At 46.4% G+C, this 71,531-nt stretch overlaps 2 protein-coding genes across 3 annotated transcripts in view; one reads left to right on the plus strand and one right to left on the minus strand.

The window, feature by feature from the left end:
• Window positions 1-10,918: 10,918 nt before the first annotated feature.
• On the plus strand, window positions 10,919-53,417 carry LOC111153122 (ankyrin repeat and death domain containing 1A). Its single transcript, XM_022511920.1, is given in 16 exon segments — window positions 10,919-10,952; window positions 14,535-14,638; window positions 16,714-16,851; window positions 20,784-20,882; window positions 26,267-26,371; window positions 27,060-27,158; window positions 29,962-30,060; window positions 30,449-30,547; window positions 32,630-32,728; window positions 43,756-43,854; window positions 44,910-45,008; window positions 46,032-46,127; window positions 49,620-49,688; window positions 49,690-49,828; window positions 52,314-52,445; window positions 53,356-53,417. Coding segments are annotated over 16 exon segments (1,572 nt in total).
• A 5,277-nt stretch (window positions 53,418-58,694) lies between these two features.
• Window positions 58,695-71,531, minus strand: part of LOC111153364 (SPG21, maspardin) — a 20,472-nt gene continuing 7,635 nt past the window's right edge. For both annotated transcript variants that reach the window (XM_022512359.1, XM_022512357.1), the window contains 6 exons: window positions 68,218-68,298; window positions 67,136-67,281; window positions 63,895-64,003; window positions 63,018-63,125; window positions 60,665-60,805; window positions 58,695-59,422 (listed from right to left, as the gene is read on the minus strand). In XM_022512359.1, the coding sequence (XP_022368067.1) occupies window positions 59,306-59,422; window positions 60,665-60,805; window positions 63,018-63,125; window positions 63,895-64,003; window positions 67,136-67,281; window positions 68,218-68,298 (702 nt within the window). In that variant the 3' untranslated portion in view covers window positions 58,695-59,305. The remainder of the gene's footprint in view (window positions 59,423-60,664; window positions 60,806-63,017; window positions 63,126-63,894; window positions 64,004-67,135; window positions 67,282-68,217; window positions 68,299-71,531) is intronic.

Genomic DNA, 71,531 nt, shown 5'->3' on the forward strand with positions numbered 1-71,531 from the left:
CCCACAACTCCCGGGCATCCCCGCCCTCCTTCAGGCAAACACCTCTGGGACATCCGTGCTGCAGTATTCAAATGCACATTACCCTGACCGGAACCCATCAATCGCCAAACTCTGAACAGCGTTGTTGTATCTTGGGCGCTCAGGCTGACGAAGGCCTGGGGCTCTCCGGGAGGTCCTTAGTGAAGGGGGAAGTCAGGGGAGTGGAAATTAAACTGGCAGCTCACCGCCGATACGGGGTCCTGACATCCCAGCAACTCTGCCGCCTTTCACCCCGCCCCCCAGGGGCCAAGTCCTTGACTGGCGGCCAACCACCTGCGCTGCGATTCTGGGGAAAACCTCACAAAACAGAATAGCAGGAAGCCGGCGTGGAGAACCAGCTCCGAGAGACTGGCCAAGCTCAGGTCAGACTGGCGTCCGTAATTCCCCGCAGCTGGCTCTCACGCTCCTCCCGCCTCGGTCACGCTCGTGCGGGAGGTGGGGGCGGACTAAGGTGCGCACACCTGGGACAATTACGGTATTTACCGCCGGCAGCTCTTGGCCGGCTCTGGCTCCCCCGTGTGTCGACCGCTGGAACTCCAGTTGGGCCGAACGGAGAAGTTGCGCAGTTGGAGAAGCGGCTTGAGCGGCCGCCGCTTCCTTTCGCTCTCGTCTGGCTCCTCCAACCCCGAGTGCCTGCTTGCTCTGGTTTCTAGGGTTTCGCCAAAGCGCTTTTCTTCCCGGCGAGCGAGCACGCACACCTGCAGCCGGGGTGCCCTAGGGACTCACACGGCAGCGCCACGTGGACCACCCAGTTCGCCTTCGGAGAGAGGCATGCGGGGATTCCACTCGCCTGTTTTCAGTGTGTCCTTGGGAGAGTCATTAACCTCTGCACTTCGCTTGCCTCCTCGGTAAAGTTGAGCTTAAATTTACTGGTTCTTGCCTCACAGGGTTGTCCAGACGATTCAGCGGGATAGGTGACAGGTAATAATTAGCACCATAATGAGTCAGTCACTCGCTGTGTGCCAGGGACTGCTTTAGGCATTTTGAAAAGACGCTATAAAAAAGTATCACCCATAGATGAAGAAATTGAGATTTAGTGATTTGCCCAGAGTCACATGGCTGGAGAGTAGCAGAACGGCAACCAGACTCAGGAACATGAGTACACAAGGGATGGGAAGTGTGGGTGGGGTCCAAGGTTTGTATGTTTAGGGGGGTGCCCAGATGCCTGAAAAAACAGCCAGCCTTCGTTAATCAATGCTTTCTTCCTCTAATGAATTATTCATCCCATCTTAGTATCATGCTTGCATGGGCAGGGAACTAAAAGACCATCCAGGCTGACTTCCTTGTGAAGATGGGGAGAGACTTCTCCAAGGTCACATGGCTGGGCAGAGCAGAACAGAGCTGGACCTCAGTCCTAGCCCTATGCTGGGGCTGCTTCCCCCTTTCCTTCTCCTCTGGGTAAGCAACACTCAAACTACCCACTCCGCACTGGCACTTCTCCAGGGGCTGCCCACTGGCCACTCCTGACCTTACTTGGTCAGAACCTTCTGCCATTTCCCTCCTTCTCCCTTCTCCAGGCATTCCAGGCCTCTCTCCCCTAAAGGACTAATGCTCTAAGCAGAGACCTGTGCAGCCTCTGGCTTCCAAGTGCTGACACATGACCAGTAAATATTTTGCCATTGTCTGTGTGTATGTATCTTTTTTCCTTTTGTTAGAATGGGGCTAGTTGGGGGACCTGGGTGGCTCAGTCGATTAAGCAAGCATCTGCCTTGGGCTCAGGTCATGATCCCAGGGTCCTGGGATCAAGTCCTGCCATCAGGCTCCCTGCTCTGCCGGGAGTCCGCTTCTTTCCCTCTGCCGTTCCCTCTGCTTGTGCTCTCTCACGCTCACTCTCTCTCACATAAATAAATAAATAAATAAATAAATAAAATTTTAAAAAAGGGGGGGCTAGCTATGGTAGCTACACTTGTGGTGAGCATAGTTTTATAAATTGTATAAACTCGTCAGATTGAAATTAATGTAACATTGTGTGTCAGCTATCCTCAACTATACTCAACTATACAAAGAAAGAAAGAGAGAGAAAGGGGCTTATATATAAATATAACGAGAGATTCCCAGTGTCAACTTTGGGCATATGAATCATGGATGTATTTTTCCTTGTTTGTATTTTAAATTTTCTTTGGTAATGAACAAACATTACTTCATGAGTAAGACAAGAAATAAAAGTTGTTTCAAAATCCTTTCAAGAAAAAGGCCAACAATAATAAAGAAAATGAGCTAGAAATAAGAATAGATTGTTCTCAGGAAAAAAATGAAAATGGTTTTTAAAAACAGGCAAGATCGCTGACTTTGCTCCTAATGACAGAAATGCAAATTAAAATTACATACATGGGCTGCCTGCTCAGCAGGGAGTCTGTTTCTCCCTGTCCCTCTGTCCCTCCCCCGGTCATGCTCTCTCTCTCTGTCAAATAAAATCTTTTATTTTAAGAGATAAAATAAAAGATTTATTTATTTGACAGAGAGCACAAGTAGGCAGAGAGGCAGGCAGGGGGTGGGGGGAAGCAGGCTGCCCACCAAGCAGAGAGCCCGATGCAGGACTCAATCCCAGGATCCTGGGATCACGACCTGAGCAAAAGGCAGTGGCTTAACCCACTGAGCCACTCAGGCACCCAAATAAAATCTCTTTAAAAAGTTATACCGAGGAGCGCCTGGGTGGCTCAGTGGGTTAAGCCTCTGCCTTCGGCTCGGGTTGTGATCCCAGAGTCCTAGGATCAAGCCCCGCATCGGGCTCTGCTCAGCAGGGAGCCTGCTTCCCTTCCTCTCTCCCTCTGCGTGCCTCTCTGCCTACTTGTGATCTCTGTCAAATAAGTAAATAAAATCTTTAAAAAAAAATAAAAATAAAAAAAATAAAAAGTTATACCGAGTTACCATTTTTTACCTATCAGATTGGCAAAAACCTGAGTTTGACAGGATGTCCTGTTGGGAAAGTTGTGAGGAAACAGACACTCTCATATGTTGCTGATGGAGTGCAAAATAGTACAGATTCTTTGGAGGGCATTTGGCAATTGCTAGCAAAATCACATTTGCATTTACCCTTTAACACAGCAACCCCGCTTCTAAGAATAGATCCCATAGATGCAGTGGTTAAAAAAAAAGAAAGCCAAATGATACATGCACGAGGCTATTCATTGTAACTCTACTGTAATAGCCAAAGATTGGAAATAGGGCAGGCGGCCATCAGAAGGTACTGGTTGGCTAAGCCACACAATGGAGGACTCTGAGGCGGCAAAAGGAACAAGGAAGATCACAACAGAACATTGCAGAGAGATCACCTGGGTGGGTTTTTCGGTGGGTAAAGGATGTGGGTGTCCACAGTAGGCAAATCTGTAGAGATAGAGGGTAGATTAGTGGTTGCCTGGGGCTCTGGTGGTGACAGAGGTGGGGGCAGTGACACCTAAAAGGTCTGGGGTTTCTTTTTTTGGTGATGAAAATGTTCTAAAATTCAATGGTGATGAGAATACAACCCTGAACAATACTAAAAACCACTGAATTGTATACTTATATGCGTGGATTGTATTGTGTGTTATATCTCAAACTTGTCCAAAAAAAGGCAAAGTGAGACAACTGTGTATAATATGCTATTGTAGGAAAGGGAAAGTATATATCTATGTCATGTCACATATACATATATATGATTTAAATTAAACAATATAAGGGTAAGCAACAACAACAGAAAAGGTTATTGTGTTGGTCAGGATTCAGTTTGAGAGCAGAATCACTCTGAGATTACAGGATGGGGGCTTTATCATAGCAATGGGCTTTGCACGATTGTGGAAGGAGCTGGTGAAGACAGTGACTGCAAGGGGAGGTGGGGAATCAGAGGAGTCACTAGCCCGTCAGTCTGAGAAACCCAGTATGTCTCGCTGCCCAAATGGATCCACAGCGGAAGCTGCAGGGGCCTCTGTTGGAAGCTGTGTCCTCTACATAGAGGATGCCCCTGGGTCTGCCTCTGAGCATCGGTGGTAGCCAGGGGCTGCTTTGGTCAGTAGGATCATCAGAGGGGAAGAAAAGTTAGATGTGAATGAAGGAGAGCAAGAACCAGCTGGAAACTGCTGGGCTATGACAACTGACCGTGACAACCTTCAGAGACTTGACTTTGAGACTATAAATATTTTACATAATTATTAAACAAAATTAACATTTAAAAAAGCAAAAATGAAACAAACTTATGATTTCCCCCCCCCCAAACCTATGCTATGTTGAGTTGGGGGCATAACCACACAGATAGGAACTATCCCAAGTGACCTCAAAACAGTAATGTGATTATAAGCCCCTAGTGGGATATATCCAAATGACAAGAAAATCCTTTTTATTTTTAAGTAGGCTTCACGCCTATCATGGAGCCCAACATGAGGCTTGAACTCAAGACCCTGAGATCAAGACCTGACCTGGGATCAAGAGTCAGACCGACTGAGCCACCCAGGCACGCTCCCTCTGCCCCCCTTTCAAGTAAACCCTTCACTCAACATGGGGCTGAAACTCACAACCCTGAGATCATGAGCTGCACGCTCTATGGACTGAGCCAGCGAGGGGCCCCAACAAGACAAACTTTTAAAAATACTTCAACAGGGGCGCCTGGGTGGCTCAGTGGGTTAAAGCCACTGCCTTCAGCTCAGGTCATGATCCCAGGGTCCTGGGATCGAGCCCCGCGTCGGACTCTCTGCTTAGCGGGGAGCCTCCCTCCCTTTCTCTCTCTCTCTGCCTGCCTCTCTGCCTACTTGTGATCTCTGTCTGTTGAATAAATAAATAAAATCTTTATATAAAAAAATACTTCAACAGTGTTCAGGAATCATATTGTTGGTTTTTATGTTGGAATTGTTATTCTGAAACTTTTGTGAGTATATTGTGGTTAAAGTGAACAACGAATTATGTTGCCATCACTGAGAAGTGGGACTTCCAACATAGGAGAAAGAAAACACAGATGTAATTTTGATAACGTTAGGTAAAAACCCTGTTTTCTTGAATTTGAGCTTATATTCATTCAGTCATGAGTATGAACTAGTGATGCATTTTATCAGGAAACAAACAAATGAGACATTTCCTAGCTCTATCCACTGGAAGTTCCTAGAAATAAGACCAACCCAGTAGCAATGATCATGCCTCATGCCCAGACTGTGGTCTCTCAATATCTTTCCTACTAAAAGGACCCAAGACTTCTTGGGTCTAGAAATGGCTGATTCTAGGTCTGGGGCTGGGAATGGGCTGGATCAACCTGGAGTATCTTGTCACACCAGAAGCGGGGAAGCTGTTAAAGACTACTGTGGTTGAGACAAAAAGGTTTAGGCTCCGGTTTGGCCAAAGAGGACATAATTTGAGCATCAATAAGGAAAATAACTTCAGAGGATTAAACACAGTGAATATGGGCAAATATGAATTTACTTCAATATAATGCAGGGGAGAGAAGGATGTTAACTAGGACAGTTAACAGCTGAAACTTGATGATAGGTATACGGGGTTCATCATATTATTTGCTCTACTTTTATGTATATTTGAAATTTCTATAGTATTCTTTTTTTTTTTTTACAAAATTCCTATCTCTTAGATAAGGCAAATATGGCAAAATTATATGTGATGCTATTCTTTCAACTTTTCTGTAGATTTGAAATTTTTCTAAGTAAAACATTAAGAGAAAAAAAAAAAATCTGTCTTGATACTTTGCCTCAGCAAGAAGCCTCAAATCTCAGACCCAGGGTCCAACGCCTTGGAAAATAATGCAAGTCTTTTTTTTTTTTTTTTTTTTTTAAAGTGAAAAGGAATTCAGGAAAGTTCAGATTGTTAAAAAAACAAACAAACAAAAAAAAACCGGGGCGCCTGGGTGGCTCGGCAGGTTAAGTCTCTGCCTTCGGCTCAGGTCATGATCCCAGGGTCCTGGGATGGAGACCGGCATCAGGCTCTCTGCTCAGCGGGGAGCCTGCTTCCCTTCCTCTCTCTGCCTGCCTCTCTGCCTACTTGTGATCTCTGTCTGTCAAATAAATAAATAAATAAATAAATAAATCTTTAAAAAAAAACAAAAAACCATAGGCCCAAGATGGTGTCACTTATGCTCAGCCAAGTCACCAAACAGCAGCTGAATACCTAACCTAAGTGCAGTTTCAACCTCCCCCAGAAACATAGTCTCTGTTAAGTCAGTCAGGGATTTTCTGGTCAGCAACAATGAGGTAATCTGTCACGTGAGCCCTCTCCTTACCTCCAACAACCCTTTCTTTTCTTTTGCGAGTAACTTCCTTGTCCCACCCTCCTTCCTGTAAAAATGACAGACAAAGCACATGTCTCCCTTCATTGATGGAAGCCCTGAACATGTAGGTTTGAAGTTCCAAGTGGTCCTTGCAAGGAATCCAGATACCGTTAGATTTTCCTCCTAGCTCTGACCTTACTGGTTTTGGGGACTGCTCCATTTGGTGCTCTGGGACCATAACATTTCTCTCAGTTCCAAAAAGCTACTCAGAATGGAGCCCAAGGTCTGAGTTGTGAGGCAGCTCCCTGAGGCAAAAGAATCAAGACAAAGACATGATTTTCTCTCTCTCTCTCTCTTTTTTTTTAAACAATTTTATGTATCTATTAGAGAGAGAGAGAGATCACAAGCAGGGGGGAAGGGAAGAGGGAGACGCAGACTCCCCGCCCAGCATGGAGTCCAATGTGGGATTCCATCCCAAGACCCTGGGATCATGACCTGAGGCCGAAAGCAGAAGAGGCTTAACCTCCTGAGCCACCCAGATGCCCCGATTTTTTTTCTCTTAATTTTTACTTAGAAAATTTTCAAGTCTACAGAAAAGTTGAAAGAATAGTACCATATATTAATATTTTACCATAGCTGCCTTATCTAAGAGATAAGAATTTTGTAAAAAAAAAATTACTGTAGGGGTGCCTGGGTGGCTCAGTGGGTTAAGCCTCTGCCTTCAGCTCAGGTCATGATCCCAGGGTCCTGGGCTCAAGCCCCGCATCAGGCTCTCTGCTCGGCAGGGAGCCTGCTTCCTCCTCTCTCTCTCTCTGCCTACTTGTGATCTCTGCCAAATAAAATAAATAAAAATTTTTAAAAAATTACTGTAGAAAATTTCAAATATACATAAACGTAGAGCAAAGAATATGATGAACTCCATGCTAGTCTGGTGTTCCGTTTGAGTATGAAATGATGAGCAATGAACTCTGAATAGGAATAGGGAGACCCAGTGTTACTTGTGTGTACCAGAGTTACAGATTGTGACTGTTCGGGAGGCAAAGGCTGCTCAGAACTAACATTGGAAGATGCACACTTAAGCCGGTCCAAAAATGACAAAGAACTAATTGTGGAAAAGGAAATGGCAAGTGCAAAGATCCTGAGGCAGGTCAGGGAAAATTTCATTCTGCTGAAAGGAATTTAACATGTTTAATTTTATTGTTTTTTCCTCCCCTAGGGAAAGAGGGCTTCAGCTACCTTCGTTTGACTCAATCTCTTCTTGATTGATTGATTTGTTGATTAGGTTCTTCTTATCTCTTAACTCAGGCAAAAGACCCTGCCGGCAAAGCATCCTGTGACTGGAACCAAAACTACCACCCCCTCAAGCAATAAGGACTGCCCCTATGCCTGCAAGACTCCATGACAACAGTGATTGACCTGACCTTTACCACCCACCTGCATGTACCCACTGACTTTTGCCCCACATTTTCCTTACTTAAACTTACAAGTATTCTCAGCACTCAGAGATGGTCTGTGGGATGCTGGCCTGTGGCTTCTGGGTGTTGGCCTCACGGAAATTAATTCCTTTCTGGTTTCATCCTCAGTCATTTCTCTGCCTCTGGATTTTGTCAGTGGCCAGGGGACGAATCTGGTCTGCTTGGGACCCCTGGAGTCAGGTGCCCTCTGACCCTTGGGCCCCAGCTACATGAGGACTGAAAAAAAAAAGACATTTGAAATGATGTGCATCATTACTAAGCTAAATAGAGCTCATAAATAAGTGTAATTGACGTTATTTTTCCACAGTCAAACCAAGTTTTCTATCACTTTGATATTTCTTCATTGTTTCTAGTAGATGTTAAGGTCAATCACGTCCCTCTGTCACACACACTCATACAGGTCCTGTAACCACCTCACATGCCCTACCCCAAGCCCCAGCACTAGGCTCTTAAGCTCTCTCTCCATCTCTGTCGACTGTGATGGTCTCTGATTTACCTCTTCTGTCCCCCAACCCCACAGTCCCTAATGCTAAAGGGATGGAAGCAGCATGTGTGTGTGGAACTGTCTTCTTTGAGAATGACCTGGGGAACATCAGAGTGAGCGAGCCGAGTGAGTAAGGGTGTGTGTGTCGGGGTGGGGGGTGTGTGTGTGAGATTGAGGGCTGGAGAAGCAGGGTGAAAGGGAGCTCTGCATACCATCAGGGACAGGAAAAAGGCAGAGCCAGGGTTTGGTTCCCCCAGCTACCTCCCTCCAAATATCCCCCCAAGATAGAGTGGTATGAACACCTAAGGCTCTGGGGCCTTGTCCAAAGCAGCCCATCAGATTTTGCATCTTACTCCCTTGTTCATTGAACTATGGTAGTTTTAATAAAAATGCAACTTTTCTACCCTTTCCCAGTCGTCATGTGAAATTAAGTCCCGACTATGGCTTCCTGTGCCCTTCATTCTCACTGTGTATCCCAAGATAGGAGCATCCTAGTTGAGATGCAAAAAGCAGCAGCCACTTCATTCTGCCAGCCCAGAGCTATGGCTATCGCTGATGGCAAGTGGGCAGGTGTGCCAGCCACCCACTCCCTGGCACCTCTGAATCCATCCGGGAGGCCAGGGCTTAGAGAGAGAAACTGCCTGATGCCTGTGGCTTTGACTCCATCAGAGTCCTTTCCGCCTGCCGGATGCTCAGGTTCTGGCTCTTGAATCAGATCACCTTGAACGAGAAGCCTGGCTCTGCCCTTTACCCATGTGAGTAGGGAGAATTATTTACTTTCTTGTGCTTCAGTTCAGTCTCCATAATATGGTGATGCCCATTTCACATAGGGTGGTTTGGGGTACAAAATGAGATAATTCACACAAAGTGCTTAGCTTGAAGCTCACTAAGTGTTGGCTATTACCATTATGTTATTTTTTTCAAAGGCCATCCCAAATACTTCCTCCTCCAGGAAGACTCTTTGAACTTACAATAATGACTGAAAATTATTACCAGAGAACTAGTAATAGTTCCTTGTCTTGGGGTAGAGATGTCTGGGACTCCAGGATCCCTAAATCTAAAGGGCCATAAATGCCTTCAAGCCAAAAAGACAAAGCAGAGAAGACATGGACAGCCCCCAGGGGTCTGAAGTGCAACCCATTCTGATATGTTTAATGTGTATCTTTCTGTTTGTGTCTTTGCAATCCCTATTGTCTTGTGTGTATGCATTTATTGATATTGTGTTATAGGTCTCACTGGGTTGTACTTTTTCAGCTCAGCACTGGGTGTTTAAATCTGTGTCGTGAACACACCTGGTTGTAGAGGGTGCTTTTAGGTAACAGGCTTGAGCAAGGCCAAAGGGCCCGCAAAGACCACAAGGCTGGGGACGCCTGGGTGGCTCAGTTGTTTAAGCAGCTGCCTTCGGCTCAGGTCATGATCCCAGCGTACTGGGATCGAGTCTCACATCGGGCTCCTTGTTCTGTGGGGAGCCTGCTTCTCCCTCTACCTGCCACTCTGTCTGCCTGTGCTCGCTCGCTCTCTCTCTCTTTCTGACAAATAAATAAATAAAATCTTAAAAAAAAAAAAAAAAGACCACAAGGCTGAATGCAGACAGGCTCATTAAGTGACCCACCTCCAACTAGCCCTAAGGCATCAATGTGCTACTTAAAACCAGGCGCAATTACCAAAAAAGGGAAAACTCCTGTATGTCCCCATACTTCCTCACTCCGCCCTATAACTATAGTCTTTTGCCACCGCATGTGGCCCTCTCCCCTTTATTGTCCTTGCGATGTATCCAATAAAGTTCTCTCTATTTTGTTCTGCCTTGGTGAATTCTTTCAGGGCCTGCGTCCCCAGCCCCCACCCAATCCCCAAGCTGCATCCTGGTTCCTCATTTCTCTAGCTGCATAGTCCCACACTTTACCCACCCACTCCCTCAGCGCAGAAGCTCAAGTCACCTCCAACTTCCAGCCACCACGAAACAAGGCAGCAAGGAACGTCCTTTTACATGTCCTTTTCCGAGACTGGAAGGGAAAAGCTGCATTCTAGGGTCAAAGTTCGCCGTGTTCAGTTTCCCTCATGACTACGGGACTGTTTTCCAGAATGGCTGCCCCAGGCCACTCCCACCATCAGTCCACCTGGCTGTGACAGCTTCTCGCTGCTGCCAAGGTTTGGAATTATCTAGCTTTCTGATTTTGCCAGTCTAATTGGTGTGATACCGCATTGTCATTTTAACTTGTATTTTTCTGATCGTGAATAAATCTGCCCATCTCTTCATATGCTTACAGACTTGTTGGGGTGTCTGTGGAGTCTGACTTTCAGTGTCTGGTGGCAGCTGAGCAGGCGCCTGAGTGCCGAGGATGGGGCCTGCAGGAGGCCTTACACGAAAGTCCATGGCCGAGGAGGCTGGGACAGCTCCTGGCGCAGACACGCCCACGAGGACCTGCGGAGCCCGGAGTGGCCCCGCTCCGCTGGCCTCCCGTGTGAAAGGCGCGGAGCCGTGGGCAGGTCGAGGGAGCCGGAGGAGGCACCTGCATTCTGGTTCGGGATGTGGGAAGAGGCCGCAGCAGCTGCGCCCACGTCGTGCTCCAGGGCCCAGGCAGGACCGAAAGCTCTGGAGAGGCGGCTGCCGCGCGCACCCCCGCGCTCCCGGTAGCCCCCGCGCCCGGACCCCTGCTCAGCGCCCCCACCCCTCGGCTCGCGGCGCCGCGCCCACGCGGACACGCGGCGGGGCAGAAGCGCGCGCCCGGGCTGCGGAACGGCTGAATGGAGGAGCCCCTGGCGTGGGAGACCGACTGCAGTGAGTCGGCCGCGCCGTGGGGTCTGGGGGCGGGCGCGGGCAGAGCCCAGAGGAGTCCCGCACGCCCGAGGGGGTGCAGGAACCCGCTATTGGCACTGTCCGCGCGGCCACCTCGGTCGTGGGCTTCTTTGTGGCGTCCAGAGGAACGCGCACGGGGCCAGGGGGACACTGGCCGCGCGTCCGGGACTCGGCGGCGCCACGGGTCCGAGGAGCAGGGAGCTGCCGCCGCCGCGGAGACATTAGCTAGAGGTTTATGCGAATGAGAAGGTCATGCGATCCTGTATTGAGTACTTAATTTATGTGCTAGGCCGAGCCAGGACAGGGATGCTATTTGATCTTCACAGACGCCCTGCAGGTTGGATCTATTGTTATGGCCATTTTGCAGAAGAGAAAGCCGAGGCACAGGATGGTTAAATAAGTTACCCAAGGTCACACAGCCTTTAAGTGGTAGAAACGCTGAAGGCCCCTGCCCTCCCAGAATGCTGGGGTTGGGTAGGGGAATGAAGACTCTACCGCATGGGGAAACTGAAAACCAGAGGAGCTGTGATGTGCAGCAGGTGGGATGAGCTCACCGCACAGCATTCCTCACGGAGTGTGCTCAGTGCCAGGGCCTCTAGGCCGGGTAGCGGCATCCCTGTGGGCATCAGCCGGCCTGAGAGGCTTTGGCTGCACTCCCTGGGAGAGAGGGAGGAGGACTGGGCTAGTGTCCTCCCTGGGATGGGTGGGGGTCGGTGAGGGACTCTATAGAGGTGCTGTTTCAAAGGGTGCAGGGTTCTTCCTGGGTCAGAGGATGACTTGAGTGGCCCTTAAAGAATGTGCAGCCATGGAGTATTGGGATGTGTGGGAGGGAATTCTGGGCAGAGGAGGCAGCATGGGAAAGGTCTCCAAGGCCAGAGCACAGTGTGTATTTGATGTGGACAGAAAGAGGATGCATGGGTTGAGGTGGATGGAAGGGATGAGATTACGCCTGTTTCATTGGTGCCTTGCAGGGTCTGCTTGCTCTCACTCACACTTAGTGCCCGTTTGCCAACACAAACCAGGCCACTTCCAGGCTTCAGCTAAGAGAAAGGGAATCAGAGCTGGAAGGGATATCTACAGATGATTTTCTTTTTTTTTTTTTCAATATTTTATTTATTTATTTGACAGAGATCACAAGTAGGCAGAGAGGCAGACAGAGAGAGAGAGAGAGAAGCAGGCTCTTGGCTGAGCAGAGAGCCCAATGCGGGACCCGATCCCAGGACCCTGAGATCATGACCCGAGCCGAAGGCAGCGGCCCAACCCACTGAGCCACCCAGGCGCCCCTACAGATGATTTTCTTCACCTTCCTGCAGTTTTACAGCTGAAGAAACCGAGGCCTCCAAGGGGTACATGGCTAGCCTGGGATCCTGCTGCTAGAAAGTGGCACAGTGGGTACCAGAATCCCCGCTTCTCTAAGCTCACACCTGAAGTGGAGCTCTTTTCCCGAACCTGGATCATGGTGTTGTTCAGCCAAGGAGTTAAGGAAACAAAAGCTCAGGACTTAGCGCTTCCTGAAGGTATTTGAGATCTGAGAGGGGTTCTTCCAGTAGAGCCCTCTCCTCCCCTATAGGAAAGGCACCCTCTTTAGAGGTGAGAAAGGGCGGAGCTAGCAATGGAGACCGCATTTAGAAGGTAGTGTTTTCTCCCTCCCCTGAAATATTGACCTGAAGCTGCCTCCCCCTCAGTGCCTCCTTCCCACCATTTACCTGAGCTTGTGGTTTGATTTTCCAGGGGAACTAATGAGTCTTAACTGGGACAGCATCTTATAGTTGAAAGGCCCCTGAAGAGATTTAATGATTTGTATGTCATTCATTCATTCATTCATTCAACAGATGTGTGCCAGGGCCCAAATTTGGGGATACAGCAGTTAACAAATCAGACGAAAATCTCCCCTGTCATGGCTTATAACGGGGTGGGGGGAAGACAGTGAACCTAGTAAGTATGTAAGTATAGCATATGTCTGTGGTAAGGGGTGCTATGGAGAAAAAGAATGCAGGGAGGTGGCTTGGGAGGGTGCTTTCCTTGGTTGGGATTTCTTGGACCCTGAATTGAAGGAAGCCCCAGCTGGAGGGACACCAGAATGTATTCTCTGACCCTTTACCTTACAGGATTCATAGAGATGATGATGTTGGCACTATTTGCTAGATATCATGGTAGGGGCTTTTCATATCTTATATCTAGTCATTACTATAACCCTACAGGGCAGCTCACGTTCCCCATTTTGCAGATGAGGGAACTGAGCCACAGGATAATTAAATCACAAGGCCTGGAGACCTGGAAGTGACTCGCCAGAGTTGAACCTAGGGCCATGTGATTGCCCTGGGCCAGCAGCTCCCGAAGACCTGAGGTTGTATCTGTAAGGCCCCGAAAAACCCAAGACCCTCTCCCATATCTGGAAAGCATATCTGGAAAATGGATGGCAGGCCTGTCTGTCACCTGAGCTCATTCTAGCCTTCCCTGCCCAAACACTGGACACCTCTCCTTAGATATACAAAGGGGCTGGATCTGGACATTCACATTGGACCAGACACACAGGATGTGGGTTTGGCAGCAATCAGACCATAGATTATCTGTCCTGTAATGACCATGCAAAGGTCCAGCAAATATTTGTGCCTTGTGCTAGTGTGTCTAAACCTTTCTGAAGGAGGGTCAGGTATCTATTAGTCTGCTATGTGTCACTCATGGAAAGAGAGTTTTATGGATCCCTCCCTGCTGTGAGCTGTAGGTGGGTCAGCAAAGGTCAGATGTGGCCAAGGTCACCAAGGAGTTTGTGGTCCAGCCAAGGACACCAGACATGCTCACAAGCCAAGAGCAGTCAGGATGATGGCAGTGTGGGGGTCTGGTGAGATGAGCCCAGGATGTCACCAGGCCTGGGTCCTCCTGGCCTGGCCACCACCCTCTGAACCCACCACTGCCCCTGGCAGACCTCAGAGCTCTCTATAGTTTGAGGTAATGATGCAATGTTGAGGCAAGGGGAGCCCTGAGAGAGGCAAATCAGGGTGGGCCACAGAGCTGTGTGTGGGAGGTGATGGCTGGTCAGGATTGGGGATGAAGGGAGAGGAGATGGAGGGACAAGGACAAAGAAGCCAGGTGAGCATGCCTCTGGCCTTGCCTGAGCCTGATGAAGTAGGTGGCTCAGTACCTCCTGGCTGCCTTCTTCACTGGACACAGCCAGAGAAAAGTAGTTATCAACTCCAGTGGGAATGAATTCCATCCCTTCCTTAAGAGCTGCTCTTGGGGTCATGAAAACTGGATGATGGGGGACCTCTGAGGGCCGTGACAGGCACACACCTGGCTCCCGTGGACAGTCTTGCTGTCTCATCTTTAGGGTTTTGCTAAGTCCTGGTTGTGTGGACTTGGGGTGAATTAGTGAAGAAAAGCAGCTTGTCTGGGGAAGTCCCTAACATCCGAAGGGAGGAGCAGCATCTCCACCTTGAGTCCGAGTTCGAGCTGGAAGAACCCCTGCCTGGGAAACATTCCAGGCAGGGAGGAGCTGTTCACCCCTCCTTCTCACGCCTTGTGAGGACCCTGTCCCTCATCCCGCGTCCCCTTTTCTGCCCTTAGTGCTTCCTGTGGAGAGGCAGCTCCATGAAGCCGCCCGGCGGAACAACATCAGGAGGATGAAGGAACTGATGGAGAGGAGAGTCAACGTCAGGGCCAGAAACCACGTTCGTAAAGGGGCTCTTCCCAATCGGGAGGCTTGGACAGGGAAAGTGCCTGCCACAATGATCCCAGTGACAATCCCTCATGGAAGGAACAGTTCATGGAGCCCAAGGCAGAAGCGTTTGCATGTTTTAACTTGGGGGAGGCTCAGATTGTCCACATTGTCTCAAGGTCTTAGCGGTCTTACCTGAGGTCGGGGTTAGGCTTCCCAGCTGGGCTTGGGCAATTTGAGATCTCATACTCTTAACTCCTGTCACCCATCTGAAAGGCACACCCAAGGAACAAGGATTAGAGTCAGGAGGGCAGCAGGTTGAAGGCCAGGAGTCAGATGGACAGACAGATGGACAGAGAGGGGCAGAAGCCTGGAGGAACAAAGATGGAGTGGTGTCCGTGGTTAGAAGTCCAGGAGTCCAAGACTATGAGAGGCCAGACCAAGAGAGGCTGAGCATGTGTGAGGAAGCAATTTAGTTCAGTTTTCTGAGCACCCACTGAGTGTGTAAAACTGTTGTGGGCCTAGGAGATCCCCAGGGGCTCAAAGACCAGGTAGGGAGACCTAGCCCATGGATCAGGCCGCAGGGCAGGAGCGCAAGGGGTGGTCCTCCTACTGGAGGAGGAGGCAGGGAGAAAAGCCATTCCTTCTGACGGGGGCAGGGTGCCGGGTGGGGTGGTGGGGAGACACTGGTGAGAGGCCTGGATGCCCTGCAGGGTAGCTTCTCTCTTCCTTGGGCTTCTGGGTGCCAGGCTTGTCTTAGAGGAGATGCTGGCCTGGGTGGGAGGTCAGTGGAGGCTGAAGGGGTTGGATGCAGGATTCCTGACTGTAGCAGAGGCTGCTCTGTATGGGGTGACATGACAGGTGTGTGACCTGGGTCTTCAGAGCCTGTCCAGGGTTTAGTAATAGTAACAGGAATTCTCAGGTGCATCTGGTGCGGTTTGGTTTTCAGAGCACTCCGCCACCTGTTTCCTGGTGGTCCTCCCTCAGCCCTGGAGAGGTGGGGGAGGCAGGAAATGTCGGTCCTATTTGTAGATCAGGACAGGCACAGATGAGTATAGCAAGTCACCTTAGCAAGTCACTATACAAAACAGCGTTTTATTCATAACTGGAGCCCCAGTCTCCACTGGACAAACACTTGCACGGAAACAGGGACTTGTAGGATGACAGGATACTAAGGCCAGATCCATTCATTCATCCGTCCATTCATTCATTCATTCATTCGGTCAGTCAGTTATGCTAAAGGGCTTCCCCTGGGTCGACACTGTGCTAGGTGCTGGGGACCAAGCAGAGCCCACAGTAGATGTGGTTCCTGCGCTCTTGGAGCTGACTGTCTGGTTGGGGAGAAGACACAGTGAACAGAGTCTCACAAACAGTTCATTCCCACTGTGATAAGCTGAGAACATGTGGAGGTCAGAGGGAGCCCGTCCTCCCTGCAGCAGTCAGGCAAGGCTTCTCGAGGAAGTGGTATTTTTGCCAGGTGAAGACAGGCAGAGGGGACAGTAGGGGCAGAAACTCTGAGGAAGAAAGACCACACAGAAAATTAGTGTTTTCTTTTGTTGTCCCCTGATAAGCTAAAAACTATGGTTCGTGGGCTGGCGGAGGCAGGATTCCCCCAGTCTTGCTCAGATATGCTGAGGCCAAAAACCAGGGTGGTCTCACCACGAGGTGCAGGATCAGGCCCCTTCGGCCCATTCTGAAGGAAGGAGGGGACAGAACCCAGGCAGTCGGGGGCCCTCAAGGACTAGGACGGTAATCCTCTGACAGGTGGCTGTCCAGCAGGAGCAAAGACAGGGCAATGGGGAGTAGTCTGGCATTTCTGAGTCGTGGTGGGCAGGGACCAGCGTTAGGAGTTTGTCCCAAGAGCTGTGGGAAGCTCTGAAGTTTTGGTGGGGGATGGATGGGTGTAGTCATGGTGTCTGACTACGTTCATTTCAGCTGCTGCCATGTGGAGGAGGAGGAGGGGGCCTGAGTGTCACCACCAGACCAGCTGTCCTGCAGCTGGAGAGATGGCGGGGGGGGGGAAGGGTGGGGTGGGGGACTGGCCAGGCAGGCAGCTGGTGCCTCAAGCTCTCCTGTCCCTCCCGGCAGGTAGGCAGGGTGGCCCTGCACTGGGCTGCGGGTGCCGGGCACGAGCCAGCTGTGCGGCTGCTCCTGGAGCACAAGGCTGCTGTGGACAATGAGGATGCGGTATGGGACCCTCATGCAGGCGCCCCTGTGCCTGTGTGCGTGTCTGTCTGTCTGTCTGTGTGTCCCAGGTCTGGGAGGAGCACCAGCGCTCCCTCTGGGTCTGAGTCCACGGTCATGGTGGAGGGTGCGCTGATCCGCAAACACAGGGTGCAGGGTGGACAGGGAATCTTCAGGGGCCAGTGACACAGCACCATTTTCCCCCTGTACAGCCATAAAGAGCTCTCCATTTTTTAGAGTTTTGTAGTTCTCAGGGAGCCTTTTCAGTCCCTCATGATGCCATGTGAACAGGGAGAGAGGCGGGCTGTAGAACAGATAATTGGATGGATTGATAAAGGACTTTTTTTTTTTTTAAATATTTTATTTATTTATTTATTTGAAAGACAGAGATCACAAGTAGTCAGAGAGGCAGGCAGAGAGAGAGAAGGAAGCAGGCTCCCTGCTGAGCAGAAATCCTGATGCGGGGCTCGATCCCAGGACCCTGGGATCATGACCTGAGCCGAAGGCAGAGGCTTTAGCCCACTGAGCCACCCAGGTGCCCCGATAAAGGACTTATTAATAGAGCCATCAGGAGAGGGGACTCTCACGATATGCCACAAGGCTGTGCCCTGGCTAAGGCTTTAACCAGCGACCTGGATGAGGACGAACAGTCTGGGGCTCCTCTAAGTGGCACAGTGGGTTAAGCAACCAGCTCTTGGTTTCGGCTCAGGTCTGATCTCAGGCTGGTGAGTCGGCCCTGAGCTGGGCCCTGTGGCAGGCTGTGCTCCACATGGGGGTCTGCTTAAGCTTCTTTGTCCCCCTGCCCTTTCTGCCTGTGAACTCTCTCTCTCTCAAATAAATAAATAAATCTTAAAAAAAAAAAAAATAGAAGACTAACAGTCTTACTTAACAAATTGGCAGGCAACACCGTGCTGAGAGGGAGCACTCACAGGGTCTACAGAATCATCTCTATAGGTTTAGGGAAAGGACTGGGTCTGACAATGACATTTTTTTTTGTTTTTTTTGTTTTTTTTTTTTTTAATATTTTATTCATTTATTTGACACACACAGAGAGAGAGATCACAAGTAGGCAGAGCAGCAGGCAGAGAGAGAGGGGGAAGCAGGCTCCCTGTGGAGCAGAGAGCCCGATACGGGGCTCGATCCCAAGACCCCGAGACCATGACCCGAGCCGAAGGCAGTGGCTTAACCCACTGAGCCACCCAGGCGCCCCCCTGACAATGACATTTAAAAAAAAAAATTTTTTTTTAAAGATTTTATTTATCCATTTGACAGACAGAGATCACAAGCAGGCAGAGAGGCAGGCAGAGAGAGAGGAAGGGAAGCAGGCTCCCTGCTCAGCAGAGAGCTGGATATGGGGCTCGATCCCAGGACCCTGGGACCACGACCGGAGCTGAAGGCAGAGGCTTTAACCCACTGGGCCACTCAGGCGCCCCTGACAATGACATTCGACAGGGTTATATTTAAGAGTCTGAATCAAAAAATTTTTAAGGAATTACAAACTTCCCTGCAGAGATATACCTTTCCCAGAAATACTGTTCTTTGCCTTGGCCTCTCACTGCTCCCAGGCCCCAGCATGAGGGAAAGCTTGATGACCAGCTGGGGCTCTGGGTGAGGCAGCAACATCTACCTTCCCACTTCCGCCCCATCTCTCTGCATTTGCTTAGGCCTCATTTAGAGGTGACTCTAGAATAAAAATGTCTGGGATCCTTAGCCTGAGCTTCCTGAAAAAATACTAGAATCTCATGCAACAGGCCTTTGTCCACAAAGTCCCTCCATGATCACTGCTGTGCTCTGTTATTTCTTCCTTGAAAGAATCGGTGAGGAAAAAAGATATGAGAGAGACGGGAAGAGACAGCCACCTGGTTGGCTCAGTTAGTTGAGCCACTCCCTTTGGCTCAGGTCATAATCCCGGCGTCCAGGGATCAAGTCCTGCATCAGGCTCCCAGGTCCACAGGGAGTCTGCTTCTCCCTCTGACCTTCTCCCCTCTCATGCTCTCTCTCACTGTCTCTCTCTCTCAAATAATTAAATAAAATCTTTAAAAAAAAAAAAGAAACAGTGCTTTTATAAATCTTCTGTTTCCTTTGCAAATAGTAATATATATATTACATATAAATAAGAAAGATTTTACTTATTTATTTGTCAGAGAGAGAGTGAAAGGGAGAAGCAGACTCCCTGCATAGCAAGGAGCCTGATGAGGGACTTTATACCAGGGCCCTCGGATCAAGACCTGAGCCGAAGGCAGACACTTAACCCACTGAGCCGCTCAGGCTCAGGAATAAGGATATTTTGAAAACTAAGAGGGCACCTGGGTGGCTCAGTGGGTTAAGCCTCTGCCTTCAGCTCAGGTCATGATCTCAGGGTCCTGGGATCGAGTCCCACATCGGGCTCTCTGCGCATCGGAGAGCCTGCTTCCCCCTCTCTCTCTGCCTGCCTCTCTAGCTACTTGTGATTTCTCTCTCTCTGTGTCAAATAAATAAATAAAATCTTTAAAAAAAAAAGAGAGAAAACTAAGAAAGCTGATGGGCATGCCTACTTTAGATAACAGAATGGTGGGGGGTGACAAGAGAGGGAGATCCTGCTGTCGGGGGGAAGGTCTCAAGGGATATGCCACAGGGCTCTGTCCTGGACAGTTCTTGGAACTAGGACACGGAAATATCCCTGGGGTTCCCACTGGCAGGAGGCTCTGGCTCCCATGACTCTCCTCCCCCAGCCAGCCCTGAGCATTGACCCTTTTCATTCCCAGGCTCCTGTGGGCTTCTCCCTGTGGATTCTGCCATGTGAGTACTCATGCTCTCCCTCAGCCAGCCAGCCCACAGTCGCTGTAATTCTCCCCCGTGCGGGGTCACAGGCAGAACCCATGAGGGCAGAGGTCAGTGCGGGGCTCTCAAGATCCCGGAGCACTTCACAGGTGTTGAGGAAGGGCATCCTGCAAACAGGCGCCAGGCCACCTTCGGAAAAGGGCCCAGACATGCTCTCCGTGGCCGCCAAGGGCCTGTGGGCTGGAAGGTGCAAGGATGCAGATTTCAGTGCAGAGTAAGGAGGGACTTTCTTACCATGAGCAGTGGTTGTCAGGGCAGTGCCTGTCTGCAGGCACAAGCCATCCGCCTGGACGCCGTCCTGTAGGAGAGTCAAACAGTGGTTCCCAAACACCAGTCTTCACCAGCCACAGCAAACCAGAACAATGTAGTATGTTTTTCGTGAAGCTGTATTTGCAAAGAGCATACTCTGAGATTAGTTTCTCCCCAATTTTTTATGTTAAAATGTTCCTTCTTTATTAAATGATGGGGAGAATAGATGGTAGCTGTTATTTATTTATCCATCCATCCATCCAGAGACAGCACGAGTGGCGGAGGGGCTAAGGAAGAGGGAGCAAGAGAAGCCCAAGCAGGATCCACACCCAGTGCAGAGCCTGATGTGGGGCCATGGAGATCATGACCTGAGCAGATATCAAGAGTTGGATGCTTAACCGGCTGAGCCACCCAGGCACCCCTATTTTAAAATTTTATTTAGCAAAAACAAAAGTTTGCAATGGTGTCTCAGCCTCTATTTAAAAAAAAAAAAAAAAAAAAAAAGCCACGCAGGGACACCCAGGTGGCTCAGTTGGTTACGTGTCTGCCTTCTGCTCCGGTCAAGATCCCAGGGTCCTGGGAACAAAACTTGTGTCCAGCTCCCTGCTCCGTGGGGAATCTGCTCTTCCCTCTCCCTCTGCCTCCACCCCCCCCACCACTCCTGAGCTCTTTCTCACGTGCACTCTCTCTCTCTCTCTCTCAAATAAATAAATACAATCTTTTCAAAAATTTAAAAAATAAAAAAAATGCCATGATTTTTACGTTCATTAAGCTTAGCGGCTCTCTAGGTTGGGTGGCACTTATGGTCCCTTACGGTTGTATGATTTTCAGTGCAGACGTGGGCCCAGGTGGCACGGCCACACCTCACATTCACCTCGACTCCTCCCCCATGTCCTCTCCCCCAGTTTGGGATGAATGCGCTTCTCCTGTCTGCCTGGTTTGGCCACTTACAGATCCTCCAGATCCTGGTCAACTCTGGGGCCAAGATCCACTGTGAGAACAAGGTAAGGCCTCAGTGGGGAGCCCCCTTGCTCTCCGAGTCCCTGCCCCCTCTGTTCCCCTGCCCTGCTGCACTGATCTGCCCCCACCTCTGCCATCTACCCCCATCTCTTCCCCCTCCTTCTCCCCACATGGCTCTGCCTTCTGAGGACCCTCCAGAAGCCCCAGAAGAACTCAGCCTGTGAAGTTGGGGTGCTTGCTGTTTCCACTGGGGCTGGGAGAAGTGCTCGGGTGCCTTTCCTGTCAGCATTAAAAGCCTCTTTCTTCTAGTGCCCCTGACCCACGACCACTCTATTATGTTGGGACAGTCCCTGTCCCTCTGGGCAGCCTCCGTATTCACACAGGAGAAATCAATGTAACACCCTCAGAGGGTGGTTAGAAGATTTCATGAGAGAGGCTGGGGCCTCCTCCCACCTCCCGCTCGGCCCTGGCTCCCTTGTGGTGCGGTGGGGTGGAAGGAGTAAAGTTCTGGTTGCCAAACTCTGGGACCTTGGGCAAATTACTTAAGCATCCCGAGCCTCAGTTTCCCCTTGGAAAATGGGGGTGCTAGTCCTCACCTCTGAGCTGGGGGAGCAACTCAGTGTTGCGTGTAAAGTGTTTGGCTCAGTGCCTGGCGTGTTAGGGAGCCTGGAGCTCCCGCGCTGCTCACTCGGGTGCTCTGGGAGGAAGGAAGCCCCAGGGAGTCAGAGTGCCAGGGATCCCAGCACTGGTGTCTTACCTTTTCGGGGGGTCAGTGGTCCTTATGAAAACGCAACATTTCTGGACCAGAGCTGTCAGCCAGGAGTTCTCAATCCGGGTCCTTAGAGAAAATTCAAAGTGGAGGAAAAAAAGGACATTCCTGTTTTCATTAACTTCTACTTAAAAATTGAGCATTTTTTTTTCAATGATGAAAGAATGCAAGAGTGGAAGGGGCATGGTCTCTTGAGGCCACAGCTGGGAAGTCATGATACCATTTCCACCATATTCTATTGCTCGAAGCCCATTGCCTTGCCAGCCTGGCTTCAGGAGATGGAGAATATTGGATCCCCACCACCCCCGTTGTTGGGAAGAGTAGCACAATCCTGTTGCTTTGGGTTTTTCCAGGGGTGGGAGAAATAGTTGTGGCCATCTTTTTTTTTTTTTTTTCAAAACTTTATTTATTAATTTGACAGAGAGAGAAAGATCATAAGTAGGCAAAGAGGCAGGCAGAGAGAGAGGGGAAAGCAGGCTCCCTGCTGAGCAGAGAGCCTGAGGCAGGGCTCGATCCCAGGACCCTGAGACCATGACCTGAGCTGAAGACAGAGGTTTAACCCACTGAGCCACCCAGGCGCCCCAGTTGTGGCCATCTTTGCAAGCAGTCCCTCCGACTACCTTTCTATCCCTTGTTCAAGGTCCTCCCTGGAGGTATTCAGCCCACTTGCAAAGGAGCCTTGAGCCAGGCCATGGCTGGGCCACAGTCCTTTTGGCCCTGGAGATTTCTTTTTCCCTGCTATTTATCTGACTCTGCTTTGCCAGGGACTGGTGATATCTAGAGTTTTACTAAACTGTAGGCTGCATGAAAATTTCAGCAAATTTCCCATTAATATCCTATGAAGTATTTAGTCATCTTGTCTCCTTACTCTCCTCCGATCTTGCGATAGTTTCTGTCTATCCTTGTTTTTCACGACCTTGATGCTTTTGAAGAGTCCTGGTCGGGCATTTTGTACACTGTCCTTTAATTCCGGTTTGTCTGATGTTTTTCTCATGATTAGATTGGGGTTATGGAATTTGGGAAAGAAAACCAGGGGTTAGGTGTCCTTCACTACCTCCTATCAGGGTGCATAGGACACTGCCCAATGACAAAGCAAACACTAATTAATTAAGTAAACTCTGTGCCCAACATGGGGCTCGAACTCATGACCCCAAGATCAAGAGTCACATGCTTTCCTGACTGAGCCAGCCAGGCGCCCCCAAAACGCAAACAGTTTGGTAGTGAGTTTGATGTCCTTTATTCGGAAGAAAAAATTTCCTGGATGGAGGGACTACAGCCCTTCAAAGCAGTTGAACACTCTTCTGGAGGGATTTGGGGCAAGAACGAATTTCGTAGAGACCCAAAAGCAACAACCCAGAAATGGCAGGACTGGCTGCTAGGAGGATTTCCTTGTAAGGCAGCAGGTTCTGTTTTCTAGGGTAGGGGAGTTAGTACCGCTGAATGTGTGTTACGTTGTCATTGGTGTATGTTAAGTTTCCTGTAAGTGCAGGCTGAGGTAGATTTAGATAGATAGATCGATCGATCGATCGATCGATTTGAGAGAAAGAGAGAACACAAGCAGCGGTGAGGAGCAGAGGGAGAGAGAGAAGCAGACGCCATGCTCGCTGAGCAGGGAACCCGAAGCAGGGCTAGAGCCCCTGGACCCTGGGATCATGACCTGAGCTGAAGGAAGGTATTTAACTGACTGAGCCACCCAGGTGCCCTTGAGGTAGGTTCAGATTTGTGACCTGGGCCAGGTCACTGGGCAGCCTCTATTTTGTAGGTCTCGATAGAAGAAATATCAGTACCAATATGGCCTGTCACTGGTGATGTTACCTTGATCCAATTCTGACCCCAATTCCAATGTGTGTGTTTTTCCATATCACAAGTAATTAGTTCAATTCTCCATGGACACTGACCGGGTATCCCACAAATTTAGCCCAATTCCAACACTATCTGCCTGGAGATAGCATCAGATTCCCCTGGTTAAGGGCTCAGTCCCACAAGACCACCCCCATTTCAGAAGCCAGTCCCTCACCTGGGGTTCTGACCGACTGGCTATAAATCAGAGGTTCCCACGACCTTCTCTTTAGGGTTGGTTAATTTGCTAGAGGGGCTCACAGAACTCATGAAACCAGTTTACTCACTGGATCACAAATTTATTCCAAAGGATATTAAAGGACACAAATCAATAGCCAGATGTAGAGACACATGGGTGAGGTCGCGAACAAAGGAAATTCTGTCCTTGAAGTGTGGGATCCAGCCCGTGGATGCATTGTTGTTCACCAACCTGGAAGTTCTCTCAACCCTGTCCTTTTGCATTTTTACGGAGGCTTCATTTCATAGACTTGATAGATTAAGTCCTTGGTCATTGGTGATTGACTCAACCTCCAGCCTCTCTCCCCTCCCTGGAGGTCAGGGAGTGGGACTGAAAGTTCTAACCCTCTAATTGAATTGGTTTTCCAGGCAACCAGCCCCCATCTTCAGGTTACCTTGGGCTTTCCTTGCCAGCAAATTAACATAACAATAGACACTTTAATCACTCTGTACACTTAGAAAATTCCAAGGGTTTTAGGAGCTCTGTGCCAGAAACAGGACAAAATACGTATTTCTTATTATAAACCATAATTTCACACTTGATCATGTGGTTATGTGGTCTTAGCCAGGTTTCTCCACTGGAATGTTAGCATTTTACCCCCTTACTTACTCTATTGTTAGAAATTCTATGGTTTTAGGGGCGCCTGGGTGGCTCAGCGGGTTAAGCCTCTGCCTTGGGCTCAGGTCATGATCCTAGGATCCAGGGATCCAGTATCAAGCTGATATGGGGGGGGGGGTCTCTGCTCAGCAGGGAGCCTGCTCCCCCCCCCCCCCCCCCCGCCTGCCTCTCCGCCTACTTGTGATGTCTCTTTGTCAAATATATAAATAAAAATCTTAAAAAAAAATTCTATGGTTTTAATTTGCATTTCAATAATAACTAATGATGTTAGGTATCTTTTTATGTGCTTATTTGCCATCCATATACCTTCTTTGTGTCCAAATGATTTTTTAATTGGGTTGTTTAATATCTCATTGATGAGCTTTTAGAGTTCTGTATAAATTTTGGAATCATTTCAAAATAAATTACAGACATCACTATACTTACCTCTAAGTACTTCAGCATGCATAACATTAACTAGAATTCAATTTCTTTACCTAAAATGAAATATACAAATCTTAAGTTCATAGTCACTGAGATTTGACAGATTTTACTCCAGTGTAATCCAAAGCACTGTCAAGATGTACAACATCATTCAGTATATTGATTTTTATGACCCATCGATGGTTGCAATCTATTTGAAAAACAGGGCTCCAAACACTCCAGCTATAATGCAAGGCCTTGGTAGAAGCTCTGGGCTATAAACGTAGGATTTGCAAATGCCCCTCACTTAAATATTGCTTCTGGGTCCAAGAGACCTTCTTCTAGCCTACACCTCTTTTCTGGCCACTTCTCCTCTGTTAAAGAACAAAATTCAAGTGAGTAAATTCAAAGATCTAATTGGCTTTATTCAATGATTCATGAATTGGGCAGCTTCCCATCTAGCAAACAGAAGGGAGCTCTGGGGAGCTGTGCAAAATGAAAGACTTTTATAGGCAAAAGGCAGTGGGGCGAGGAAGGTATTCTAGCAAAGACTGGATTGTTTTAGGCAAGATCACCTTCCTTTGGGGGCCAGTGGTGGGGGTGGGGTGGGGGCAGACGGGGGAGGGGGAGGTGGAGCAGGCTCCCTGCTGAGCAGAGACCCCCCCGATATCAGCTTGATACTCGATCCCTGGATCCTGGGATCATGACCTGAGCCGAAGGCAGAGGCTTAACCTGCTGAGCCACCCAGGCGCCCCTAAAACCATAGAATTTCTAACAATAGAGTACGTAAGGGGGTAAAATGGTGGATTTCCTCCCCAGTGTTGACCAGGAAATTCCAGACTGACTGGTTAAGATTACTTATCTGGGAGAGGCTGAGGCTGTAGTTAGGTTAGGAATGGTGATGTGGGTGGGCCTTAGCACAAGTGACTCCATCATGAGTCTACTTTCTCCTTTTTCAACACCTTCTAGTCCCTGCAGACCCCATCAGCTCTCAGCCCTCCCCAAAGGTGAGGAGGTGACCTCCTAGAGACAGATCCTGGGGACTTTAGTCACCTTATTTCTCATTTGGGGCCCTATCAAGACAAGCAGATGTTGTAAACGTGGAAGAATGTTCTGGGGGGGGTATTCTAGGGACTGTCAATGCTGTTCGACCTCACCTTACACCCTGAGTTATTTATCAGGGTATAAAAAACTTTCTGTAGGTGATGCTGTCCAACCCGCTCAGCAACCCACTGAGGTAGTCCGGGGTTATCCTGATTTGACCTAGGAGAAAATGGAGGCTCGTGGAGGTACAGATGACTTGTTCAAGACCGCACTGCACTGCTGACCAGTGCTGGAGCTGGGATTGGGACTCTGGCATCCTGACTCCCACCAGCCCTGGTGAGGCTGAGTGGGCACATGTGGTGGCCCAGGGGTCCATCCCCATTTACATACTGTGTTTTTTCTATGGGAAAGCTGTGCTCTGGGTTGCAAACCCTCACCGTCTGCAAGAGAGCCAGGGTGTGAGAAGGGCCCTCTTCACAGACTGTAGGGACCACCCTGGTCTACCACCTTGTTTCCAGGACGGCCTGACCTTACTACACTGTGCAGCCCAAAAAGGCCACGTGCCGGTGCTGGCGTTCATAATGGAGGACCTGGAGGACGTGCCCTTGGACCATGCTGACAAAGTGAGAGTGGCCTCGAGGCTGCTTGTCCTTCCCATTGGGTTTGGGGCTCCTGGGGCCACTCTTGCCCATTCCTTGAGTGCATCCTTTTGAGCTATGGGTAGTGCAGATTGGACTCCACTTCAGGGAACTGCTGGTCTAGAAGGGGTGTTAGGGCACAAATGAGTGGGACACAGGAGGAAAATGGTCAGTTCCTCAGAGAGGACAGGTTAGAGAGATGGGAGCCACTGCTTCCTGCTTCCTAGAGGAGGGGGCATTTAGTGAGTGAACTGGATTTTGTTGGTAAGATTGGAAAGCAGGGAGATTTTGTAAATAGAAGAACATTGTTAGGGCTTTAGAACTGGAAAAGGGCCCTTTGAATGTGAGTTCAGATGGACTGGAATTTTGGGAGAGGGAGCCAGGGCCATGTTGGGAGCCCCTTGTGGAAATTTCCACCACCTCATGCCTTAGAAATTGGTCCTGTATTCAACAGGCAGCAGGAGCCACAGAAGGATTTCAGTGAGGGGGGGCCCCACCCAGTAGGTCTTGCTGGAAAGTTGGGTCTGGGCTTTCCAGGTCAGGTGTGAAGGGTGAGGGGAGGGGAGAGTTCCTGAGGCAAGAGAGGCCCCTGCAAGCCCTGAGTGGCTGGCTAGATAGGCAGTGTGCCTCCTACAGGGTACAGAAGGGTCACTTTCTTCCCCTACCTGGTCAGCTGGGAAGGACGGCGTTCCACCGGGCGGCCGAGCACGGGCAGCTGGATGCTCTGGACTTCCTTGTGGGCTCTGGCTGTGACCACAGTGTGAAAGACAAGGTACTGTAACTGGGTGCCAGGGTCAGTCCAAGCTCTGGGCTCCTGACCAGGGTGGGCGCTGGTGGCTGACCTGCACCAACTTCTGTCGCCAGCATGCTGGAGGAGCAGACGGCTTAAGGACCAGAGAGGGTCTGATGTTCGTCCGGCAGGCATTTTTTGAGCGAGTGCTATGGGCCCGTCCTGTGCTGCGCTTGAGGAGCCCAAAGATCTCTGAGACACAGGTTTTCACTCAGGGATCCTGGGCGGCCACATTGGTAGAAAGTTGTGGCCAGCTGTGGGGAGCTGGGATGGCAAGTCTGTTGGCCGGTGGTACTGCCAGGGTGGGTTTGACAGGATTTTGATGCCCTTGGGGCTGTCTGTTGCTGGGAGTGAGGAGAAGAGTTAGGGGATGTTGGTAGCCATGCACCTCTTGGTTATTTACCTTCTGTGTCATTTAGTCATCTAAGTGGTCATGACAGAAATAGGATGAAAGCCTGGAGGAGGGAGCAGTTGGCGGAGGGTGGAGAGCTTCAAGCAGGATTTCACCAGTCTGAGGAGAGCTGAGGGCTGGGCCTGCGGGGACTACCCTGAAAATGACTCTTATCAGTGGGCCATTGTGAATCATTAGGCAAGTATGTTGCAGCAAATTCTAAACAATGCTCCAATAAAGGGACAAACTCCATTATTAATCTTCTGATTAATGTGCTTGGCCGGGATAGAGGAGTTCTGTTTATAAACTAATGATAGGCAAATGCACACAGGGGCTTAGAACGGCAAGTGTCCTTCACTGGGGACCAGTTCGACCTTCTCGTTTTATAGATGGGAGGTCCAGAGAGGGGGATGCTTTAGCCAAGGTCACAAAGCAACACAAAGGTTGGGCTGGGTTTGGAACCAGCAACCTGATGCCCCGCCCAGGGCTGCTGCCTCCTGAGGCACTGAGCCCTTGGGGTTTGCATGGAATCCAGCTGTCCACACTCGTCCTCTTAGTCCTGAGAATCAAATCAGGCTGATTTCCTTCATTCTGGAAACGGGCTAAGCAGGTCATGCTCTGGGCTATGTTGTGAGGGTTATTGGCCAGGAACCAGGAGCACAGAAAGGAGTGAAAGACAGCCCCTGCCAGGATGCATCTAGCTCAGAGGTAGTAACAGGATTGTACTCAGGGTGCCAGGAGGGTGGGAGCACCCAAATTGGAAAACAAGAAAAGCCCAGCTTTGATCCTTACCCAGAATCTTGTAATTGGAAATTCTAGAAAGAAGCTTTCAAAATTGCATGCCCATATTGGCGCGCCTGGGTGGCTCAGTCAGTTAAGCATCTGCCTTCAGATCAGTCATGATCCTGGGGTGCTGGGATCGAGCCCTGTCTTGGGCTTCCGGCTCACTGGGAAATCTGCTTCTCTGGCTAGTCCCTTCAGCTTTCTTCCTGTTTGCTGGGAGCCCTTCACCACTACTTGTCCTCTGCAGAAAGATCCCATTAAAAAAAAAAAAAAGAAAGATTTATTTATTTTTAGAGGGGAAGGTGGGACAGAGGGAGAGGGAGAAGCAGACTCCCCGCCAAGCACAGAGCCTGATATGGGTCTCGATCTCAGGACCCTGAGATCATGACCCGAGCTGAAATCAAGAGTCGGACCCTTAACTGACTGAGCCTCCCAGCTGCCCTGCAGAAAGATCCCTTTAAGGACAACCCCAATCTGCGCTTGGCAAGAGCCACTTCTGATACAAAGAGCAGCGTGCCCTTTGCCACACCCAGGGGAGCCACCTCCTTTGGCTGTGTTGCTGTCACCTTTAGACTTCTCAAGTGTGAGACAACTACCAGCCCTGGGGCTCTTAAGTGCCAGGAGTCACATGTCAGTCTCTCCATCACAGTATTTACTCATTGGACAAATATTTTACTGAATGTCTGCCACATGCCCCAGACCCTATTCTAGGCACTTGGGGAAACGCTGGAGAACAAAAATAACAATCCCTGCCCTTGAAGTGTTTATGTTCTAGCAGGAAGAGTCAGACAATAAACAATAAGCATAGTATACAAGCAAATTATAGTGTGTTAGTTTATCAGTGCTATGGGGGAAAAGGGAAGGAAAAGTCCAGCAAGATCAGGGGATCAGGAGGACGGGAGGGTGAGAGTTGCAGTTTTAAGATTTTATTATTTGAGAGGGAGAGAGCACACACGTGAGTGACAGCACAAGCGGTAAGGGGATGGGCAGAGGGAGAAGCAGCAGACTCCCCACTGAGCCCCAATGCAGGGCTTCATCCCAGGACTCCGACATTGTGACCTGAGTCAAAGGCAGATGCTTAACTGCCTGAGCCCCCCAGGTGCCCCTGGAGCTGCAGTTTTAAATAGTGTGGTCAGCAGGGCCACACTCTTCAATGAGAAGCTACCATTTTGAACTGGGCCATGCAGCTGGCTGCCTGGGCACAACCTGAGCGCCAAGGACAGTCCTTGGAGCTGTGGCCTTGAGCAGGGGGAGGGGATGGATCTAGGATGGCTCAAGGAGGGACTGGCTTTAGACAGGGGCATGCAAAGTAGGGATTTGTTTACCCCCAAGTATTGTGTCTGCCTTCAAGTGTAAGGAAGGATCAGGACTTGGACCTTGGAAGCGCCCCTGGCTACAGTTTGAGGCATACTTCTCAGGGGCAGGGAGACATTGGCCCAGCATTCGGGGCTGAAGTTTTTCATCAACTTGCTCTGTAACCTTAGATGTGTCACTTCCCCTCTCTGGACCTCAGCTTCCATGTCTATACAATGAGGGGCATTTCCAGCAGGTCCCCAGGGCCTTCAAGGGTCTGTGATTCTACCAGTCCCTTGGGAACCCTTCTGCCTGCAGGAGGGGAACACGGCCCTTCACCTGGCTGCCAGCCGGGGCCACCTGGCTGTGCTGCAGCGGCTTGTGGACATCAGGCTGGACCTGGAGGAGCAGAACGCGGTGAGTCACACCGCCCAGAGGAGGCAGAGACGCTCGCTTGCTCCCTGCTTTCGAGGAACGGATGGCCCAAGGTGCAGCCTGATTTTCCCCTGCTAGAGGCTTCCTGGAGTGAGAAGGCATAGACCGTGGGCAGGGGGCGGGGCAGCTTGGAGGGTGAGACCTTGAGCAGGGATGTGGAGGCGGAAGGCAATGTACCACATGCTCCTCAACGTGAGAAAATCGGGTACGGGGCTCAGGGAACCACGGATAATGACCCAGATTGTCGTCCTCAGTAGCGTGGCCATGGAGAGCTCCTAGAGCTCTGGAGCCATAGCGCAAGGGGTCGCTCTCATCTCAGAGTCTGGCCTCAGCCTCCCTGCCATCCTCACACTCTCCCCGTGTGTTTCAGGAAGGTCTGACCGCCCTGCACGCGGCGGCTGAAGGCGTCCACCCCGACTGTGTACAGCTGCTCCTTGAGGCTGGGAGCTGTGTGAATGCCCTCACCCAGGTAGTCAGTCCTCCCCCTGGGGACGGATGGCTGCCCTTGGCTTCTGAACCCTAACTCTAACCTTGCCAATGATTCCTGAACGTGTGTAAATAGGGGCCCTCAGGCCGCAGGCCCCGGGGTCTGCTCTTGGCTTCTCCGCTGCTGAGCCCTGTGACCGAGGGCAAGTCACTTCAATTCGATGAGCCTCATTTCCCAGCTATAAAATGGGGACGCTATGTAGTCACGTTCTTCCATTGCTGGGAGGAGTAAATACACCTCCCAGCATCGGGGGTGCTAGGAGCTTGACACCTGTTCGTGTCTTCTTATTGCTGGGTACTTGGTAGTTCGTGGGCCCCCTTTACAACAGTTACTTCAGAAAAGTTGCCCCTGTTATACTGATGAAGAAACAGAAGCTTAGATAGATCCAGTGACTTCCATGGGTCACAAGCCAGCAAAAAACCAAGCTGAGGCTGAAAAGCCTGTTCCCTAGACTGCAGAGCTCATGGCTGGAAGGTTTGCCTTGCCTGTGCACGAGCCACCCCAGCGCCCAGAGCTGGAGCCCAGGACAGGCCTCCTCTCTCTCTCACTACTGACTCCTTAAGCAGCCACTGCAAATTCTCTCTGTGTCCTGGAAACGGGGTATCATGGCCTTAGGTAGGGAGTTGCCGTTTTTGTTTTGTTTTGCTTTTTACTTTTAGATCAATGACAAATAATCTCTCTTCACTGATTGAATGGCTTCAGGGTTTGGAATTCTCTATATGTTCTAAATTTGAATAATAAAGCGATAATAATAAATAAAATATAATAGCAAAAATAGTTTAAAAGCCCGGGAATTAAGATAGTATGCGAATAATGTTTAACACAAAAGAAGGCAATCAAGGAGAAACAGAAGAACAAAAAGGACAGGAAACATGTAGAAAATAAGTAGCAAAATGGCGAATGTAAATTCAATAATAACATCAGTGTTAACCTCCCCCAAACGTGAATACTACTTCATAAGTCACAAAACACTTAATTTGCAGAATTTCCCTAGCTGCCCCAGGGTGTTGGGATGACACCTGAGTGGGAAAGTAGCTGCCCCAGGGAAACCACCTGCGTCCTTGCATCTGCGTGGTGCTGCTCTTTGAGCAGCAGCCCTTTCTCTATGCCCAGAGCAGTGCTCGGGACTGGGAGGGGACGTAGAAGTGAGGTGTCAAGGCCATCTCCCCAGCAGTAGCAGCATAGGAGTTTAGGGACCGGGGAGGTCATGTCCATCTGGTGGCCATGGGCAGGGCTGGAGCTGCCCACTGCCCTGGGCCCTGTGCTCTCGCCTTGGTTTGCGGTTTCCGGCAGAGGACACATTCTATCTGGACACCCCACCCCTCGCAGGGCCTCTGAAGTGGGGGCTGACTCAAAGTTGATTACATTTCCTGCTGGGAGGCGGACTGGTTCCCACTCACCCTGTGCACTCAGTTCAGACAGGACTTTGGGAGAGTGAGCAGCTCATCCCAGTTTGCCCCACACTGCCCTGGTTTTCAAACTGAAAATCCTGGAGAGCAGTCTGGGCAGTCAGGGACAGCTGGTCGCCTAGAGGGGTCCGCCTGGTGGAGCGGAGGGGAGTAGCTCATGTGAGGTTGCTGTTTGGCTGGGGGTGGGCTTGGATTGAAGGGGGGCACTCAGAGGGCCCATCGGGATGAAGCCTTGCTCCGGGGGCTGCCCGGCTCCCGCCCGGACGGCTGAGAACAGCTCTGGCAGGGCTGTGTGTGCCAGGTGCGGTTTGCTCTGGGCTGGCAAATCTTACTTGCTCCCCTCTTTGAAAACCTCAGAGTATACCCCGCATGTCTTTACCAGCCTAGGAATTGTGCAGGCTTTGATGTATGTTCTGCAGTTTGTGATAGGAAGCGGGGAAAAGCCAGAACCACGGTGAGCTTCTTTTACTAGTCACCAGGCCTGGGCAAGGCATTGATTTCTCCAGCCTCAGTGTTCAAGAGGGTAATCATCCGGGGGCGGAGGGGGGGGTGGTGTGTGGTGGTGGTGTGTGTGTGTGACAAATGGAATAATGGATACCAAAGGCCCACTGTGAGGGACTTTCAGGACAGGGCACTGATGCCTGTTTCCCTCTAGAAAAAACAGAGCTGTCTCCACTACGCAGTCCTCGGTGGCTCTGAGGACATGACCCGGACCCTCATCCACGCAGGAGGCCACACCAACATGGCTGATCATGTAAGTGTGGGGGCTTGGGTTGAAGGGGTCCCCACTGCAAAGTCTCCATGACTTCCCTGATAAAGCACAGCACAGACAGGTGCTTTGGGCCCCTGGGGTTGGGATGAGGGCCAGGACTGGAGGGCCTGGTAGCTAGCATGAGAGAGGGTCAGATAAGCTTCTTTCTAGGACAGGGTTAGCAAACAAGCTACATTTCCTCCCAAGTGAGTTATTCGCATATGTTCTCCACTCATTTAGCCATTGGGACTTAGTGATGGTCTTTTATTTTACAAATCTAGCCTCTTGGTTGTTCATTTTTTGCTTATGTTATGTGGTACACTCACAGGGGACAGTATATTCTTGTGGTTTAGACACGGACTTTGTCAGACAACCTGGCTTTGAGGCCTGGCAGGGCCTGTCACAAACTGAATGACCTTGGGCAAGTTGCTTTGACCTCCCTGGGCCTTTGTTTCTTTATCTTTAGGTACTATTATTAGTCCTATTATGTAAATGAGGAACTATCTATTGTTTAAATTAGAAAGAAGTCATTTCTTTTTCTCTTGTTTTTGTTTGTTTTTTTAGAGGTCATTTCTTTTTTTTTTTTTTTAAAGATTTTATTTATTCACTTGACAGAGAGAGATCACAAGTAGATGGAGAGGCAGGCAGAGAGAGAGAGAGAGAGAGAGAGAGAGAGAGAAGCAGGCTCCCTGCTGAGCAGAGAGCCCAATGTGGGACTCAATCCCAGGACCCTGAGATCATGAACTGAGCCAAAGGCAGCGGCTTAACCCACTGAGCCACCCAGGCGCCCTAGAGGTCATTTCTTAAATAAGCACTATGTTTAAAATTAGTAAGAACAATATAGCACAGTTCATTGGAATATAGAGAAAGAAGGCATCCTTAATCCCAGCAATCCAGTAAAGCAATGACTTTTCTTTATTCCCTTCCAATTTCTTCATATGTGTAGTAGTACCTCTAGCTATAAAGAATCCAGGCTAAGGCAGAATTCTGGAAAGGGGGATGCTTAAGACACCAGAATTTTGATTCGAGTCCAGTGGGAACTATCTAAAACTATGTTGCTAGTTTTTCTAGCAACCATTTTTTTAAATTAACATATAATGTATTATTTGCCCCAGGGGTACAGGTCTGTGAATCATTAGGGTAACACACTTCACAGCACTCACCATAGCTCATACCCTCCCCAATGTCCATCACCCAGCCACCCCATTCCTCCCCCGACCCCTCAGCAACCCTGTTTGTTTTGTAAGATTAAGAGTCTTTTATGATTTGTCGCCCTCCTGACCCATCTTGTTTCATTTTTCCCTTCCTTACCCCCAAATCCCCCACGTTGCCTCTCAAATTCCTATCAGGGAGATCGTATGAAAATTGTCTTTCCCTGATTGACTTATTTCGCTCATCATACTACCTTCTAATTCCATCCACATTGTTGCAAATGGCAAGATTTCATTTCTTTTGAGGGTTGCATAGTATTCCATTGTATATATATACCACATCTTCTTTATCCATTCATCTGTTGATAGACATCTAGGTTCTTTCTATAGTTTGGCTATTGTGGACATTCTAGCAACCATTTTAAAAAATTATTTATTTATTTATTTTTTCTAGCAACCATTTTTAATGCCAGATGTGGTTCAATGACTATATCACACTTAACAGTTCCTTAGCTGTTGAGTATTTGTTTTTTACTTTGTCAGGATAAATAATGATTTATGAACATCTTTATGGCTTGTAACTTTGTATTTTCTTTTGCATCATATATGAATTCTCCAAATAGGATTTCTGGGTCAGGTGGTAAAAACATTTTTGTGATTCTTCATGTAACTTGTTAAATCCTTTCTAGAAAGGTCAGATCACATAGCCCCCAATAATTTATAAGTGACCTTTCACCAATATTAGGTATTAACATTTCTATAAATTTCATAGTTAACTGATCTTTGTTATTGCTTGATTTGGAATCTCTTTGATTACTGTTGACCCTGAATTTTCCCAGGAATTTGTTTTTCTAGTTGAAGTTCTTCTATTGTGAGTTATTTCTTCTAATCCTTTGTCTATACTTGTGTGGATTTTCTTTAACCAACTTCTTTGAGGTTATTACTCTTGGATCATAATATATGTTGCTGTTGCTTGCTCTAACAACTTTTTGACATGCTGAAGATGTAAATGTTTGTGTAATCACAGGTATTCTCTCTTTTTTTTAAAGATTTTATTTTTATTTATTTGACAGAGATATTCACAATTAGGCAGAGAGGCAGGCAGACAGAGAGAGAGAGAGAGGAGGAAGCAGGCTCCCTGCTGAGCAGAGAGCCCGATATGGGGCTCGATCCCAGGACTCTGGGATCATGACCTGAGCTGAAGGCAGAGGCTTTAACCCAGTGAGCCACCCAGGCGCCCCTAATCACAGGTATTCTTGATGCAAGTTTTGAATTTTAGTTTAGGAATCTTCTAGCCATGATTGATTTTTGATGTTTGACTCTTTAATCCTCCTACACTGTATTTTTTTTTTAAGATTTTATTTATTTGACAGAGAGAGACACAGAGAGAGGGAACACAAGGAGGGGGAGTGGAAGAGAGAGAAGCAGGCTTCCCGCAGAGCAGGGAGCCCGATGTGGGCCTCGATCCCGGGACCCTGGGATCATGATTTGAGCTGAAGGCAGACGCTTAATGACTGAGCCACCCAGGTGCTCTACACTGTATTTTTTTGTATATAGTATGATATATTACTCAATAGATTTCCTCCCCCTCCAATTTTTTAAAATATTTCTATGTCAGGTACATTTATTAAATAATTATTACATTTCTTAGCACTTTTTCATTCTTTCCTTTATCACATATTCGCATTTTGATATATGATAGGCTCTATGTCTGGGCAAGTGATTCTCTTTCAATAAGTTATATGTGTAATCTTTAGCTGGTACCATAGCATTTTAATTATTGTTGCCTTGTAATTTGTTCTAAAGTCATATGAAGCTCGTCTTCTTAAATATCCTAACCTTTTATCCTTTTATAAGCTCACATGTTTATTTTTCCAGCTGAGAATTGTGTTTTTTTCGATTAAAAAATCAACTTAAGGTGGGGCGCCTGGGCGGCTCAGTGGGTTAAAGCCTCTGCCTTCAGCTCAGGTCATGATCTCAGGGTCCTGACATCGAGCCCCAAATCAGGTTCTCTGCTCTGCAGGGAGCTTGCTTCCTCCCCTCTCTCTCTGCCTGCTTCTCTGCCTAGTTGTGATTTCTCTCTGTCAAATAAATAAAATATTTTTTAAAAAATCAACTTAAGGGTACCAAATCAACGTACAGAAACCTTTTGCTTTCCTGTACACTAATAATGAAACAGCAGAAAGTGAAATTAAGAGAACGACCCCACATCACATCAATAAGAGAAAGGATAAAAACCACATTATTTCAACAGATGTGGAAAATGTTTACAACAAAGTACAATATCCACTTGTGATAAAAGGTCTCTGCAGAGTAGGTCTAGAAGGAACATATCTCAACATAATAAAGGTGTTATATGAAAAATCCACAGCCAACATCATACTTGATGGAGAAAAACTGAGAGCTTTTCCACTAAGTTCAGTAACAAGGAAAGGATGTCCACTATCACCACTTTTATTCAACACTGGAAGCCATAGCCACAGCAATTAGACAACGCAGACAAATAAAAGGCATCCAGATTGGTGAGGAAGAAGTAAAACTCTCATTATTTGCAGATGACATGATACTATGTACAGAAAATCCTAAAGACTCCACCAAGAAACTACTAGGGCTGATAAATGAATTCAGTAAAGTTGTAGGATATAAAATTGATGTACAGAAATCTGTTGCATTCCTATATGCTAATAATGAAATAGCAGAAAGTGAAATTAAGAAAATAATCACATCTACAATTGCACCAGAAACAATAAAATATCTAGGAATAAACTTAACCAAAGAGGTGAAAGACCTGTACTCTGAAAACTATAAAACACTGATGAAAGAAATTCAAGTTGATGCAAAGAATTAGAAAGACATTCCACGCTCAGGTTTGGAAGAACAAATATTAAAATGTCTATAACACCAAAGAAGTCTACAGATTTAATGCAAACCCTCTCAAAATACCAACAGCATGTTTCACAGAGCTAGAGCAAACAATCCTAAAATTTGTATGGAACCACAAAGACACTGAATAACCAAAACACTCTTGAAAAAGGAGAACAAAATTGGAGGTATCATAATTCCAGACTTCAAGTTATATTTCAAAGCTATAGCAATTAAAATAGTATAGTACTGACATAAAAACAGACACACAGATCAATGGAATAGAACAGAAAATGAACCCACAATTATATGGTCAATTAATCTTCGATAAAGGAGGAACGTACATACGATGGGAAGAAGAGTCTGTTCAGCAGATAGTGCTGGGGAAACTGGGCAGCCAAATGCAGAAGAATGAAACTGGACCACTTCCACCACACACAAAAATAAGCTCAAAATGGATGAAAGACCTAAATGTGAGACCTGAAACCATGGAAATCCTTGAAGAGAACCCAGTAATTTCTCTGACATTGGCCACAGCAACTTTTTTTTTTTTTAAGAATTTTCATTTATTAAGGGGTGCCTGGGTAGCTAAGTTGGTTAAGAATTTTCATTTATGGGGCGCCTGGGTGGCTCAGTGGGTTAAAGCCTCTGCCTTCAGCTCAGGTCGTGATCACAGGGTCCTGGGATCGAGCCCTGCATCGGGCTCTCTGCTCAGCAGGAAGCCTGCTTCTCCCTCTCTCTGTCTGCCTCTCTGCCTACTTGTGATCTCTCTCTCTGTCAAATAAATAAATAAAGAATCTTTAAAAAAAAAAGAATTTTCATTTATTTATTTTTGAGAGGGAGAGAGAGCAAAAGCACAAGCAGGGGGAGTGGCAGGCAGAGGGAGAAGCAGACTCCCCACTGATCAGGGAGCTGGATGTGGGACTTGATCCCAGGGTCCTGGGCCAAAGGTCGATGTTTAACACACTGAGCCCCACAAGCACCCAGCCATAGCTACTTTTTTCTAGAAAGGTCTCTGGAGGCAAGGGAAACAAAAGCAAAAATAAACAATTGGGATTACATCAAAATTAAAAGCTTCTGCATAGCAAAGGAAACACTGAACAAAACTAAAAGGCAATCTATGGGATGGGAGAAGATATTTGCAAATGACATATCTGATAAAGGGTTAGTGATCCAAAATATATAAAGACTCAACACCCAAAAAACAAATAATCCAATTTAAAATTGGACAGAAGACACAAACAGACATTTCTCCAAAGAAGACATCCAGATGGCCAATACACACAAGAAAAGATGCTCAATGTGTCATCATGAGGGAAATGCAAATCAAAACTACAATGACAGATCACCTCATATGGGTCAGAATGGCTAAAATAAAAAAAACATAAGTAACAAGTGTTGGTGAGGATGTGGAAAAAAGGAAGCCTCTTACACTGTTGGTGGGAATGCAAACTGGTGCAGCCACTCTGGAAAACAGTGTGGAGATTCCTCAAAAAATTAAAAATAGAGCTACCCTATGATCCAGTAATTGTACTACTGGATATTTACTTGAAAAATACAAGACCACTAATTCAAAGGGATACATGCACCCCTATGTTTAGTGAAGCATTATTTACAATAGCCAGACTATGGAAGCAGCTCAAGTGTCCATTGATAGGTAAATGGATAAAGAAAGTGTGGTATATATAGTTAATGGAATATTATTCAGCCAAATCTTACCATTTGCAACAACATGGATGGAGCTAGAACGTATAACGCTAAGGAAATAAGTCAGTTAGAGAAAGACAAATACCACATGATTTTAGTCATATGTGGAATTTATGAATCAAAACAAACAAGCAAAGGAAAAAAAAGATGGGGGGGGGGCAAACCAAGAAACAGACTCTTAACTTTAGAGAACAAACTAGTGGTTGCCAGAGGGGAGGTGGGAGGAGGGATGGATAAAACAGGTGATGGGAATTAAAGATTATACATTATCACGATGAAAAAAAAATAACAACACAGAACTATACCCCTGAAACAAATAATACATTATATGTTAAGAAAAAGATTAATAAAAAAATAAATAAAATTTAAAAACCAATATAAGATTTAGAATAATCATTGTAGGACTATAAATTAATTGGAGATAATTAAAATGATTTTAATATTTACTCTTCTGTAGGAACATATCTCTCTACATATATGAATAAAACTTTAAACCCACCAACAAAGTTGAACTTAAAAATTTTTTTAAAGAAATGAAACATAAAAGGAAGTTTGGAAAACAGAATCATCCAGATTTTTACTACCCTGGCACAAATATTCTTCTTTATTTACTCTCTTTTTTTCAATTGCCTACTTTGGTATAGATTATACTACACATACTACATATACATATATACTACTTTGGTTAGAATTATACTACGTATATAATTTTGGGTCCAGATAATCACGAGCATTTCCATGTGGCTGCATAGGTACTGATGGTGACATCTGGTCTGATGAATGGAGGCACCGTGATTTATCAACCTCCTCCACTGGGATAGAGCATCTGGCTTACTTGCCATTACAGATAGCACAGCTGTATGCATATGACTTCTTTTCTTTTTTTGGAAAGATTCTCAGACATAGGGAATTTGAGGTCAAATATTGTGAGCATCTTTCTAGCTCTTGATATGTAAGCTGGACCACTTCCTGAAAGTCTCGTGTGCATCTGTAGAACCACGAGCAGTGTCCAGGCTGCGAGTGTCCTGGTCCTCTTACCCCAAGAGCTTTACATTTTTTCCCAATTAAAAAAGACCCCAGCAGCACCTGGCAGGCTCAGTCAGAAGAGCCTGGGACTCTGGATCTCAGGGTCGTGAGTCCGAGGCGCATGATGAGTGTAATGAATATACAAGAAGATAAACTTTAAAAAACAAATATCAAGTATCCCTCACCATTGTCTTAATTTACACCCCTTCGATTATTATCAAAAGTGAACATTTTTCCATTTGTGGTAAATCGTCTCTTCAAATTGTTTGCACATTTACATGTAGGGATCTAATTTGATTTTTCAATTAGTTTGCATCTTTACTACTCTTTACTTTACTACTACTAGTACTTTACTACTATTGTATACTACTCTGTATGTAGTATATATCAGACTTCTGCCTCCAACGTTGACAACAAAGATTTCTTCCTGGTAAGTTGTTTACCTTTTCATTTGGGCTAGGTTTGCCCCTATTAATTTACTTATATTATTTTTGTTACATTTACATTTTTAAAAAAAATGAAAATAATCTACTGGTAGTAACAGTGTCAAAGACACGGTCCTAAAGAGTGAAGATCCTAACAAGTCAAATCTGATGTTTTTCCTTTGTTTTTTTTATATTGTTTCTACGCCTGGTAAATGAATCTCTTTGCTCCTAACTTCAAAATAATTTGTTCTCTTCTAATTTTTAATAAGTTGATTAAAAAAATTTTTTTTTTATTTTTTTACTTTTATTTGACAGAGAGAGAGCTCATAGGTAGGCAAAGAGGCAGGCGGAGACGAGGAAGCAAGCTCCCTGCTGAGCAGAGAGCCCGATGCGGGGCTTGATCCCAGGACCCTGAGATCATGACCTGAGCCGAAGGCAGGGGCCTAACCCACCGAGCCACCCAGGTGCCCCCATAAGTTGATTTTTAAAGATTTATCTTATTTATCATTTATTTAAGTAATCTCTACACCCAACATGGGGCTTGAACTCACAACCCCAAGATCAAGAGTTGCATGCTCTTCTGAGCCAGCCAAACACCCCTCCATAAATTTTTAAAAGCCAACTTTTAAAAATCAGATTTAAAAAAAAAATTTTTTTTAAGTATCTATGGTATCAAACAGGGATCGATGTGTATTTTTCCTTCCAAAATGACTGACTACTTATCTCAACACCTCTTACTTAATAAGCCTCCCTTCTTTGACACATCTTATTAAATATTTAAATTTCATGGACTATTACAACGAATTGTTTCCTGTAGGGGTTTCGTGCTCTTTCCGCCCGTGTTGGGGGCTGATTCGGTCTACACAGCGGCCACCCCTAGTGTCTATTCATCAGAGGCAACCTCAACCTCTGTTCACTCTTCTAAAAGAGCAGACACTCCCATTTGTTCCCCCATCTCTGATGACTTTCTGCCTCCGATGGGATCTGCTTTCTTCTTAGCATTTGGCACAACTGATAGGACAAGTTGTTTCTTGTGTTTATTGTCAGTTTTCCCCAACAGAATGCAAACTCTTTGCTGATGCTGTTGCTGATGATGCTTTGTCTGTTCTGTCCACTGCTGGATCCTCAGTGCCTAGAACATACTTTGTACACAGTGGACAATCTATACATACTCATGAATGAATGAATACCTGCTAAACATTCACCAACTTCAGCTACCTCTATCTGCTGGTTCAGGAGGACCAGTGTTCTGCTAGCTGGGGATCTTTGGCTGCCTCTATTATGGATGTCCCCTCCCTCTGATGCAAGGCAATAGAGCCAATACTATGAGCCAATACTGCAGCATGGGGCGCATCCTGGTCTCTTTTAGGGATGCCCTGCCCTCCTTTGTCCTTTCAGATTGCTGCAAGATGTGGCTCATATGTGTAATAAAAACAGTTATTGGGGGTACCTGGGTTAACCAGTTGGTTAAGCATCTGCCTTCAGCTCAGGTCATGATCCTGGAGTCCTAGGATGGAGGCCTGCATCAGGCTCCTTGCTCAGTGGGGAGCCTGCTTCTCCCTCTGCCTGTTGCTCCCCCTGCTTATTCTTTCTCTCTGACTAAAAAAAAAAAAAAAAAAAAAAAAAATTATCAGTGGGGTTTAGGAGTGCAGAGTATAAGCAGATGGATGGTAGGGGTGGAAGAAGGCCTTCACTAGGTATCTTGTGTACTTTTTGGTTTTGTTTTTTATAAATAAAATGTAAAACAACTAAAAACAACTTTCTCTCTTTCCACTCCCCTTTCAGACCACATTCCCCCAGATGTGTTTCCAGGACAACTGAGGCTAGATCTGGTGTATTCGCTTATCTCCATAGTTTGCAGCTTCCTGGAAAGCCAGGCCTTGTAGTTCTGACAAGTTTCCAGAACTTGTTTCTCACCTGAGATGTGCATTTGAGCCAGTTTTAGTCTCTGCCCATTCACTGGCACAGCCCACCTTTTCCAGGCCGGATTTTGATTTCACAGCCATCCAGCAATGATCCGAGTTGAAATTCTTAGAGTAGGTTTACTTGGGTTTAAACAATTTTTTTTCTAGGGATGCCTGGGTGGCTCAGTTGGTTGAGCCACTGCCTTCAGCTCGGGTCTGATCCCAGGGTCCTGGGATTGAGTCCCACATCGGGCTCCTTGCTCAGCGGGGAGCCTGCTTCTCTCTCTGCTTCTGCCTGCCACTTAGCCTGCTTGTACTCTCTCTCTGACAAATAAATAAAATCTTTTTTTTTTTTTTAAAGATTTTTATTTATTTATTTGACAGAGAGAGATCACAAGTAGACAGAGAGGCAGGCAGAGAGAGAGAGAGAGAGAGAGGGAAGCAGGCTCCCTGCCGAGCAGAGAGCCCGATGCGGGACTCGATCCCAGGACCCCGAGATCATGACCTGAGCCGAAGGCAGCAGCTTAACCCACTGAGCCACCCAGGCGCCCCAAATAAATAAAATCTTTAAAAAAATTTTTTTTCTAGATGTGTTTCAGAATCCTTTTTGGCATTTATTGAAATTTGGGTATGGGATTACATTAAACTTGTAAATATAAGAGAAAATGGTCATCTTTATAATATATTTTCACTAGGAGCATGAAGTCTTGCTATTTCTTTGTCTTCTTTTCTATCCCTCAGTGATGTTATATGGCTTTATTTTGCCTTTGATATGTCCATTAACAATTACACTCTTCATAGATACTTTGTATTTTGGGCTGTCATGGAGAAGATATCTTTTAAAAGATTTGTCATTTCTTGTAGGGATTCAAAACAGGAATGCTATTGTCTTGGGTTTTATCTTCTATATGACTTTGAATTAATTTTACTACAGTTTTTTTTTTGGGGGGGGGGATAACTTTTTTAACCTGCCTAGATATACAATCACATTGCCTACAAAATCACCATATAGTTTAAATCTTCTTTTCCAATATCAATAAACCTTTTTCATTTTTTTTATTTTAAAAAAATTTCTGGCCTAAACTAATAGACATTGGTAGAAGACATTTTTATCATTTTCTGTGTCTGTGTGTGTGTTCTGTTCTATAATCTTTTTATACTCAATATATGAGGGTGTTTTTCCACTATCAATCTTACTGGCTTTGTACTATTCCTCTGTGTCTGTGTCACTATATCACCAAGTGACAAGGATGGCAGTATCTCCACTTGGTCGTATGGTCAGGAGGGAGTCATAAGGGACCATAGATGAATGAGTCTTCCAGCCTTGAGAGAGGCCTTGGATGTGTGTTGGACTTGTGAGGTCTCTGTTCTGGTTCCAGCTGACTCTCTCATTCATTCCTTTCATGCATAAACAGTAATCAGGCACCTACCTTGGTGCTTGAGGGAGAAACTCCCAATAACACAAGGTTCTTGTTAGCTATGGGCAAGTCATTTATGTCTTCTGAACCTCAGCGTTCCTGTTCATAAGAAGAAAATACTAGTAACACCATTTCTATATACGCTGCCTAGGTTCATGTGTGGATTCAATGAGATATTAGAGAATTTTTAAATGTTGCTAGAAGGGAACCTCAGGAAACATCACTTGTTAGATGAAGAGTCCAGAGAAGGGAAATGACTTGCCCACAGTCACATAGTGAGTTCCTGGGATAGCGAGGTCTCAAACTTGGATCTTCAGGCTCCCACCCAACTTACAATGCAGAAACTCCAGGGTTTCAGCCTTTGGGTCTATGGATTCCTTGAGCCAATGATGTTCTCCGAGGAGCAAGAAGGGCCAAACCGAAAAGCACTTTTTGTATACAGCCTTCCCTCTGTCCACCCCCAGCACTAACCTACCAACCTGTGCAGGGCGGTCCTGGGAGGGACCCATCGGATGACCCATGTGTCTCCTCCCCCAGCAGGGCATCTCTCCTCTGCACCTAGCTGTGAAACACAACTTCCCTGCCTTGGTCCAGCTTCTCCTCGATGCCGGTAGTGACCTGGATGCCACAGACAACGTAAGTGGTTGCAGAAACCATTTGGGCCCCAGAGGGCTTCTGGGCACCCTCCCAGGCTGGCAGGGCTTGGCTGCCATCTTCTAGCCTGGCTCAGAGCTGAGAAATTACTTCTTTAGTTTGTAAAAGAGCTGTGTGAATATTTGTTGAAGGGAATGGCATTTTATCAACCATTCCTATATTTGGAACATTTTGGTGGTTTCCACGTTGCTGCCATGGTCCATCAAACACTCCAGTAAACATCTTCCTACGTTCTACTGTCTCCTTTCACTGATTTTTTTTGTCCCCGCTTTGGGAAAATTTCTAGGACAGGGGTGAGTGGGGCAGTCTTGTGTCACAAGAGGCCTCTGAGTCCTGAAGTTGTGCTCAGTCAGGAGCCCTTTCAGTGTCCGTTCCCCACATGCCTCCCCCCAACCATGTAGTCCTCAGTGCCTGTACCTACAACCACGAGCAGTGGAAAGCAACTTGGCAGGATGCAGCACATACCTTCAAAACGATCAGGCTTTGTGCTTCAGTGAATTGGGCCTCAAGAAATACATTAGAAACTCATGCACAAAGATACCTATTGCAACATTGCTTATCAATCTTCAATTTGCAAATGGCTCAAATATTTAATAATAGAGAAATGATCAGGTAGATTATGGGTTAGACATAGATTACTGTGGAGCCGTTAAAAATGGGCTTTGTCGGAGTTTATAATATGTGGACAAGTTAGGTAGAAAAATGGACGCAAAATATATAGATGGGATGATCTCATGTAAAATCAACAAACCAAAAGCATTCTACATTAAAGAGTAGAAGAATTATATTGGGCTCGTTACAGAGATTAACTTAGCTAGCAAGTGGTATTTTTTTTCCTTTATTCTTTCTGCTTTTTTATCAAGTTTTCTCTGGTACTGAGTTTATGACTAAACCCATGTTACTCCCTCCCATAACCTCTTAGAGAAACTTGTTAAGATGCAGTTAGAAGTATACCCACCTTGGACCTGTCCTGGTTTGAGTTTTGGGCCACTTGTACATGCTTTTCTACTCTCCTATCCCCTTGGCTTCTTCCCCAGAGGCAGCAGACACCCCTCCACCTTGCGGCTGAGCACGCCAGGCAGGACATAGCGGAGATGCTCCTCATCGCGGGGGTTAACTTGAACCTGAGAGATAAGGTACATCTGCTCCCAACCAGCCTCCCTTTCAAGCTTTCATGGCTTCCTCTTTGCCAGAGACCCTACTACAAAAACCTCCTGCTCTCAGACTGTTGAAAGCTTCCCATCCTTTATATACTAGCTCAGATGCTGCTTCCACCAGGAAGCCTTCCTAGCCCTTCCTCCTCTGAGGTCCCTCAGGACTAGGCCTGCCCTTCTGCCGGTCTAGAACTATGAGGTGGTTGTCTTCTGTTTCATGGTCCCTCAGATTTTGAGCTCCTTGAGTTGCCCATTGGTGAGGGGGAGGAGTAGAGGAGCATCACATCACTGTCTCACAGTCCCCTACATGTAGGTCAGGGGTAGGGAAGCTTCCTGGCTCTTTGTGCCTGGGGGGGTGGGGGCGCTACTCCCTCAGGTGGCCAGAGGTTCCAGATGAGCTGAGGACTTGTTATAAGGCTAAGGAGGTCACAAGCTTGTGAGGGAAAGGGGCTTGCACAATCCTTGACATGGTGTGTGGAAGAGCTGTGGGGGGGGGCAGAAATAGGCCCTGAGGCTAGACCTGGAGGGGGGTTCCCTGGCTTGAGCTGGGCCCCAGGGAAGCCGGCCAGGTGCGAGGAGGAGCTTCCCAACTCCCTGCACCTGCCTGGAGATTGAGGCCAGCCCTGTGCGGGATGCCTGGAGCAAAAGGCTTGATATGAGGGGGCGGGTAGACGTGACTTGACGATCCCAGTCCCCCTCTCTGGGCTCTGGTTTCAGCTGAGAAGCGGGAGAGGTGACCTCTATTTCACAGGTGATGTTGAAGAGTTATGCAGGCTGAGTTTCATATGCTCTAAGACTTCCTAAATCTAAACAAGAGGCAGTTGCTGGAATTACTGCCTCATTCTTCCCATGCCTTCCATGCCCCTCGTCATGCCCAGAAAACATTTCTGCTCTCCTTTCTACTGGAAGCCACTTTCTTAGGGGCAGAACGTTTGCAGCAGATGCTAGAGGCCACCCTACAGCCCTCCTGTAGCAACTCTGGCTTCCCTTACTTCTTCCTCGCAGCAAGGGAAAACCGCCCTGGCAGTGGCCGCTCACAGTAACCACGTCAACCTGGTGGACATGATCGTAAAGGCTGATCGCCTCTACACGTGGGAGAAGGTAGGGACACCCTGCTCAAGGTCTGTCCATGTTGCAGAGGGAGCGGCCAAGGCGCGAGGTGGGGCTGGCTTTGAACCCCAGTCCTCACCCAATTCAGGTCCCCGCACCGCCCACCCTTGTTTCCAAGGAGGGGATAATCCTGGCCTTACCCACCACCAGGGCTGTCTGTGAGCATCTGGAGCTGAGAGAGCCAAGGTAGTCCTGGGGCCGTGCTGGGGTGGAGGTAGTATGGATGCTATTACTTTTTTTTTTTTTTTTTTTTTAGATTTTGTCAGGGACAGAGGGAGAGAGAGCGAGCGAGCACAGGCAGACAGGCAGGCAGAGGGAGAAGCAGGCTCCCTGCCGAGCAAGGAGCCCCATGCGGGACTCGATTCCAGGACCCTGGGATCATGACCTGAGCCGAAGGCAGCCGCCCAACCAACTGAGCCACCCAGGCGTCCCAGTATGGATGCTATTAGAGCACCTGGTGGATGGACGCGTGTGCGCACGCCTGCATGCGAGAGGACCAAGATGGCAAATTGGTTTCCACTCACTGCCATCTCCAGGTGACTGGGATTGCTGCTGGGGGTGTTGTCTCCAGGCAACTTTCTGAGCCCAGAAGGAAAGAGTGCTGGGATGGATTAGTGATGCTTGCTGAGGAACTGGTGAAGAGTGGTAGCAGATGTAAGATCATGCTGTTCCAGTCGCCAGTAAATGGGGTCAGGTAGGGAGGGGCTTTTTTGTTTTTGGGGGGTTTTTTAGTCTTTGAGGTTGTTTTTATAGTTGGAAAATAATTTTTGCATTTACTTCACTTTTAAAAACTAATAATTTATCAACAAATTTTAAAACCTGGTTTTCCTTGGGGTGCCTGGGTGGCTCAGTTGGTTAAGTGTCTGTTTTCCGCTGACAAGATCGCAAGGTCCTGGGATGGAGTCCCTTCTCAGGAATCCCTGCTCAGCTGGAAGTCTGCTTCTTCCTCTCCCTCTATCCCTGCTCATGCATGTGCTCTCTCCCTTTCTTGCTTACTCTTTTAAATAAATAAAATAAAATAAATCTAGTTTTCCTTAAACTTTTAAATTCATTTTGTAAATCTTCATTTACACAACTGGTATTTTTAGGAATCTTGGGAATTTCCATTTTCTAGGAAGGCTTTTTTTTTTAAACATTTTATTTATTTGAGAGAAGAGAGAGACAGTGAGAGAGAGAGCATGAGCGAGGAGAAGGTCAGAGGGAGAAGCAGACTCCCCGTGGAGCTGGGAGCCCAATGCGGGACTCGATCCCGGGACTCCAGGATCATGACCCGAGCCGAAGGCAGTCGCCCAACCAACTGAGCCACCCAGGCGCCCACTAGGAAGGCTTTTGATTAATGTTCGGACCCATGTTTAAACTTAAACTATCTTAAACAATTTAAGCGACTGATTACATCTGATAGATTTTTTTAAAGATTTTATTTATTTATTTGACAGACAAGAGATCACAAGTAGGCAGAGAGGCAGGCAGAGAGAGAGGAAGGGAAGCAGACTCCCCGCTGAGCAGAGAGCCCGATGCTGGGCTTGATCCCAGGACCCTGGGATCATGACCTGAGCAGAAGGCAGAGGCTTTACCCACTGAGCCACCCAGGCGCCCCTGATATTTTTTTTTTAAAGCACTTTGCTTCCTTAGTTTTTCTTTCTTTCTTTCTTCCTTTTTTTTTTTTTTTTTTTTTAGAGAGGGAGGTGGGGGAAGAGGAAGAGAGAGAATCCCAAGCAGACCACGAGGTTTGATCCCATACCCTAAGATTATAATCTGAGCTCTAATCAAGAGTGGACACTTAACTGACTGAGCCACCCAGATGCCCCCTAAATTCTTTAAGATTTTATTTATTTATTTGACAGACTGAGATCACAAGTAGGCAGAGAGGCAGGTGGTGAGGAGTCGGTGGGGAAGCAGGCCCCCTGCTGAGCAGAGAGCCCGATGTGGGGCTCCATCCCAGGACCCTGGGATCATGACCTGAGCCGAAGGTAGGGGCTTTAACCCACTGAGCCATCCAGGCGCCCCAGGTGCCCCCTAAATTCTTAAATTATCCCAGTAAATCAAACTTATAAAGTGAATCTCAAATATCTTAAACATTCCAATATTGTCTGCAAACTTAGCTTCTCCTGTACTGCTCATAAAAATCACTATTTCAAAATCAGTAACAAATTTCAATAGGAATCATAAGATATTCTCTTTCATGGACATACTTACTAGATTCTAGAAACATTACAGCCCCTTTTCATAAAACAGGTTACTCCTAACTGTGACCCCAAAATATTAGTACCAAGGGTTTGATGAACTGATTCCTCTTTATGCTTGATTCTAACACCTCAGACTTGAAAATTTCTCAATGCTAAGGCATCTGGGCAGTTAGAATCACAAACCTCCCTCCTACCCGCAGGCTAATTCAATCAGAATCACTGGTGTGGGGACCAAGCATCTGTAGTTTTGTTTTGTTTATTAGATTTTATTTTTATTTTAAGATTTTATTTAACAGAGAGAAAGAGAGAGAGATCATAAGTAGGCAGAGAGGCAGGCAGAGAGAGAGGGGGAAGCAGGCTCCCCAGCGAGCAGAGAGCCCAGTGCAGGGCTCCATCCCAGGACTCTGGGACCACGACCTGAGCGAAGGCAGAGGCCTTAACCCACTGAGCCACCCAGGCGCCCCTAGATTTTATTTTTTAAATTAATCTCGACACCCAACATGAGGCTCAAGCTTATACCCCCACAATCAAGAGTTGCATGCTCCACAGAATGAGCCAGCCAGGTGTGTCCCAGGAGTCAGTGATTCTTAAAGCTCCCAGATGATCCCGTGCACAGATGCAGCTGGGAACCCTGCTGAGGAACCTCCCCAGGTGACAGCCAGTCTCCCGGGTCATCGAGTCACTGGCCACTGTTGACCAGGATATAAGATTTGCAGCTGCAGACGCCAAAACCCACCTGAGCTTTTTTAAGAACCATAACTCTGTACCCACGTCCTTTAGAGGGGCTTACTTAGGCTTTTGTGGGGTTAACTTAGGCTATCACATAATTCTTTTGTAACTTCTCATTTCATCACCTGCTTTGCATAGAAAGAATTCTGTAAGCCCATCTTTACTACTTGTTGGGATTCAGGAAATCTAGTTAGTGCCTGATCCTTGGTTTGGCTTGATTGGTGTTAGCCACAGCTGCCGAGTCTTTCTGCTCGTGCTTGTGTAACAAAAACACAGAGAAAAGAGAGGAATTGGGAAGGCTTCCCAGAAGAGGTGGCATGTGGGTGATCTTTGGACTGTGGCAGTGGGGTTGAGGGACAGGGAGGTGAGAAAAGGAATTCTGGACAGAGGAACAGTGTGAACTGCTGGGGTTCCCAAATTCAAAGCAAGGCACAGAGCAAGAAACCCGAGTAGCACACACGATGCCCCAGCCCTGGGATGCTGCTAGGGCCCCTCCAAACTCCCACAGGAGAGCCTGGCAGGGATTTCCCCCCAAATGGCAGCTGCACTTTTGGGATCTGCTCCACAGGATCACCCCGTGCGCAAGGACCCCAAGGATCCCTATGGGAAGAACTTGACCTTTAAACAGGACCATCGGCTTGGGTACTTGGGAAAGGCAGCAATTCCACTCTGTGCTGTGGCGACTGGCCTCCAGGGACCTGCGGCCTCACGAGTGGAAGAAGTTGGCATATTGCTGGGAGTTCACTGAGGTCCACGCCATCGAGCAGCAGTGGACAGGTACTGCCCTGCCTCTCCCCACCCCAGAGTGACCAGTGGGCGGTGGCGGGGGGGGCATTGGATATTCGGTTTTCTGTGTTTCTGGGGGGAAAGCCCGTGCAACCCGCAGCCTGACTATAGTAAACCGCATGCCATCACCAACATCCCACATGGCTCTCCATCCTTCCAGGCCTTTGCTCAGGCTGTGCCCTCTGCCTCTCCCTCCCCACTGACCTGTGAACTTCACGTTCTTCATGAGTTAGGCCAAGCTGATACCCATCATTCACACACCAAACGAAAGTCACTCCCTATAAAAAGGAGAGGACCAGATCTTGCCACCATTATTTAGTATCTGTTTGGAAATGTTGGCCCAGAGCTCCTGGGTGGCTCAGTCGGTTAAGTGTCTGCCTTCAGCTCAGGTCCTGGGCCCGGGGTCCTGGGATCTGGGATTGAGCCCTGAGTTGGGCTCCCCACTCAGCTGGGAGTCTGCTTCTCTGTCTCCTTTTGCCTCTCCCCCCATCATGCTCACTTGGTCTCGCTCTCAAGTTAAAAAAAAAAAAAATTGCCCCTGGTACTAGGACAGAAAACAAACAGAAATAAGGACTGTAAAAATTGAAAGGAAGAGAGAGATTAACTTCAGATGCTATAATCATGCACAGGAAGTCCAGTCAACTGAAAAACTCAATAAAATAATGCAGTGAAATGGCTAAATATGATAAATATGATATAATAAATGATAAATATAAAATACAGACACCATAGTATTCCTGTCTACCATCAATAGGTGGGGAGGATATATAGAGGTATTTTGGAAAAGCTATTCCATTTGCAATAGTTTCTAAAAAGAAATATGAATGGCATATGAGTAAAACAATAAACATTAGTTCAACTATAAACAAAAGACTTGGGTAGGTGGAATGACAGTCTATTCCTGGCTAGACGTGTTAGGTAGACATCGATTTCTCCCAAACTAGTTTAAAATTTTGATTTTTTTTTTTTAAGATTTATCTATTTTACAGAGAGAGAACAAGTGGCAGGGGCAGAGGGATAGGGAGAGATAACCCAAGCAGATTCCTCACTGAGCTCGGAGCCCAACATTGGGCTTAATCCCACAACCCAAAGATCCTGGCTCCAAGATCATGACCCCGAGATCATGACCAAGAGCTGGATGCTTAACTGACTGAGCCACCCAGGCTCCCCTGATTCAGGTTTAATCACATCAAAATAGGAGGTTTTTGAAACTTGACTAAAATATTCTAGAGTTCTCTTGAAAGAATCAAGAGGGAATGATTAAAGATTTTATTTACTTGAGAGAGAGAGAGCATGTATGAGAGAGCACAGGAGAGAGAGCATGAGCTGAGGTTGGGGGGCCGAGGGGAAGGGAGAAACAGACTCCCTGCTGAGCAGGGAGCCTGACTTGGGACTTGATTCCAGGACCCCGGACCATGACCTGAAGTGAAGGCAGACGTCGGTTAACCGACTGAGCCACCAGGCACCCTGAAGAGGGAATAGTGAAGGGAAGGGAAAAGTGAAGAGGATCTAATCCAAACAGACTTTGATAGCTCAAAAAATTAGCATAGAGAGATACTGGACAGAAAAATATGCACACCAGTTAGTGGAACAGAGCAGGGATAAGAACTTTCAGAGAGGATAAAGGAGCACGCCTAAATAATGGGGCTGGGGGCAAGGGATAGTGAATAAATGGGCCAAATGAAGCCGCTATGACAAAGGCAGCACATGAGGAAGTGCCTGCTGATGGCCCAGAGAGAGTCAGAAAGTCTGAGCACTCGGTGGACTGACCTGGCCCCAGTGGCTGGGAGAGGAGACCTACCTAGTCACAGAGTGGAGTAAAAAGCTCACCCCCTCCTCCCACATCACAGAGTGTGGACAGTTATTTTCAAACATGGCCGTACATTGGAATCACCTGGGAAGGCTTAACACCGCTCACTGCTCAGGCTGCACCCAGACCCAAGTAGGTTGGAATCTCTCCGGGTGGGTGGGGAATGGCACCCAGGTGTCAGTATTTTTTGGAAGGCTTCCGGGGGTTTCCAGTGAGCACCTACAGCTGAGAACCACTGGTGTAGGGGAAAGAACATGGCCACCTCTGTCTTGCACTAAGCCAGTTTTCTCATCTGTAAAATAGGACCAATGGCAGGCAAGGCACAGGTTACTGTGAGTAGCCAGAGAAGCAGGGAATAGTCCCATGCGTCATGGGATCACAACAAGGAGTGCCAAATCTGTCTTCAGAGCGACACCAACATGATGCATGGTGGACGCTCAGGAGAAAGCCTGCAGCTGGGGAAGTTCTAGAGTCCTCAACACAAAACCTCCGCCCCCACCGCCTCTGAGCCTGTCCTGTCCCTCCTCTCCCCATCTCTGGGCTGAGCTCCACTGGAGCTTAGAGAAGGGCCTGGCTCTCTCCTACCTGGCATGTGCGGGAGGTGGTGCAGGGCAGTCAAGGGGGGGCTCGGTTGGCTCCTTCTCTTTCTCCCCTCATGGTCGTCAGGCACCAAGAGCTACCAGGAACACGGCCACCGGATGCTACTCATCTGGCTGCATGGCGTGGCCACCACCGGTGAGAACCCTGGCAAAGCGCTGTTTGAAGGCCTCGTGGCCATTGGCAGGAGGAACCTGGCTGGTAAGTGTCCCTAGCTCTGGGCAGCACTACCCCCCAGAATGTGACAGAGCCCCCGGAGGTCTGCTCAGACCACAGTGCAGTGGTGCTGGCTCTGAACCTTCTGGATTCCTGGTCCTAGCCTTGTCTACTGGAATTCAGGCAGAGCCCTGGGCAAACCAGTGCCTCCCAGGCCCCCATCTCCCCATCCGCACCGTCAGCGTGCTGGCTCAAATCATGCCTGGAACCTTCATAGCCACAAAGCCACCGATGCTATCATCTCTTCCTCTCTGGCCCTCTGTACTTTGATTTTTTTTTTTCTAATTTGGAATAAGGCTGGAACAGCCTGCAGACCTCTTTCACAAACAGTAAGACATATGGGCCAGAACTGGCTTAATAGGAGTTCCAACAGTTCGATCTGGTCAAATAAATAAAATTTCTGAGACCATCACAACCTTTGGAGCCTGTCCATTCTACATGCCTGGTTTGAGATTCTCAGCACCCTGTGGAACTATCAGGCAAGCAAGATAGAACATTCAGTACTAAAAACAAAATCAGCTCACAATGAAAGAGCTGTAAATACCGTAATGGCCGCTGGTGTGGTGCACTATGGGGAGACTCCAGGACGGGGTATCAGGCAGTCAGCAGTAGTAATGAAGGCAGTAACAGTGAAAACAGGGCTGGCATGTCCTAGAGAGGAGAAAGGAGAGCCCCCTGTGTGGTGGGTAACTCACAGCAGCTGTGGGCAAGGTGGAAAAACAATCATGGCCTGGGGTGTCGGGGGGAGAGGAGTTAGGGATGACTTTTTTCCCAAAATGTTCTTAAATATCTATCTTCTTTTAGCACAAACACTGGCAGGCAATTAAAACATGAAACTAGCCCTGTGAGGCAGAGCGTAGGCAACATGAAGCAATAGGATTCCTCTCTCTTGCAGAAAGCATCAGAAAGAAAGCAAATGCTGACCTGGGGGCCCCCAGCAGGTGCACGGCCATGTAACCAGAGGGGCCAGACTTTCAGGGGCATGGGGCCTCAGAATGGGAGCCACTGAACAGAAGAGGACCACCACGAGGGCTTTAAAAAAAAAAAAAATCACAGTTAACAGACCTCCAGCTGCTCGTACTGAACCGCACAGCCGAGCAGGAGCAGCGGGCACGGCTTATAATCTTTCACGAGGGCTGGTCTGGGGCCGGCTTGGGTTCTGCAGGCTCTTCCCCCAGGTATGGTTCTTTACAGTTCTTGGAGCCTCACAGCAGTCTCCTGAGATGCAAGGGTCATCTTTTCAGAGAGGACACTGAGGCCCCGGATGGATAAAGCAGCTAGTCCAGCTGTTGAGGTCGGGGGCCAAACCACGCATTCCTGTCTCTCCAACCATCACTTACAAAATGGACCGCCCTTCGCTCATTCACTGGCTTTTCATGAACACCACGCTTTACTCCACAGCTCTGTTTCTGTCCCCAGTTGTGTTCCAGGAGGCACATGCTCTTTTTTTCTGTTTTAGAGTTTTTTTTTAATTTAAAAATTTTATTTTGAAATCCTTTCAGACCTAACGAAAAACACTGCAGAACCAGTACAAAGAATTTCTGAAAACACTTCACAATGCAGCTTCCCCAAATATTAACATCTTAATCACAGCATAATTTTCAAAACCAAGAAAGTGAACACTGATACCACACTCTTAACTCCTCCTCTGACCTGATTCCCATTTTGTCCGTTGAGCCGTTCATGTCTTTTTCTGGATCAGGATCCCGTCCAGGAATACGCCTTACATTAAGTTGTTGTTGTAAGGACCTATTTAGCCAGAGTGACTCCATCTTGGTTAAAAGCCATTTTGTTGTTTGTGCAGTAAAACTTAAACTGACCCTGCCCCCCTCCCCCGCCGAGAAACTTACTTAGAAGCAAGTCTGGGAAACCAGTAAAATATGGTCAGCTAGTTCCTAATAATAGAGCCCAGAATACAAGGCCAGGTCGGCCAGTTCCTGATAACAGAGCCCAGAATACAAGGATGAGTGGGGCCAGGTGGAGACATCCAATCAGTAAGAAACACACATACTTTTTCCCTAACCACCAAAGAATGTAAACCCCGCGTTTGGGCGCCAACCTTGAGCACCAATTCTGACCAAAGTAATAGGTTAGTTCAAACAGCTACTATAGGGTAAATTGCAATTCAATTGGCCACCTGCGTGTGACCTAACATGACTTCAATCTCATTGGCCACCTATGTGCGGCCAGACTTTTGCTCTATAAAAGGTAGTCTGTGGGGGGGGGGGCGGTGCCTGGGTGGCTCAGTGGGTTAAGCCTCTGCCTTTGGCTCAGGTCATGATCCCAGGGTCCTGGGATCGAGCCCCGCATCAGGCTCTCTGCTCAGCAGGGAGCCTGCTCCCCCCACACCCCACCCCCCACCTGCCTCTCTGCCTACTTGTGATCTCTGTCAAATAAATAAAATCTTTAAAATAAATAAATACATATATTTTTTTTTAAAAAAGGTAGTCTATAAGATGGGGAGGGGTCGCCCTCTTCAGAGGCGGCCCTGACCAGTCAGTCAATTCTTGAGCCTGTAAGCTGGGAGTGGTCGCTCTCTTCAGAGCCGGCCCTGACTAGTCAGTCTGACTTCTAATGCTTAGCGCAGAATAGAGCTTTGCATAACTTTCACCTTGTCTCAGTCTGGTTCCCCTGACCAATCAGTCTAACTTCTAATACTTATCATAAAATAAAGCTTTAAATAACTTTCACGTTGTCTCAGTCTCGTTCCGTTTAATAACGGACCTAACAGTTGTCTTAGTTTTACTAGCCCTATCCAGAGGGTCACCTCTCCGGAGAAGCAGGGTCTAACAGAACTTTCTGGGGTGGTGGGAATGTTCCAGATCTGGGCTATTCAATGTTTACTCCTAGCCAGCCACATGTGGCTGCTGGGTACTGGAAGTGTGGCTAGTGGGCCTGAGGAACCGAATGTGTAGTTTAATTTTAATGATCAGAAATTTAAATAGGCCTCTGTGGCAAGGACAAGCATACTGGGCGGCCCAGCTGGGCTGGAGCTTTGCTCTCAGGTGCCAGGCCAGCACAGGCTGCCCTGTGGCTCGGCCACACTGGTGAGAGCGGGGCACCCCAAAGATGCGACTCAGGAAGCCTCCCCAGGGTGTCACAGGTGTGGGGAATTATCTGCGCAGGGCAATAGCTTGGAAGTTCTGCCTCCAAGCACTTTCTAATTGGCGCTCTCTCACATGTGGCACAACTCGCTGTGGCCAGTTTAGGAGCCCACGTCTAAGAAAAACTCCCCACAGATCTACCCGCTGGGCCTGAGTCCTGGGAGGGAGGCAGGATAAAAGCTGTTAGAGCTGAAAGGGGCTTCAGCCGTCACACAGGGCCAGTGGGAACTCCCAGTAGTACAATCCTCTGAAAGGCAGCTGCCATTCTATCTGCCCAAATGACAAATGCATTTGCCCTCTGACCCAGCAATCCCACCAGGAGGAATTTATCCTACAGATAAACCTGCAAACACTATACTAACACAAATGCTTAAAAATGTAGCAGAAACTGTGCTGTGCAGAGGGGTGCATGGGAACTCTGTGCTTTCTGCTCAGAGTTGTTTTAACTGTTCCTATTAATAATTTTTAAAAACCACCTAGAACTTAAGAAAAGGCAGCTTTGAAACCAACCTGTTTCACATGCAGTAACCTGTAGGCCTGAGGCTTCAGCGTTCACAGCCAGATTCAGACCACCCCCTCCGCTCCCCGTGTAGCACGCAGACCTCCGTGCCCTTCCTCTGCATATGTTGTGGTTTTGTTTTTTTTGTTTTTCATTTTCTTAAGTAGGCTCTACGCCCACAGTGGGGCTTGAACTCATGACCCTGAGATCAAGACCTTGGTTGAGATCAAAAGTCGGAGGCGCAACTGACTGAGCCATCCAGGCACCCCCTGCATGTACTTTGTCGAGGGGGAAGACCCTTCTCTTCCATTTATTCCATTTAGGAAATGTATTTGTACCACATGGGACTTAGACCATTTATGTGGATGAATTCTGCAAAATGAATTTTGTATTTTTTCAAGACAAAAAATCAAGTTCTTAAATAAAATTGAAATGTTGAAATTCATCTTTCACATTCAAGATCTGTTTCTTTCGTTTGGGAGACATATGGCAAAATTTCAAGTCAGACAAGCTATTGTGGATTGGTTCTGTATAACCACACCACTCAACTCACCACGGCCGGTCAATATTTACTGAGTCTTCTGTGCCAGACAGTTTGCTGGGAGTCAGGATGCAGAGCGGAGTAGCCACAGTTCCTGCCCTCTGGAAGCTTGTGATGTGCAGCAGGAGTGTGGGGGTTGGGGGGAGCTGGGATACCAATAAGGTACCATCATGTGGTTGATGTGATGATGGGTGTGTTCAGAGAACGACGGGATTTGTTCTTCCTCGGGAAAGGTAAAGAGGAAGGGGAGGAAGGTCCAAGAAGCTCACAAAGAAGACAGAAATGGGGAAAGCACATTCCAAGCAAGAAGCACAGTCTGTGCAATGGTATAGTGGTGAGGAGATGTATCTATTTGGGGAGTGGTGTGGTTGGGACACAGGAAGCATGGAAGGAGGAGGAGAGATGAGCTGGAGGGGCAGGAGGGCCCCCGCTCTTTCAGGCTTTGAAGAGACTATTTCAATGGGGACTCCTAGCTCCAGAGACCCCTACACAGTCCACTGGTGCTTGGTCAGGCCTGTGTCATAGCTCAGCTTCTTCTGTGCCCAATCTGCTTCCTGCCACAACTTTCTTTTGATCCTAAATAACCACCTTGCTCCCAAAGCTTCATCTCGGTATCTGCTTCAGCCTGAGATATGGGGATATGGGTGGGGTCTAAGATGGCTGAGTTTCTAGCTGGAGAACCTGAGGAACAGCGATACTGGGAATGGAGTTGATGGTTTAGGAGAGAAGGGGCAGGTCTGGGCAGTGGGGACATGGGTGTGCCTGTAGAAGTCTGGCCTGATAGGCCTGTTAGGCATTCAAGGGCAGCTCAGAATCAGTCGGGGCTGGAAATGGCAGTCATCAGGGCATTGAGCCATGGAGTAGTTAAAACTGTTCGGGGGAAGTGGCTCACACAGGGAGAATTCAAACAGAAAGTAGAGGGCAGTCCCACAGTTCACTGCTGTGCCAGATGAGGAAGGGGCTGCTGACCACGTGCAGCCTGGCCCTGCCCACAGCTCCCTATTGACTGAGAAGTAGCCTTAGATGCTAACAGTTAAAAACATTAAGCTCTACCTTCATGGCTTCCAGATGTTTCGATAACTCCTGACTGTTCTCAAGTCACAGGGCAGTCAGAGCAGACACTATGTGGAAAGATCACTGCTTTTAGGGATAGTCAGACCCAAGTTGGTATCCCAGCTCTGCCCTTCCTGTCTTGGCCACTCCCAGTCTCCATGATCTCACCTATAATATCACTTTAATCAGGGTTGTGGTAGAGATGAAATCAGAAATAGTATGGCTAACTCAATGTTCTGAAAACTTAAAGGGAAAGAAGCACTGACGCTGATTTTTTGGTCTAAATTATACCCCAGAGAAACCAAATAGTTGATGAGGGTAAGATTTAAAAAAACAAATTTGAGAACTCTAGTTAATAAACGGGAAGGTAAAAATGAGAGTTATTGTCACTGCTCTGCGCCCTCTGATAGCACAACGCGTCTCAGCGGGGATCAGGGCTGGCAGCAGAACCAACCATGGGATTCCCCAGTGACTGGAGCTGGCTGACCCCACCCAGTCATCTTCACCACAACTCAGGACAACCAGGTTACGTGCCTCCCGAGGTGACACCGTGGGAAGCTCACAGCTCTGCCTACGAAGTGTTCCTGCCCAGAAAACTGAATCTGAACCTGAATGATCCTCTAAATGTAACTGCCAGTTTAGGGCAAATACCAGGGACACAGAAACAAGTTAAAGGACACCGTGAGGCTGCAATCAGCAAAATCCAGGCCGTGGGGAATTCTATAGAGCAAACGAGCCTGTTTCTTCTACAGAGTAATGGCAAGGAAAAAAAAAAAAAAGGAATTTACATTCTACAAGAGATTTAAAAGACATTCCCACTGAGAAGGAGACAAGAACCTATGAAAAGTACCTGGCACATACTAACAGCTCAGTAAATAGGGGCTACCATTACTTGACAAGGAGCAAACTGCACCTTAGTGAGATTAAGTAACTTACCTAATGTCACAAAGGACTGGCCAACGACACCATGGCCTGCTTCTCAGAAAGTCCTAGGTCTATGTAGCCCAGTTGGGCAGCTACAGTAATCACCAAAGCCACTCACTGAAATTGAATTTTTATTCCAAATGACTGTAATGGCTAGAAAGACAACAGATAAAACTGAAAATGATCTGCTTAACCGGAAATTAGAAGTAGTTGATTTTGCAGGAGAGCAAACGGTAGGGTGACAGAGAGCCTTGGCACTTGTGATAATGCTTATGACCAAGAAAGCATAAAAATAACCAATGTCCTTCCAATACACAATCTGGATGTGCAGCATTTACAGCAAATAACATAAAAAGAAAGAGAGGAGGAAAGAAAGGAAAAGGAAAAAGAAAAAAATAACCTCACAAAACCCCAAACCTCAGAAATTAACATTCCCTTAAGAACACGATGGTGAGAAGACTTTTGGTAGCAAAATTTTCACAATTCTTAAAATGGGAGTCTTCAAAAGTACTTCCTCAAATTCAAAAGCTAAAAAAAAAACGAAGAGTTACACTGGCTCAGAAGAGCTGCTGCCTGTCACAAAGATGACAAACAGTCCTACTTCCAAACACAGTGATCACCGGCGAACCCGACCACGGAACGGGGAGGCCGCCCAGCAGGCACTCCCGCCGTTGACTGTACAAGAACTCTCTGGACCACTCGTCATCAGCAGGCGAAGCCGCAGCTACTGCTCCTCCTGACTGAGGCTAAGGCTGCCTTTCTGCACCTCCAGTTCCTCGGCGCTGACCATCGATGGGTCAATGGCCGCATATTTGGTTCCGTGGAATTGCAGCAAATGGATCTATGGAAACACAGGATCATTATTTTCATTGCCACGACAGCACAGAAATGTTTTATACTTCTAAAATTACAGAGGAACAGGGGCGCCTGGGTGGCTCAGTGGGTTAGGCCTCTGCCTTCGGCTTGGGTCGTGATCTCAGGGTCCTGGGATTGAGCCCCACATTGGGCTCCCTGCTCAGTGGGAAGCCTGCTTCCCCCTTTCTCTCTGCCTGCCTCTCTGCCTACTTGTGATCTCTCTCTGTCAAATAAATTAAAAAAAAAAAATCTTAAAAAATAAAAATAAATAAAATTACAGAGGAACACATGCCGATTACAGAAAAGCTAGAAAACACAGGAAAGTCAAAGAGGTATTTTGAAAAAACCCCAATGTGGGATCTTTGCTCCCTATTTCCTGTGTGACAAGTCTCTCCAAGTTCCTATAAACTCTTCATCAGCACTTTCAACGGTGGCACGCTGCTCTGTGAGTAGGTGTTTACCCTCCTACTTTGCTGCTGCGACTCAGGTCCTTCCCATCCTCTGCTGTTCTGAGTAAGACCGTGATGACTGTCTTGAGATTTTTTTGAATTTCGGGTCCTCTCCTTAGGATCCACTGCCACAAGCAGATGACAGGACTAAAAGACGTGACTGGGTTTTGAAGCTCTTCTTGCCAAAGCAATAATTTCTCACTATTTTAATTAAGCCCATTTGGGTAGAGGGTGAAGGGGCAGTTTTTGTTTGTGTGTGTTTGTGTGTGTGTGCTTTTTTTTTTTAAAGTTTTATTTATTTAAGTAATCTCTACACTCCACGTGGACCTCGAACTCACAATCCCGAGATCAGGCCGTCGCATGCTCTTTTGACTGAGCCAGCCAAGCGCCCTTCCCTGTATTTTTTTTTAATGCATCAGAAATGGATCAGAAAGCTGCTTCATGAAGGTGTTCTGCTCTGACTGAATTCACTGTATTCAGGAGGCAAGGTCACATCACTGGACGTGGCTACTTCGGTATGTGTGGATGTGGGCCTGCTCTTCTTAGAAAAGAGACGGTAGGCAGAGAGTCAACTGTCTCTAATATACCCAGCTGAATTCTGCTATAAATCATTAATGTAAACCACCTTTTTCAAGTGAATGCCTCATTCCTACAGAGAACTCTGTAGTTCTCTTATTCTACCATCAAAAAGAAAGAAAGAAAAGAAAAGAAAAATAGCTTTATGTTTCAAACCATACACTTTGCGTTCAAAGTGCTCTGGCTTCCAAGCTGGGACTTACCTGTACATAAAGATTCACCTCTGCACTTCTGCACAGGTATGGGAAATTGCCTCCTGTTTTAAGGTGAGCCCTCCGGGCATTAGGATACAGCTTGTACATTTCTTCTTTAGCCTCGGTTGAAAGTGCACTCTGGTCAAATACCTTCAAAAAAAACAAAACAAAAAAAACCCCACAAAGCTGAAGCTTACCGGTATTTTAATATGTTCTTTGCACATTGTGGAACGTGCCTCCCAAAGCATTTCTTGCTTGTGAAGAGACACCGCTGAACCCCTGGCCATCTCCTACTCATCCCTGGTGACTTCTAACTCCAACATAAGATACAGATTCTGTTGTCAAACATCTCTTGCATTCACTGGGGGAAAATCCTGTCATGAATTTTTTCTCCTCAAACACAGCTGACTAAACTGAAAGAATATTAATAGTGAAAGCCAATTAATTTCAAAAAGATCACTAAAATCCCAAAAGAACTTTTACTTTATTACCTAAAAACAGTTACATAAGTAGTATATGCTCAGTGGAAAAAAAAAAAAAATCCAAAAAAAATTTTTAAGAGTATAAGAAAAAGTCCAGGACTTCCGCCTCCGCCACTCTGCTTTCCAGAGTCGCGGAACCTCGCCCGAGGGTGCCCACCTCCTCCCAGCGCAACTTTCCTGGCTCCCCTTCTCCTGAGCCCTGAAACTTCGCCGGAGAGTGCCTTTAATAAATCTTGCCTTGCACCCACAAAAAAAAAAAAAAAAGAAAAGAAAAAAGAAAAAGTCCAGATGTATTCCTGGGGGAACCATTGTTAGCAGTTTGGAGTATATGATTCTAGACATCTTTTAATGCCCACATAAACTTATGTTTACATACAAGCAAATAAGCTTTCAAAAAGTAATTTTTTAAATGAAGCACACATAAAAAGCATCTCCAATGTGCTGAAGCTTATACACCGTTTTCAATGACCATGTACCCAAGTGGTGAGCTCAGCTTGGAAAGATGGGCAAGCAGTGCAAATGTACTGAGGACCAAATATTTTACCAAGAGTATTGAAAACCTCGTTCTGTGTCATGGCAAATGTCAGAATGTAGAGATTCCAGTTGAGAATGAGAAGTTATTACTTACATACTTGTAATGGCTAATTTCCTGACAAAAATCAATTCTTAAAAATATGTTGATTTTAGCAATACATCCATTTATGAGGCAAAGTTACATGGTATGCAAGTTACATGATTTAAAAATAATAAGCCAAAACACAATGGAATACCACTTTGCATCTATTAGCATGGCCATTATAAAAAAACAGGAAATAACAAGTGTTGGGGAGGATATGGAACCACTGGAACCCTTGTGCAGTGCTGGTAGGAATGTAAAATGGTACAGCCGCTGTGGAAGATGGTATCATGGTTCCTCAAAAAGTTAAACACAGAATCACCATATGGCTCAGCAATTTTACTTCTAGGTACAGACCCAAAAGAAGTGAAAGTAGGCATTCAAACATATTTGTACACCAATACTCTGAGCAGCATGATTCATACTAGTCAAATGGTGGAATAACCCAAATGCCCATCAACAGATGACTGCATAAATAAAATGTGGTATATACTAAAAGAGAATATTATTCAGCCTTTAACACATGCTATAACAGGAATAAACTTTGAAGACATTCTGCTAAGTGAAATAAGCCGGACACATAAGTATAAATATTATATGATTCCACTGACAAGAGGTACACAGACTAGTCGAATACATAGAGATAGTATATAATATTATATATAATATGTAATATTGGTTACCAGGGTCTGGGAGGAGGAGGGACTGGTGAGCTAGTGCTTAATGGGTGCAGAGTTTCAGTCTGGGATGATGAAAAGTTCTGGAAATGGATGGTGGTGACAGTTTCACAACACTGCAAATGTACTTAATGTCACTGAACTGTACACTTAAACATGGTTAAAATGGTAAATTTCATTATGTGTATTCAACCACAACTCAAAAAATATAAGAAGCAAGCTTTTGTGCCTATTAGACTTTATGGAATTCTTGATTCTCTGCCCCGTGAGGCAACTTTTCTTCGCTGCACATATCTGGAGATGACAACAGCAAAAATACATCAAAATGGGTAAGGACTACCATGCCTGTTTATGTTTATCCTGATTTCAAGGGTGTTATTCCTACCAGGGAAAATATGGGATAAGCAATAAACTGACTGTTTTAGAATTGAAAAAGGGCTGTCCAAAAAAAAAAAAAAAAAAAAAAAAAAAAATCCAAGGCAGCATTTGAAGAGGCATACTGAAAAATTATAAGATAATTATGAGGAAGCTCTTGATATATACATTTAAAAAGGTAAAGCATCTATTTTACTTAAAAGGAAGCTTACATCCATAATGGTCACAGGGATGTCCCGAATCTTATGAGGTTCCACATAAGAATTCTGACAATTCAGGGTAAGTCTTGAAGCCAGTTCACTCTGCCCCAAACTTTCCAGCTGCAGGAAGAAACACAGGCAAAATATTTGGATTAATTTTGTGCCTCACGTTTACATTAAATCCACAGCTGATATCTGTGCTTAGAAAGGTGGCATCATGTGTGGTGGGCCACGTCATCTGTGAGGAAATATGATGTACCCGGGAGATGGGCTTCCCAGCTGGTGGCGCTGTTCTGGGCATTCAGTAACCTTCAACCTGTGCCTCTTCAATCAGGTGCCTGTGGGCAGCAAGCCATTTCCCAAAGCCCCACACAGACAGATCAACATTTTTAAGAGATTTTGGAGCTGGAAGAGACCTCGGGAAAATCATCTAGCCCCATAGCCCCTTAACTGCAAGTGTGCAGACTCGCTACTTCAGACTCCCTCAGGGAGGAGAAGGAGGGGGGAGTAGAGTAAAAATACAAATTCTCAGGCCCAATGCCCAGGGATTCCAGTTCAATGGGCTGGCGAGGCTTTGGAATCTGTATTTCTTTTCTTTTTTTTTTTTTTTAAGTAGGCTCCATGCGAACCCCAAGATCAAGAGCCACACGTTCTACCAGCTGAGCCAGCCAGGTGCCCCCAGAATCTGTATTTTTAAAAGCTCCCCTCAAGTGATTGTGATGAATTACTTACCAGCAGTAACATCTGTTGATGTACTAAAGTAAATATGGAAGACTGCTTAACAAACATCTCTAATACATACTCAATGAGACAGACAGATCATCAGGAACCAAGGAGACATGAAAATTCCTAGTACAAGGTGGCCCCCTTCTAATGCCATGATCCTTACCCTGTCCACCATAAAATCAATAGCATCAGCCATCATAGGGTCCACTGGGCCAGATGAAAAGTTTCCGAGAACGATTTTTTTGAGCATAAATGATGGCATCAGCCAAAAGCTGTAAAACAAAGATCTGATAATTTAAATCTGCAAGACTACACAAAAATAGCAAATATTCCATTCACTACTGTAGCTTTGTATTAGCTAGGTACTTAGGATCTAAAGATAAAAAGAGCTGGTCTCTTCTTTCAAACAGCTGCTTTTGAAGCATCTTGTTTTTACATATATTTTCCCAAGCTCCCAAAGAGTTATGGTTTAATATGATCAAAGTTTTATTTGAGGATTTAGAATAATTATAAGCAGTATTTCAAATACCTTTACCAAGGTAGACATTTTGATAATTCTGAGATTTTGTTTTAACTAATTGGCTTTATTTCTAATGGCTAAACTATTTCCTTTAGAAAACTGGAAACTTGGGGCACCTGTGTGGCTCAGTCAGTTAAGTGGCAGGCTCTTGATTTTGGCTCAGGTCACTATCTCAGGGTTGTAGGAGTTAAGCCCTGCCTTGGGCTCTGTGCTCAGCAGGGAGTCTGCTGGAGATTCTCCCTCTCCCTCTACCCTCCTCACCCTCTGAAATAAGTAAATAAATCTTAAGGAAAAAAGAAAGAAAACTGAAACCTTAAGATCTCAACCTTCAGGTTTCTATCACCTTTTGAATGACTGATATTTCAAAATAGCAAAATGAAAAGTTACTGTACCTCCCGAAGTTTGCTACAAGCAGATTCAACTGGACTAATTCAAAGCAATTCAATCTACCAATTTCTGTATGTGATTTTTAGTTGGTATTTATTCCATTAATTACAAATGCTAAGAGCCATTGTCTAGCGCAAATACTACTTTCTTTAAACCTATGCTGAAAATGATTTATAAAAGGAGCAGACTAAGTTCTGACTTGTGTTCTCTCCATGGAATGGCTTGTTGGAAGTTAGCTGAGCTTCCCTCAACAAGCACAGCTGGCCATCTTTCATTACCTTTCTCCGTCCCGCCTCCTACGGCTTCCACATCTTCTCAAGGTGATGCTGCCTAGGTACCCCCTGTGAGGGGCAGATCCTGTTGGTTTTGCCTGCCCCTGTAGCCTCAATGTGTGGCATGTAACAAGCACTCAGATACCTGAGAAAATATAGCTCACATGCAGGAGCACAAAGTAGGGGCAGCCACTTTGGAAAACAGTGTGGAGATTCCTTAAGAAATTAAAAATAGAGCTGCCCTATGACCCTGCAATTGCACTACCGGGTATTTGCCCCAAAGACACAGATGTAGTGAAAAGAAGGGCCATATGTACCCCAATGCTCATAGCAGCAATGTCCACAGTTGCCAAACTGTGGAAAGATGCCCTTCAACAGATGACTGGACAAAGAAGATATGGTTCATATATACAATGGAATATTATGCCTCCATCAGAAAGGATGAATACCCAACTTATGGAGGAGAAGGAAAGGAAAAATGAATTGGGGGAAATCGGAGGGCAAGACAAACCAAGAGAGACTGTGGACTCTGAGAAACAAACTTAGGGTTTTGAAAGGGAGGGGGTGGGGGGATGGGTGAGCCTGGTGGTAAGTATTAAGGAGGGCACCGATTCCAAGAGCATTGGGTGTGGTGCATAAACAATGAAAAAAACAAAAACAAAAAGAAAACAAAGTAGGGGCAGTCTTGGCTTCTGGCAATTAAAACAACATTAAAATCATCAAAAATAATCAATGAGCTTTAGTGCCTTGTCTGGACATGAACTCTTTGTAGCTAATGTATTGTTGCACAATTGCTCAGCAAACTACTGAGATAACATCAGGAAAAGTTTTTAAAAAGACCAGAGTACCATTTTTTTTTTAAGTAAGCTATACGCCCAATGTGGGGCTCAAACCCAGGACCCAGAAATCCAGAATCGCATGTTTTACCAACTGAGCCAGACAGCTGCCCCTTCAATTTTAAAGAGATGTGAAAATCATGAGAACAATGTTTACCTATAGCATTCAGGGAAAATCAACCTGGTCATACAGGTATGTATATTCACTGGGCCTTTTTTTCTTTTATTTTTTTTAAAGGGTAGAGCCTAGCCTCACTAGCAATGAAAGAAACCACATTAAGTCAGCTTTAAGGTGACTATTACATACTGATCAAACTACTTGAAATGTTATCTTCAATGAAGGGATGGCTCAAAGGAAACAAGCCCCCCACTGGTTGCCCCACAAAGCATTCCACCATTCCCATTGTTCTGGAAGCTGACTATTGTTAACATGTCATGATGTGCAAAATGTCTGCTGACGACTAAATGTTCTATTCCCTCTATTTTTGGAAACACATCTCAAGGAAATAACCCAGAAAGGGAAGGAAAAAAAGTGATTTGTACAAAGATTTACAGTAGAACATGATGAAGAATAGGGGGAAGCCACATGCCTAAAGAAACTGTGTCAGTCGATATATAGCAAAATAGTAAGTGGAACAAGCAGAATACTGTATTAGTTCTACAGCCTCTGTATACAGGCTCTGTATAACTGATACTGTAAGAGCACATGAATGTACATTGAACAAAGCTAAACAATAATTCAGAATAAGAGAAATAGCTGAATTCAGAGTTCATTCCAGCTTTTTTTTTTTTGCAAAGGTGATTGTTTCTAATTTTACTTATTTAAAAAAATTTTTTAAAAGATTTATCTATTTATCTCTTTATTTGAGAGAGAGAAAGAGAACAAGTGGGAGGGGCAGAAAGAGAGAATCTTAAGCAGACAACCACCCTGAGCACAGATCCCGATGCGGGGCTTGATCTCAACCCTGAGATCACAACCTGCGCCCAAACCAAGAGTTGGAAGTCCAAATGACTGCACCACCCAGGTGCCTCTGATTGTTTCTTTCTTTCTTTTTCTTTTTTTTAAAGATTTTATATATTTATTCATGAGAGACAGAAAGAGAGGCAGAGATAGAGGGAGAAGCAGGTTCCCTGCTGAGCAGGAGCCCCATATGGGGCTTGATCCCAGGACCCCAGGATAATGACCTGTACCGAAGGCCGACCCTTAACCACTTGAACTACTCAGGTGCCCTGTTTCTAATTTTAAAAGCCAGGGTAGTTTCAGAAGATGGAAGTAGATATAACCCCTGCGCCCCACTCCTTAGTGCAATATAAAAACCCCAAAAGTCTGCATTTTAAAAAATTCTACTGAACGAAAGTCATAATTTTGGCCAAATGTTTAATTCTTACCTGTTTGCAGTCCAAGTTTGGTTGAAGATAGAGGTGTCACTGAAGGAATTGCAGAGGATGAGGGAATGGACTCTGGGAGATTTGTGTGTATATTCAGCAAATTTCTGGGCCAAAAAGCCACCCAAAGAAGCCCCAAAAAGATGAACCTAATTCCAAACAAATACAAGAAGGATACTAAAACAATAATCAATCCTGAACATAAATACCCCTCAAAAAAGTTGTTTTAGTTATCACCAAGCGAAGAATATAATGTCATCACTAGTCATTAGATGAAATAACCATAGCAGTTCAACATTCAGGAAATATTGTATTTAAATACAATTTAGACACATCCCATCAAAACAATTTGTGTACACAAATACAAGGTAAAAAAAGAAAAAGCATTACCTATAGGTTGCACTAGAAAATGAAGCCATTTAGTAATTTATGTTTAAGAAAATTATGATTTGATAATTCTACCCCTAGGTACATACTTGAGAGAACCGAAAATGTATGTCCACACAAAAACCTGCACATGAATGTTCAGAGCAGTGTTATTTCTAACAGCCAAGCAATGCAACGATCCAAATGTGCCTCAACTGACAAATGGATAAATGTAATGTGGTTCACCTACCCAACAGGATATTATTTGACCATAAAGAGGAATACGAAGTACTGAAAACAGGCTACTACTAGGATGATCTGTGCAGACACTATGCTAAGGTGAACAAGTCAGTTAGAAAAGATGAATATTGCATGATTCCATTTATACAAAATACCCAGAAAGGGTACATTTACACAGGCAGAAAGTAGATTAAGTTGCCAGGGCCAGCAGGAGGAAGGGTCAGGAGTGACAGCTAATGACTATGGGGTTTCTTTTTGGGGTGAAAATAAAATGTCTTAAAGTTGATTGTGTTGATGGTTGCATCTATCTGTGACTATATTACAAACCCTAGTCACACACTTTAAAAGGGTAAATTATATGGTATGTGAATTATATCTCAAAAGAACTACCACTTAAAAAAATGAAAGGTAACACCACCCTTTACAATGTAAATGTTGCATTAAAATCACATTTAAATAATTAGTTTTAGGGGACTCACTTTATCCAGTTGTAAATGGTCTAAAAGTTTTCTGAATCCGTCACAGAATTCGAGATGGTCCCAATAAACTGGATACTGCAACTGAAATAACATTAATTAATAACTATATACAAATGAAAAATTTAGGACTCTCATAACAGCACTTCTCATTTGCTCAAGCTGTCCTCCTTATTCAAACTAGGTGAAAATAAGCTCTCACTTTCTTCTGAACTTTGAAATTCACATTTTACCTAACAGACCAATTTAAAAAACAGCACACTAGTGGGGCGCCTGGGTGGCTCAGTGGGTTAAAGCCTCTGCCTTCGGCTCAGGTCATGATCCCAGGGTCCTGGGATCGAGCCCCAAATCCAGCCCCAAATTGGGCTCTCTGCTCAGCAGGGAGCCTGCTTCCTCCTCTCTCTCTGCCTGCCTCTCTGCCTACTTGTGATCTCTATCAAATAAATAAATAAAATCTTAAAAAAAAATAGCACATTAGTGAAATCGAATAACAATTTCAATTCACATCTATTTCCTTCCCAAATAGCTAAGAAACTCTGAGGTTCTGGATGAACAGAGCTGAACCCTTCCTAGTAAAGAAATACTGTTTGCCCTTAAATCTACCTTAATTCTAAATTATGGCTCTAAATAAAATTCTGTCTGGGGAGAATTCCCTCTTTTTTTGGTAGCATGGCTTAAAGGGAGTATTCAATAAAATTGTTCCTCTTTTTAAAATTGACTTAGTCATTCTGATTTCTTGTACTTTTGTGACCAAGGAAGCATGGTGCTTGACCCTAAGTAGCTTAAGAATTCCGATGAGGGGACACCTGGGTGGCTCAGTTGGTTGAGCGGCTGCCTTCGGCTCAGGTCATGATCCCAGCGTCCTGGGATCGAGTCCCACATCTGGCTCCTTGCTCAGCGGGGAGCCTGCTTCTCCCTCTGCCTCTGCCTACCACTCTGTCTGCCTGTGCTCATGCTCTCTCTCTAACAAATAAATAAATAAAATCTTTAAAAAAAAAAAAAAAAAAAAAGAATTCCGATGAGGAGGAGGAAAAGAAATACAAGTCACCAAGTCCCTTGAGGGGATTCTAGCTTGTCACCTAAGAATTGCCCTCTCTTTAATAGTAAGTAAATGAGGGGCACCTGGGTGGCTCAGTGGGTTAAAGCCCCTGCCTTCGGCTCAGATCATGACCTCAGGGTCCTCGGATTGAGCCCCACATCGGGCTCTCTGCTCACTAGGAAGCCTGCTTCCTCTTTTCTCTCTCTCTCTCTGACTACTGCTCTGCCTCCTTGTGATCTCTGTCTGTCAAATAAATAAACAAAATCTTTAAAAAAAAATAAGTAAATGATGCCTGACAGGCCAGTTGTTTTAAGCACTTAGATTCATTCTGTCACTAACAAATCACTGGAATAGATACTGCCAAGTATATAATAGGATAATTTTAGACCTGATGGAATTATGTTACTTTTATTATTAAAAATTTCATTTGTAGGTAAGATTCCACTATTCTGACAGGATGGAAAAGAGCCTCTCCCTAGCAGAAAATTTGAGAATTTGAGTCAGATGATAGAAAAGAAAGAAGATGATGTGTTTTTTATTTTTTAATTTACGTTTTTTAAAAAAATGTATTTATTTGACAGAGAGAGCACAAGCAGGGGAGCAGCAGCAGAAGGAGAGGGAGAAGCAGGTTCCCCGCTGAGCAAGGAGCCTGACATGGGGCTCAACCCCAGGACCCTGGAATCATGACCAGAGCCGAAGGCAGACACTTAACCAACTGAGCCACCCAGGTGCCTCAAGAAGACATATATTTTTTTAAAGATTTTATCTATTTATTTGAGAGAGGGAGAGCGCATGCCTGCGTGAGTGGAGGGGAGAGGGAGAGGGAGAGGGACAAGCAGATTCCCCACTCAATGCAGAGCCTGGAGCCCGATATGGGGCTTGATCCCAGGACTCAGAGAGTAAGACCTGAGCCAAAGTCAGATGCTTAATGACTGAGCCACCCAGGTGCCCGAAGAAGGTATTTTTATGAAGTCTTAATTTAAAGATATCTATGCCCTAGATAGGTAATAAAATTGTATACAACTTAACATACAGACATATACATAAATATATACAATCGAGTACAAGTAAAACTAGAAATCAGAGTAAGATCAGTGGATTGTATTAATCAATACCCTGATTATGATATCCTACTATAGTTTTGTAAAATGTTACCACTGGGAGAAACTGGGCAAAGAATAAAAGGGATAGCTCTGTATTATTTTTTGACAACTGCATGTGAATCTATAGTTATCTCAATAAAAATTTAAATGAGAAAAGGGCCTGTGCCTTTTAACTGTGAGATACTAACAAGTATCTAGTATATTTTAAAATCTCATGGAGGGGCACCTGGGTGGCTCAGTGGGTTAAGCCTCTGCCTTCGGCTCAGGTCATGATCTCAGGGTCCTGGGATCAAGCCCCACATTGGGCTCTCTGCTCAGCAGTGAGCCTGCTTCCCCCTCTCTCTGCCTGCCTCTCTGCCTACTTGTGATCTCTCTCTCTGTCAAATAAATAAATAAAATCTTTAAAAAAAAAATCTCATGGAATTAGGCACATAAGGACAAAGTAACTTTGAAGTCACCATTGGCCTTTTCTGTTTATTTTTAAGAAATCTCTACACCCAATGTGGGGCTCAACCCACAACCCCGACATCAAGAGTCACATGCTCCACCAAATGGGCCAGCCAGAAGCCCCTGGACTTTTCTTTATTCTTCATCTAGCTAATGAAATACGGAAACCCCACATCAAGAAGCTTGAGCGCTAAAAGAAGTATCCATCTGGAAGGCAAAGCAAGCATGACCTGCCAGTTAGGAGCAATAAAAACACAGTCAACTTCAGATAGTGCTCTAAAGTGAGAGAGAAGCCTGCAGCCACTCAGTCTCCCCCATCCCCGGCTGATTAACAGCGGCCACCAGGAAAGCTACTACCGTGTCCTGGGCTGCAGTGGCCATCTTGCTCTCCTAAAATGCTGTCCACCAAGAGGAATTTATGAAAACCCAGAACAAAGGAGGATTATGTTGCAGAGACTCAAAACACACCATATGAGGAATGATTAAAGAATGTGGAGAATTTTGCCAGAGAAGAAAAGACCTTGGGGAAAGGCAGCAGGCAGTGCTGATAATAACTAGTTTTCTCCAGAAGGGCTGTCAGGAGGAAGAACTGGGATTTGTTTTGTGTGGCCCTAGTTGGTGATAAACCCAGTAGAATTTTCAGTTACCTTCCAAGAGAAGAGATCTGGTCAGAGTTTTCTCTCCTTCAGACAGTAAATAAAGTAGTAACAGCAATACTCCCACAGGGA

Source organism: Enhydra lutris, unplaced genomic scaffold (assembly GCF_002288905.1).
Source record: "Enhydra lutris kenyoni isolate GAN:26980312 unplaced genomic scaffold, ASM228890v2 scaffoldscaffold31, whole genome shotgun sequence".
NCBI lineage: Eukaryota > Metazoa > Chordata > Mammalia > Carnivora > Mustelidae > Enhydra > Enhydra lutris.